A 72,089-nucleotide genomic window follows, 5' to 3' on the forward strand; every position below is an offset into this window, starting at 1 on the left:
TCAACCATTTATGTGGTGAACAGATTTGCTGAGAAAAAGGATTATGTCTTCTGGCTCCAGGTTTTAATAAGTGTCTAATTTCTCATCCAACAATGGCCTCCTGTTCTTAAATTCTGCTGTATTCCTCAAACAAATTCAAGAACCATCTTGATTTGATGCTCATTTTTAAAAATATATATATACAGCTATTTTTCCTCATTTGTATATGGCCTGGCCTATAAGAAAGCCAGTTTAGTATAGTGATTTGAGTATTGGACTATGACACATTGTTATTTACTGTGTTATTGTTGTATTTTAATTGCCAGGAATGGGAAGAAGAGTTTGCTGCCTGTACATTCAGTGGGTTTTCATTGGAACCTTTGTTCAAGGAACCAAGGCTCTATGGATTGTACAATTGGGGTGCATCTACACTGTAGAAATGATGCATGTCCAATTTTGGGCACCACAATTCAAAAAGGATGTTGAGAAACTGGAGCGTGTCCAAAGGAGGGCGACTAAAATGGTGAAGGGTCTGGAAACCATGCCTTACGAGGAACAACTTAGGGAGCTGGGGATGTTTAGCCTGGAGAAGAGAAGGTTAAGAGGTGATATGATAGCCCTGTATAAATATTTGAAGGTGTCATAATGAAGATGGAGCAAGCTTGTTTTCTGCTGCTCCAGAGAATAGGACCCAGAGCAATGGATGAAAGCTACAGGAAAAGAGATTCCACCTCAACATTAGGAGAAACTTCCTGACAGAAAGAGCTTGCCTCAGATGTTGCTGTCAAATAACCACAGTACAACAGGTTGGAAGTAAGGCCACAACTTTATTTGCAAACAATTGGTAGGGTTGGCACAAAGCATAAGGTCAGGATCTGTGCAATCAAACCACCCGATGTAGTCTGATTATCCAAACCGGGCACCCACCTGGTGCTTGGGATGACCTAGGGGCTAAGGAACACAACTTGACCGCAAACCTTGTCTTGCGTTCACCAGTTCACAAAGCCCCTAGTCACCGGGAGGCGCTCCTGCGTTCTGGCCCCCGCAATGGCGAAACACCTGCCCTATTCGCCCCTGGGTACCTATTGACTCCCAAACCAGAGCTCCATAGCCCTGGTACCACAATGTGCAGATGCTGGCCTATGCTGCCGCCAAGTTGTGACTAAAAACCACCTAACAACAGCGGTGGGCAGACGGGAGAAGCACCAAGACTTGCTCCCTTCCACAGCTTGGCTCCGTTCTGCTCGAAGCCAAGCAACCGACTGAGGGAGGGGGCCAGCAACATGGCCTTATATAGGCCTAGGTCCCTCCCTCCCTGCGTGCTGTGTGGGGCCCCGCCTCCATGGCCCGGCCCACCAATGGTTATGGTTATGCATTGTACCTTGGTACACATGCACATTACACATGGATGTGCATGAACACATGCCAGGTAACTCCATGAGTGTAAACTTATACTCCATCTCTTTGATGTAGGATCTCAGCTTTTAGCTTCTAGTATGTGTTATTCCTTCTGTATTGGTGTTATTATGTGTCATAAGGGCTTTCGTATTTAATGTATTACTGGTTATGTTATACTTTGAATATGAACTATATGGTTCATTGATTGTGATTTATACTTGATTTGATTTATACTTTGCTAGGGTTATCATGTGCTAATTGTGGTCCTTTCTATTTTGGGTTTTTTATGTCTAAGGTCCCTCTCGCTTATTTTGGGTACTCTGCACCTTGACTTGAATGAAGTGACTTGAGTGAATGGGGAGGTACCATTTACTGCTGCACTTCATGTGGAAAAAATTCTTCATCTGGCCGTAAAGGGACATCTATTGATCTATTCATGCAACAGAATGAGGCTGTGGTGTCATCAGCGTACGACTGGAAGTCACAATCCCAGGGTCCTATGCAGCAGAATAAGTGTGAGGACCATTAGTGTACAAGGACTAATTTGTGGAAAGAATGTTGTGGAAGTGGGATAGAGTGCTGGGTGGTGGCTTTTATATACAGTATCATCCAATCTCTCGCAATGCATGGGAGGCCCATTCTTTGGGTACAAGTGGTCTCCCAATTTCTTTCCCTAGACTTTAACTCCCCCCCCCCCCACTTTACTGCTTTATGTGATCATGATTAACAAGAGCAGATGTTTCAAACCTGTTGTGGAGATGTAATAATTTCACCACTTAGCATCCTGCTAAATAACCCACATCACCACTGCATTAAAGTTCCCCAGCTTCCCAGTCTCAAAGGCTTCACCTATTGCAAACATACCCTCCTCTTTTTTATTCCCTGGAAGACTTCTTTTCCTGTGGACCTGGCCCCATTAGATTTATTTATGGCCGTCTAGTCTGTATAGCTAACGATTGCACAAAGGTATCACTGTATTTTTGTGCCCGTGATGTACATTGCACTGTTATGTCAAAAACAGCTATAATTTATTTTGGCTTATGCATTTATTTTTCTCTGCTTTATCCTTTTTCTTTTCTTTTTTTGGCAAACTCCCGTGGTGTTTTTCAATTAGAGCCAGTTCTTGTTGCACTGATTATCAAAGACCTGTTATCACAGAACATCTGTACCAAATATTAAAACATCTGTATGTGGTTGGGTTTTTTTTTTTTTTCAATTAAAAAAAACTTGAGTCTCCCCTGGATTCATTTATTTAAAAGTTTTCCATCATAAAAAGAGCCTTTCAGAAGAATGAAAGGGAGAGAGAACATGGTAGGAAATCTGGGTTAGTGCAGACAAATACTTTATGAGGATGGCTGAAATCCAAACTGGCATTCTCATGGTTCACCTGCTTTAGTCAGACCTTGAGAAAATAACATTTTTGGACTACAATTCCCAGGATTCTCTAGACTGAATGGACACTGACTGGAGGATTCTGTTGACCAAAACATTACTCTTCACAGTCCTGATTTTAGCACTTGTGAATTGTGTCTGGACCCAACCAAAAGGACAGATTGAGTCTCCCTTATCCAAAATGCTTGGGGCCAGAAATATTTTGAATTTTTTCAAAATTTGGAACATTTGCATATACATGTTATGTAGGAATTAAGAGGTGGAGATGGAGATGGGACCCAAGTTTAAGCATGGCATTCATTTCTGTTTCATATACACCTTATAAACATAGCCTGAAGGTAATTTTATACATCATCTTTTTAATAATTTTGTGCATAAAATAAAGCTTGCATATGCTGAACCATCAGAAAGCAAAAGTATCACTATTTCAGCCACCCACGTGGACAATTTTGGATTTTGAGGTATTCTGGATTTTGGAATTCCAGACAAGGGAGACTCAAACTGTATTGTAATACCAACTAGTCTCAACACATTATATAATCTACCGTCACACAATCTTGCTTTGACCTTATTATGGTTTCATTCAAGCCTTACATCTAATTCTCAACACATCATTCATACAGCAATTCCCACTTTTCACTCCCTCATCAATCACCATCCATCTGCAGATTCACCTGACATTCTGCCCAGGTCATCTGCTCTTCACCCACTTTTGTAATCATATTTACCCTTTAAAATAATCTAATACAATTAATAACACAAACCACAGTATAACATAGCAATGTCACACTGACCACCACAAAGCTCCTTTCACTGGTAAGGTTAGAGGAATCTGAACACTGGAAATTCATATACAGAGTGACTTATTAACTATGCATGAAATAGGGATCTTGAGGGGGGAAATATACAGTTGGATATTCAGGGGATGTGAAAGGCAGCATAGCGTAGTGGTTTGAATGCTGGACTACGACTCTGAATATTCAATTTCCAATTGAGCATAAAAACCTACTGGGTGACCTTCAGCAAGTCACACTCTCTCAGCCTCAGAGGCTGGCAAACCCCCTCTGAAGAAACTTATCAAGAAAACCCTATAATAAAAAAAGCTTTAGGGTCACCATAAGTCAAAAATAACTTGGAGGCACAACAGCAACAACAAATTCAGGGCATATCTACACTGATGGGAAAACTCGTACCCACTTAATAGCCACAGTGCATTTTTCCGGTCCACACCAATGCCATTAAGTCCACATTCATTGTGGAGAGATAGGAATAATGGTGACTGATGAATAACCTGCCACACATTTCCCTCAGGCAAATTCACATTGGTGTAAAAGTGTGGTCTTACAATGATCATGTGACCTATACCTCTCAGTATTTTCAGTAACACAGCTATGTCCACTTCACTACACATACGGTTATCTGGATTTTCCAGGAAAATGTAGAGGGAAAGGTACGTATTTCTTTTTTTCATCAAATTTTCAGCCAAAAAAAAACCCCACATTGCCTGCAAATCATCACATTGTGCACCTAGGTCACAGTAACTACAAGGTGAAAGCAGGAGTTTTGGCCAGTGTAGACATGCATTCAAAAAAAGGTTAACAGACACTAGTTCTTCTGATGTAATGGATAAGTCATGCCAGACTGGTGATTAGCCAAGGATTGTGGATTTTGAAGTCTAAAATATTTGAGGCTCTACCTTCCATCCACTCCTGTATTTGAATGTGTGTCTGTGTGTTCAAGTTGCCAGATTTTCTGCAGAGCAGTGCAGGACAGACTCCCCAAATTGCCAAGCTGGCTCAAGAGTGGCTGAAACACATAAGGTAGACCAATATAACATACCCACCAACAGTTCATGGATGAAATCTTGGACACATGTAGCCAAGCAACTACCTTGGGTATCACACCTGTAGAAAGGTAGCATGTAAATGCAACAAACAAAGTATGGCCAAGATGGCAACAGGTATTAATGAGGATGAACACACAAGCTAGGAGAGAATGCAGCAGTTTGTTTTTGCCTGAACCTACTGGGAAGGGCAAGATTCTGCTCTGCCCCTTCTTCTGCATTGATATCAAACTACTTTTGCACTTTGAAATCACTTGCAGCAGTTGAAGTAAACTGAGCACAAAGCAGGGAAGTGGGAGGAAGAGAGTGAAATGAGGATATTTTAAAAGCAGCTGAAAAATTGGGATGACAGAGGATTAATCCGGACTGCCCTTGTCAAATTAGAACAGTTGGAGAGTATACTTTAAGTAGACCTTTCAGAATGGTGACTTCATGTAACCGATTTATGCTTAACCCTTAACCATTTATTCAGACAAACCCCCAATTAAAAGACCAAGCTTTCATTGTTCTTGCTGTTTCTTAAATTAAACATATCAAATGAAGTTTAAAATAATATGCATATTGAAAATATACACTAACATCTGTGTTTGGGGCATAGGCTTCAGCGACAACGGCTGGTTTGCATTACCCTGAAGAAATCAAAGCATCCCATGAAGTCGACAAAGTAGAGCTGGAAAAGGATTAACTGTATTGAAGCACAATTTTCACTCTTGCTTTTGCTCTGGATTTCTGGTGTAATTGGGAATTTTTGAGCTGTGCAGCAACAACAAAAAGCCTCCATTTTCAGATCACACAGGCCCTCATTACCCATCTCAAGTGAGAGGTACAACTTGAAGAAATGATGTTCTGAAATGTCTGCTTCCAGTGGAGTTTCTTGAAACAATCAGTTTTCAGCTGACTAATAGGTCAAAATGACATTATTCATGGAGGAAATTCATTTCTCTCTTTTTAAAAAAAGAAAAGAAAAGAAAAAGTTCCAATACATTCCATCTGACTTTCAAAATGCTCTAATCAACATTGGGAACTTCAAAATCACACCATGTACTCAACTGTCTCCCAAAATGTGTTGGTTTTTTTAAAGTTACACATATGTCACTCAGAACTGGCCCCAAAATATTTGGTTAACAGAGCAACGGAAAAGCAAAATGATGGTGCCCACCCAGTCAGGCTTTGCAAAGCCCTGGCCCATGACACCTTGACCCCAACTCTGTTTTCCATGGATCGAAACATATTTCCCAGAGCCCTGAGTACCTCCGAGCACCAAGGGAAGTTATTTTCCTCATCTCAGGATTCAACTACTCCAGGGTTCTACTTTAGAATATTCTGGCCCTGGAGTTGCCCTGGATTTCCCCTGTTACCTCCACACTTTGTAGTTACACCAGGTCAGGGGGAACCTGATGTCATAACTGCAAATGAGGACAAGGCACTGCCAAATGTAGGATATTCAAGCAAAATGTAGGACGTAACAAAATAAGAACTAAAATCACTAATATAATTATAAATGCATAATAAATGTGACTTGAGCTTTGGCAGGCAAGTTTAGTCTGCTGTTGCTCCTAGGAAAAAGGAATTTGAGAAGAATTCATCCTATCCTCTTATTTGCAGTGATGACAAGCTGAAAATACAATGGGCTCTCCACATTCACAGGGGTTAGGGGTACAGGACCCCCATGAAAGTGGAAACACTAATTTTTTTTTAACCTGAGAGATCACCTCTTTAGGAATCTCTAAGTCCTCCAGCACACTCTGTGTCAACATGTGGCAGAAGCTGACCATAGAATAGCACTGGAAGACCAACAAATGTCTAGAGAAGTGTTCTCTTTAAGAACCACTAGGTCCTCCAGTGCTACTTCTGGTGAATGTTGACCATAGAGTTGCACTGGAGGATCTAGAGATTCCTAGAGAGAACTTTTTAATCAAATCCACAAAAGTCAATGCCACAAATGTGGAGGATCGACTGTATGTTCCCATTTGAGACATATTTCTTGAAGGGGAACAGCAATGGACTTCTTAGTGATGTTTTGATAGCTGAGGTATGATTGCATTTGTTTCCTTGGACTATAGGTGCACTCACCTCGGCATCTACCCTAAAACAAAATACTGTCTAAGGAGATTATTGCACATCTATTTTCATCCAATCCAGACAGGGCTGGACAGGCACAGGCTTGAATGGGTGAAAGCAGACCTTATGGCACGCCTTTTTGTCCAACTCAGACACATCACATACCCAATCCAGACTCCTGGCATACTTTTTGAATGTCGGGAAAGTATCGTAGGTTCAAAAAGTATGCCAAGGGTCCAGATCGGGTACATGATGCAACTGAGTTGGGCAAAAGGGTGTGTGATAAGATCCATTTTCACCCGTTCAGACTCATGCCCAGCTCGTGCCTGGATTAAGTGCAAATAGATGTATGATAATCTCCCATATCTGTGGCTGACACCAGAGCCAACAACCTTTATGGAAAATCTGTGGCTGGCATTCTGTTAGTGGCATGCACATGTGTAAGTTGCACTACACAAGTGTGGAGGGATTATTTGCCATAACACATCAGACATGTTCTCCTGACAGTGGCAGAAGTGGAATTGGACATACAGAAACATTGTGCATAGTGAAGTCGAAGGTTTTCATGGCTGGCATCCATGGTTTTTTATGGGTTTTTCGAGCTATGTGGCCATGTTCTAGAAAATTTTCTTCCTGACGTTTCGCCAGCATATGTGGCTGGCATCTTCAGAGAATGCTTTGCCTGGAAAAAGTTGGGTGTATATATATTGTGTTAGCCTGGGAATGAGGGAGTGATTTGCATGTGTATTGTTCTGTGCTGATGGCTGGCCTCAGCCTGGGAGGCTAATGCAAAAAAGGATTGATGTCTGTTAATTGGTGATCATTATCTGCTGGGAAAGCCCCTGACTCCGAATGGTTTCCCATTTGCATTTGCTGAGTCCTTATTTTGCTGTTCCTCAGGACTGGTAGCCAAATTTTGTTCACTTTAAGGGTTTCTTCTTTCCGGTTGAAATTATCTAGATGTTTGTGGATTTCAATGGCTTCCCTGTGCATCCTGACATGGTGGTTGTTGGCATGGTGCAGGATTTCAGTGTTTTCAAACAGTATTTTATGCCCAGGATGGTTTGTGGCATGTTCTGCTACTGCTGATTTTTCTGGCTGGCCCAGTCTGCAGTGTCTCTCGTGTTCCTTGATTCTTGTTTGCACGCTGCGTTTGGTGGTCCCTATGTAGACTTGTCTGCAGCTGCATGGTATGCGGTAAACTCCTGCGGCTGTGAGAGGGTCTTTCTGGTCCTTGGCTGAGCGAAGCATTTGCTGGATTTTCTTCGTCAGTTTGTAAACCATTTGCAGGTTATGCTTCCTCACCACTTTGCCTATTCTGTCTGTGACTCCTTTGATGTATGGTAAAAATACCTTCCCTTTGGGTGGCTGCTTATCTTCACTTCTCTGGGTTCTTGCAGTTGTGCATTGCTGTGGTGCATTGCACATTCTGCATTCTGCATTATGGTTTTACATTGTGCAACAGCACCCAGTCATTGATCATGTGTTGCACAATGTTGCTATTCCATGTGAAAGTTACGTAGTGCTGGCACAGGCTCTCTGCATGCAGATATTTCTGCTATGCTGAGAAGGATGTTGGATTGCAGCCTATCTCTTAAAAGCTTTCCTTAAAATCAGGAGTGGGCACAGTGTGACTCTACAGCTTCACACAACTGCCTGAGGCTGTTTTGTGGTCTTCAACGTCCCTAGGGATCCAGAAATCCCTAGACTGATCTTTTTCTGGCAAATAAAGAGGGTGAATTGCTGTTCCTGGAAAGCTCCAAATACAACAATTTACTTTTTATATAGCTTCAATTCCCTCTGTACAATTTAACATTTTTAAAAATACCCATTCTGGCAATTTCTAGCCACTTTGGGGTTTTAATTGATGCTTCCCTGCTCTCAGAAGGTCTTCAAAATTAAAATGGTCCACAGTTTTTCCACTTTCATGGGGATCCAGTTGCTCAGCTCGCCTCAGAAGCACACACTGAATATTGCAGCTCACACTCATCAACCCAGAAAGGTACAAAGGAGTACAATATCAACCACCCTTTATGCCTGCAGGCCTTCCATGGCATGTTAGATGTCTGCTTGTCTCGCCTAGATTAGATCTGCTCCTTTGGCGATCAGTCTACATTGTGTAGAATGCCAATAATATGTCGAAAACTTTATTCATTTGAATTATATGTGATACATTTAAACCCACAGCTGGATACAGGATGTAGATGCCAGATACCAGAATGGATGCCATCCAACAATCACACCACCTGCATCGAGCCCTGCATAAACCTGGCAGCTTTAATAAAAATGAAACAATAATCAACCCTGAGGGTATGTGGTCAAAAACTGTGAGAAAATCCAAGAAATTATATTCATAAGAATATGAAAAGAATTCTGTAAGATCAGACCAGAGGCCTATATAGTCCAGTATTATCTTCCCACAGTGGTCAACTAGATTCTCCAATAGGAAACCCACCAGTAGAAAATCAAGACAAGAATACTCGGCTATTCCTGTTCTTCACCCACTGGCATTCGAAGGCATATTTTTTCTGATACTAGAAATAATGTCTAATGGCGATTGGACCTTATCACACTAGAGGAATCCTGCTAAGAAATGGGATTTAAAGTAGATTTAAAGTAGAAAAAAGGTAAATGCAGAAGGGTTAACACACAATGTTTCTGCAAATCTGAAATAACGCGAAAATAAAGCAAATGTAAAAGGGACAAAAATGACAACTTTTTACTTTTGGAACTTCCCGAAATAAAATAGCTTGACATCCACTCCAAAGGGAACTTAAGGGTTGTTTTCTCCCATATAAGTGGATATTTGTTGTTGTTGTTGTGTGTGACTTCAAATCATTCTTTACTAATGATGACTCTATCATGGGATTTTTTGGTCAAGATTTGTTCAGAGGAAGTTGCCTTTACCTTTTTGCCTTTGCCTTCCCCTGGGGCTGAGACCATGAGACTTGCCAAAGGCCACCCAGTGGGTTTCATGCCCAAGCAGTGAATTGAACCCTGGTCTCCATATATGTTTTCAATCTCTCCTTCAGGGGAAAAGACAATAGCTGAGTGGTACCATGCATGCATTCCAAACTCCCATCCTGTGGCTTCATAAGGGAAGCAAGGTTGGCTCCCTCTTTCATTTCTTCTTGCCAACAGGCAAAGTCCTTTTTATGTAAACAAGCCTCCGGAGCTTTAGCTGAGTGCAATAGAATGGTCTTTTAATGGAAAGTGCTATATTTTTATCTTAGGGCTGTGTCTAAACTACAGAATTTATGCAGCTTGGTATCACTTTAACTGCCATGGTTCCATCCAACAAAATCTCGGGATTTGTAGTTTTGCAAGGCCTTTAGCCTTCTCTGTGAAAGAGCTCTGGTGCCACACACAACAAACTACAATTTTGTAGGGTTTCATAGGATCACACCATGGCAATTAAGACAGTGTAAAAGTGCATTAATTCTACAGTGTAGCAGCAGCCTACATTTTAAAATGCATTTTAAACAAATCCAAAATATGTTATTCAAGGGTGTGTAGTCAGTACACCAAACCTTTAACTCTGACTCTTCTATTCTGACTCTGATCCTTGATAGAGGGTAAATGCATATTAATGAGTAATAACCAATTTACTGTAATGGTAGCGCAAGGCGTTTCATCACCACCACATGAATCATCAGGCTACTTAGATTGATAAAAGATAAAATATATTTATTTGATAAAAATTTCTGAACAAGAAAATAATCCTAAATTCCCATGAAAATAAATATGCAACAAATCCAGCATTTAAAATTGTACGTTTTTATTTTGAAGCTGGAGTTGGTACATTTCTACTGACCAACTCCACCAAAAATCTCTTCAAACTCAGACTCTACAACTCCAACTCCATAGCCATGATTCTAAAACAATTAGGGTTTTAGTGAGTTATTACAAATGTTTCTACTGCATGTTGTTTTAACTGTACAGTGCACCCTTTTTTTACACGGGGATCCGTTTCGGACCCACCCACCCGCCCCCCGCGTAAATAAAAAATGCATATGTTGGAGCATCATTAGACGTAATGGTGCTCGTGCCCACGGCATGCCGCAGGGAACGCGCCGTGGGTACACACCCCATTACTTCTTCCAGGCATGCCGAGGCTTCTTCCGGTGTGGCGTGCCTACATATAATGTAGGCACACTGTATTCTATTTTAACTTTTACTGTAAGCTGTTATGGGTCCCACAATAGGAGAAAGGTGGAATATAAATAATATTTTAAAATAAATTAAAATAAAATAGTCCCAGGTTCATTTAATTGACTTCTGTGCCTACATGAATCAGATAGTCATTAAGGAAGGAGAGAAAATACCTTCTACTTTTGCTTCTTCTTATAGGACCTTATCACACTAGAGAAATCCCATTCAGAAACAGAATTTAAACTAGATTTAATTTTTAAAAAAAACCGCAAATGCAGGAAGTTTATCACACGAAATTGCTGCTAAAGTGAAATAAGGTGAAAATAACCCAAAGGTAAAACGGAGAAAAACAGCAGCTTTTTACTTTCGGGAAATTCCAAAAGTAAAAAGCTGCCCTTTTTCTCTGTTTTACCTTCACTTTGGCAGTAACGACATGTGATAAACTTCCCGCATTTTGTTGGGTTTTAATTTAAATCTAGTTTAAATCTGAATGGGATTTCACTAGTGTGATAAGGTCCATAGTCTAAGTGTTTCATCTTCAAGATTTTTCTAACTGAAATGCAGCCAGCCCTCCATATCCAAGGATTTTTTTATCCATGGATTCAAGCATCCACAGCTTGAAAATATTTAAAAACTATATAAATTTCAAAGAGCAAGCCTTGATTTTGTCATTTTATATAAGGGACACCATTTGACTATGCCACTGTATTTAATGGGACTTGAGCATCCACAGATTTTGGTATCCATAGAGGGTCCTGGAACCAAACCCCAGTGGATGCCAAGGATATATATTTTGGCTAGAAGTCAGTCTGAAGAAAACAGAAGTTCTCTACCAGCCTGCGCCACAGGAAGAACACTACCATCCCCACATCACCTTAGGCAATTCTGTGCTTAAGTCCATCCAGCAATTCACCTACCTGGGAAGTATCATCTCCTCAGATGCCAAGATTGATAAAGAGATCGATCACAGATTAGCAAAGGCATATAGTGTATTCGGAAGGCTTCATAAAAGAGTCTGGAGAAATAAACACTTGAGGCAAAGCACCAAAATCAGTATGTATAGAGCCACTGTACTGTCTATTCTCCTTTATGGGTCTGAAACATGGGTCACCTATCGCCAACACCTACGACTCCTTGAACGCTTTCATCAGAGCTGTTTACGCACAATTCTAAATATACACTGGACTGACTGTGTGACAAATGTTGCTGTCCTTGAGCAAGCAGGGATCACCAGCATTGAGGCCATGCTATTAAGGACACAGCTGAGCTGGGCAGGACACGTTTCTAGGATGAAGGCCCATTGCCTCCCAAATATAGTATTCTACGGTGAACTCACCATGGGTCAGGGTAAGAGGGGCGCCCCAAAGAAGAGATATGAGGACTCCCTGAAACAACATCTCAGGCTCAGCCAAATTGATCACCAACAGTGGTCCACCCTGGCCTCACATCAGGAGGCATGGAGACGCACTATCCACGATGCTTCAGCCTTCTTTGAAAGCTCACGCCGAATGAGTCTCGAAGAGAAACGACAGCACAGAAAGAACCACAACCTGGAAATATCACCCAAGGAGACTTTCTGCTGTGCTTTCTGCAACCGGACTTGTTTATCTCGGATTGGCCTTTTTAGTCATCAATGTACTTGCAGAAAGCGCGGAATGAGTCCTTCCTGAATATTTGTTCGCGAAGTAAAGCCAGAGACAGAGAGAGATTTTGTAAATTCTGGTAAATTCTTTTTACCCTATTGTTTTTATTAAAGGTTTATATGGAACAACAGTAGATTACCTCCTACCCTACCATGCTCCCAAGCCACCAATGGTCAGTGAAGGATTCTGAAAGTCAGTAGTGGCTGTTGGCTTACATATATATCAAACTGTGAATCTGCTTTGGGTTTTAGTCCAAGTTTTGTTTCCAGCTACTTAAGCACCCATTGACGTGTTTTTTTTCTCCAAAATCAGTAAGACTTCAAAATGTTATACTTTGGCTGGTTTGTGCCCAGAGTGGGGGGGAAAAATTCCAGCCACAACATGGTTTTCAGCCAAGCACATTTGGAGCAATCCTCCATTGGCACTCCACTGGCATATGCATCCAGCCACTCCATGTCCAAGAGGTACATGTGCCTGTCGGGAAGCATTACTACGGTCTCTGTCAACGCCTGGACCAAATCACATGACTAATAACCTGGCTCGCTACATTTGGATGCGATCTCTTGTGCACAGCAGGGAACCGCTCCCCTTCGCTCTTTCTCTTCCAAGGACTTTTGATGGAAATCAAGTGTTCAGATTTGACTTTTACAAGGCTGGATTTCTGGATAGCAGCAGATTATGTGTAATGAAAGTGCAGATGGATCTGGGTCAAATAAGACCAGATGCTATGCTTACTACAACCCCACACACAGGCATGTCTCGGTGCAGCTCCACCCCATACTGTGAGGAAACTTCACATTGCACAACTGTTGACTATTTTTTGAGACAATGATAAAGCTGGATACAGTTTAAACTATAAGCAAAGCCCATACGTAAGTGTATTGTATGAATTGTTTTGGATTTTCACATATTCACATGGACAATTAATTGTATTCACTTTCCTGCACAAATCCACATTTAGAATACATATCCAGTGGTTGGCCATATAGTAAAGTCCAATATAGTTTTGTGGATTTTGGATGACACTGAAATTCACATTTGTTTGCATGTATTCGACTTCCCACTATGGAAAATGCACAATCATCTGAATCCATGCAAAGCAAACAGACAGCCACACATGCAATAATGCACATTTCTGCGGATTTCTGTGGATATTCTGGTAAAACCACAAGAACTTTTTCTGCAGTTTAAAGAATCGGTCCTTGCCACAAAGCCTGACCTCCTTCAAATCACATATAGCTGGATCACATTCTATTTGACCAGAATATTGTAATATTTATACATTCTGTCTCTTGTTTTACAGTGGACCCTTGTTATATGCTGGGGTTTGGTTCCAAGTTCCCCCATGTATGCTCAAGTCCCATTAAATATAATGACATAGCAAAATGGTGTCCTTTATAAAATGCAAGGTTTGATATTTGAAATTTATACTTCTTTTGAACATTTTCCAACTGTGTATGCTTGAATCCGTGTATAAAAAATCTGTGTATAAGAAGGGCCGACTGTATTTTTGCAATGCAGATGTAGCCACAGAGGTCAAGTCCACTGCAATAACCCCACATCCTTGTAGAAAACAAAGGACCTTTAAGCAATGGTTCCTATCTTTTTGTCCTCCAGATGCTTTAGACTTCTGTCTCAAGAACCCCTGACCATTGACCAAGCTGGGTGAGACTTTTAGGCGTTGTAGCACCTGGAGGACCAGAGTTTGAGAACCGTTGCTTTAGGGAATCACAGAGTGAATTGACATTATAGAAATAATGCAGTTTGGTACCTTTTAACTGCCATGGCTCCATCCTATAATGTCCTGGGATTTCTAGTTTTGCGAGGCACCAGCACTCTTTGGCAGAGAAGGCTAAACACCTATTAAAACTACAAATCTCAGGCTTCTATAGGATGGTTCAACAACACTTAAAGTGGTATCAAACTGCATTATTTCTATAGTGTAGATGCACCCACAATAGCCTCCTTAATGGAGGTTGGGCCTAAGGCAGAACCATCATTACTTGCATTCGACCGAGTTTGAATCTGCAGAGTCTGCCTAATATTTTCTATGAGGAAACTGTCCCGGTCAGTCAAGTGGTGGACAGAGTGAGGTCAAATGGAGAGCAGGGTAATGAATCATAGTTGGAGTAGCAAATGAAATCATGAGTGCAAAGCAGAGAAATGGAGCAATACACAGAATCATAGAATCTTAAGATTTGGAAGAGAGTACAAGTACACCCCCCTCTTAGAACATAGCAGACTCAAATAATTGTTTGCCCTGCACCAATATGATTCATGTTTCCAATTAAACATGCATAGATTGAGCTGCACTTGTCAATGACTGAATCATAATGTTTTAATGCTGGGAGGAATTATAGGCCTAAAGTTGCCAAATCCCTTTCTCAATCCAGAATTTAGCAACTATTTAGCATCCCTTTCATATGCAGTGGTGTCACTAGGGTTGGTGTCACCTGGTGTAGTAACTCATGGTGTCACACACACCCCTGATCATAGAATCATAGAATTGGAAGAGACCACAAGGGCCATCGGGTCCAACCCGCTGACATGCAGGAACTCAAAATCAAAGCATCCCCAACAAATGACCGTCCAGCCTCTGTTTAAAGACCTCCAAGGAAGGAGACTCCACTATCCTCCGAGGAAGGAGTGTGGTCCACTGTCGAACAGCCCTTACTGTCAGGAAGTTCCTCCTAATGTTTAGGTGGAATCTCTTTTCCTGTAGCTTACATCCATTGTTCCAGGTCCTAGTCTCTGCAGCAGCAGAAAACAAACTTGCTTTCGGTAACTCATGGTGACCTCCTCCAATTACCACACCACAAAGAATCGTTAGTACTGTTTTTGCACTAATGTTACTCATAAATCATAATTCCCATATATCACTGAATTTATGGTAATAGTTGTGGCATAAACAACTAGCAAAATTAAAATTATACCTTTAAATTGCAGTATCATACAAAGAGTCTAAATATATTTACATCTGCACAGTTTCATGTGGTTAAAGTGAAAATTTGGTAAAAGGTGATGTTTTTAAAGAAAATTTGAAAAGAATAAAAATGTTAATTGTAAGAAAATTAACAAATTGTAAGACAAGCAAAAAAAAAAACATTTGAAATTATACTTTAAAGAGAACATGAATAAAGGAACTAAAACAAGAGTGGTTTGGGGTGCCAGTAAGGTGGTAATGAGGGGATTCTTTATAAAAAAGAATCACAAATGGAAAAAAGGACCACAAAACTAAAGACATATTAAATAAAATGTAAACTAAGGAACAAGAGCTTATAAAGAACCCAGAGAACCAGAGAACCAAACAGTAAAAAAAGAAATAAAATTACTGCAGAAACAGCAATATACTTATTTATGCCTCCGACTGTTGCAGTGACTAAGGATGGCATCTCTCCTCTGAATGCCTGCCTTGAGTCAGTAATGGGCTGGATGAGGGAAAACTCACTCATGTTGAATCCAGAGAAAATGGAGGTACTCGCGATAGGTACACCTGGTCTAGGGAAGGAACTTTGTCATCCAGTCCTGGATGGGGTTATACTTCCCCTAAAGGATGAAGTTCGCAGCCTGGAAGTACTCCTGGATCCTTCTCTACAGTTGTCATCTCAAGTAGATGCGACGACCAGGAGTGCTTGGTATCAGCTTTGGCTGATATGCCAACTAGGTCCCTACCTGGACCGGAAGGACCTTGAAGTAATGGTACATGCTTTGGTAATCTCTCGTCTTGATTTCTGTAACACACTGTACATGGGGCTACCATTTTACCAAGTTTGGAAGCTTCAATTAGTTCAAAATATGGCAACCAGGCTGGACACCGGTGCATCAAGGTTTGACCATATAACACCAATTTTAAAAGGTCTTCACTGGCTGCTGATTAGCCTCCAGGCCCAATACAAAGTGTTAGTTATTACCTTTAAAGCCCTACATGGCTTGGGCCCGAGTTACTTGCGGAAACACCTCTCCCCACATAATCTGCCCCACACTCTTAGAATATTGGGGAAGAATTTCTTGGAATCATGTACAATGAGATTAACTTCCATTACCCAAAAAGCTTTCACTGCAGCTGCTCCTAAACTGTGGAACAGTCTACCGGAGGAGATTCATCTTATTACCTACTTGGAAGCTTTTAAGAAGGCAGTTAAGACAGATCTCTTCTGGAGAGCTTACCTACCTGATCTCCTGTAAGAAATACTGCTCTATCCCTTGACCTAAATTGAAATATCTTCCTCCTTTCTCGCTTTTGATAGTGTCATTTTAATTGTTGATTAACTAGTATTTTATTGTATTTTACTATGGTTTTTAATATTGTGATTGAGCTTGTATATTGTGTATTGACACTGGGTTGTAATCCCGCCTTGATCCACCTGGGAGAGATGGGAAAATATAAATAAAAATTTATTATTATTATTATTATCATCAACTATTAGAGGTAACAATGGAAAAAATGGAAAGAAAGTTAAAATATGTGAAACAAAGGCAATTTGAATTGAACAGGGAAATAATTAGCATGAAGATTAAGAAAGCGGAGAGAAAACAATTAAAAGACAGAAAAAGAATAGTCAAGGATCAAAAAGAAATTCAAAAGGTTTTTGAAACATATTATAGCCAACTGTTTAAAGAACAGTAAAATGAAAATAGACACATCACAAAATTGGAAGAATATATCCGAGAACAAGATTTGCCTATTATAACAAAAGAACACAAAACAATTCTTAACCAATAGATCTGCACAATGGAGATCATTGAAACAAAAAAAAGAGATTAAAAACGAGAAATCACCAGGCCCAGACAGCTTTTCTGCAATGTATTATAAAACATTTGAAGAAGAATTGACAAATCCACTCCTATTAGCATTTAATGAAGTACTGTGAGAGGGGCCAGTCGAATATCGCATTGATAAAGATCAGATGCAACCACAAAACTTTAGACCTATATCACTTCTCAGTTTAGATTATAAAGTATTTGCTTCAATATTGGCTAAAAGATTGGGGAAAGTACTACAAGAAACAATACATGGAGACCGATGTGGCTTTTTACAGCACAGACATTTGAAACAGAATATTGTGAGCGTACTCAATATAACTAAATTTTGTGAGAAGAACCCAGGTGTAAAAATTGTGTTATTATTTTGAATTAGGGGAAAGCCTTTGATACATTAAATTGGAATTTTATGGTAGAGTTGATGAAAAAACTGGAAATGGGAGAAAGGTTTGTTGGATGGATTTGACAAATTTATTGAAAACACGGTGTGCACATAACAGCAAATGGAGATAAAATTAAAAGTTGTGATATATGAAAGGAATGAGACAGAGATGTCCACTATCTCCATTGCTATTTATTTTGTGTTTGGAGGTCCTCACTAGGAAATTAAAGGGAGAAAAACAGAAGGAGTTGAGAGAAAAGGTTTTGAATGCAAAATACAAGCATACACAAATGATCTATTAATCTATTTAAAAGATCCAGTGGAAAATATTCACACTTTAATGGAAATGGTACAGGAATTTGGCCAACATGCCGACCTTAAAATAAATGTTACAAAATCAGTAATATTGGCCCTAAATATGACAATAAAGGAAGAAGAAAAACTTTAAGAAAAATCAAGCTTTCAGATATACAAGAAGATAAAATATCTTGGAATGTATTTATCAAAAATAATTCAGAGTTATATGACAATAATTATATGAATTTATGGAAAGATGTAAAAAAGGATTTGGAGAGATGGTCTAACCTAAATTAATCTCTCATGGGGAGAATAGCTTTGATAAAGATGAGTATTGTACTAAAATGTATGTTTCTATTCCAAAATCTACCCATTATCGACAATGATCTATTGTTTCAACTATGGAACAAAGACATTTCAAAATACATATGGGCTAGAAAGAAACTGAGAATTCAGTGGAAAGTCATGAAAGATGCTAAGGAAAGAGGTGGTTTAGGCATTCCTGATCTCTAGATTTACTACCACTCATGTTGTATGGAAATGGATAAGAGACTGGGCTTTAATCCCATAATAAACTGGAAGTAAATAAAGACTTTAATAATTGTCTAATTAGACTGTCACTTTTGAGAATATGAAACAAATATAGAAATAAATTTTATAGGAACCTTCCAGATTGGATATCACCACACGAGGCAATGATGAAAAATAGTAAAATGGATCAGAAAGAATGGCTGAAATATCAAGATCCTATTATATGGGAGGGAAATAACCTGAGAATGAAAACAGAGGAAGAACTAGAAAGAGATGGGATTAAATACCAGTAGTTTAAGTATAGACAATTACAAGGAAGAACAAAAATGGATCTTAAATTGGAAGGTATAACTAATAAAATAACAGAATTAGATAAAATTTTATTGGCAAGTAAAAAAAGCCACCATATCTAAATTATATAAACTATTTTTAAAAATGGAAATGGAAATGGAATCAGTTAAAGAATGTACCATAAAGTGGGCACAAAACATTGGCCATACAATAGAACTTGATAAATGGGAAAGAGTCTGGGGACAAGACTTGAAATTTACTTTGAGCATGGATGTGAAAGAGAATTATTATAAGATGCTACATTGATGGTACTTAATGCCCAGTAAATTGGCAAAGATATGCAAAAATGAGAAAGGCAAATGCTGGAAATGTGGTCAAAGTGAAGGAACTTTTTATCACACATGGTGGTCCTGTCATGTAACAAGAAAATACTGGATAGGAATACAGGAGACACTACAACTGATGTTTTAAGTTACAATAAAAATGGATCCTCAATTATTCCTCTTAAATATAATATATGATGGGAAAATGAGGAGGGATTTGAAGTACTTAATTACAGCAGCAAAAATGATATTTGCATAGAAATGGAAAAGCAAGGAAATACCAACTATAGATTAGTGGCTTTTTAAATTGCTTGATATGATAGAAATGGATAGATTGACTATATTAATCAATTGGAACTCAATTTAAAAATGGAGAGAGGACTGGATGTTAGTACTGCAATATTGTAAGAGGAAACGGTTAATTTAGAATACACACACACACACACATATATATATATAATGAGAAGAGAATACTTAAGAAAAGGATTAAGGATTATAAACATGATTAGAGATAGATAAAAACAGCCACGAATAAGAGAGAAAAGGATATTTATAAGAAAAGATAAAGTGATAATGGAATATAAGTCAAAATCTATTTTATTTTTTGTTCTCTTTTTTCTTACTGGGATATAGAAATTAGTAGGAAAAAAATGCAAGCTTTATAGAATAACAGAGGATATTGTTAACTTTGAGGAGGTAGATGGTAGAAAGTAGAATGTCTACAAATTGAACTAAGAATATATAATAAGATAAGAATGAGGATGTATCCAATTATGTTCTTGTAAATATGTTTTAGGGAGGGAGGGGAGAAGGGTTTATATGGGTTTATAATATATGATCAAGTGATACATGTGGATGTGGTTATGAAGAAAATAAAAAATTACAATGGAAAAAAGAAAAGAAAGATTGCACGTGAAATTTAAAAAAAATAACCAGGGCCTATACTTTCTCTTCTCACTAAGTCTCACCCCACTCACACCATCTCTTGCAGTATTTTAAACAGAAACGGTGAATGCCATAGCCTTTTTCTACCAAAATGCAGATATCTGAGGAGCAGTGGTGTCACCTGGTACGATCTGCACCCACCCACCCCAAGTGATGCCACTGGTCTGGACAGATGCTACTTAGCCTCTGGATAAGCACCACTAATAAAGGAGAGCTCAGTTGACCAGTCATGGTTGATTCTTTCCACATCAGCCATGCAGTGAATCCAGTGGAAGGAGATGGCTTTCTATGGGGGGAGCTGTTAATTTACTCCAGGTTTTAATCCTCCAAGGTGCTGGACCTATTTGGCTCACCTCTTTACAATTCAGATGTAAACACACAAGAAGATCACTACCTTCACTGACATGGAAGCCATTGGCTACTGCTGTATAGGATGAGACTATACTTGCTCTTTCCATGGGGTTCTTCCTGGGAGGCAAGAAGATACAGTCAGCCCTCCATATACATGGATTCTACATCCAGAGTCAACCATCCATGGCAAGAAATTATTCAAAAAATATATAAATTCCAAAGCACAAAGCTTCATTTTTGCCATTTTATATAAGGGACACAATTTTACTATACATTCACCCTGGTGGCACAGTGGTTAAATGCTGGTACAGCAGCCACAATGTTGTGAGTTCGATCCCTGGGCTCCAAGGTTGACTCAGCCTTCCATCCTTTTGTAGGTTGGTAAAATGAGTACCCAGCTTGTTGGGGGCAATTAGCTTACAGATTGTAAACCACTTAGAGAGTTCACTGATAAGCTGTATAGAAATGTACATGCTATTGTTATTGTATTTAAGGGGATGTGAGTATCTACAGATTTTGTTATCCATGGGGGGTCCTGGAATCGAGGACATCAAGGGCTCACTCTACAGCTTCCCAGTGCCCTTCGTTCCCTCCCTGCCCAGTGCAGAAATCACCAAGAAAGGAATCAGAGTGGGACAAAATGATTTAAAATCACCAGTTTGAACCTTAAGATGAGCCAAAGAATTAAAATTTAGAAACACTAAATGCAAACTCAGTGTGTGTAAGACAGTGAGTTTTCTGAGCTGAGTTTAGCATGTTGCTATCATTGCAGCTGATAGCCCACTGCTGTTCAAATTCACAAATTATGAAGATGCAGACATCTGCTTTTGCACATGTTAGTTCAATGAGGTGGTAAAAAGTTGGCACTGAAATGGAAGCAAATGGACTGTAATTAACCACTATCCAGAAAGAAGCATTGCACCTGCTAGAATTATTTCCAAACTGGCTGAGTCACAAACAACTCATGGAGCAACTCTCTGTAAGAATCAATTACATTTTTAATGAAGAAAAACGTTTGATCTTCTGGGCCATCTATTCACTACATTTGTCTAATGAATCCCAAATATCTCAAATGAGGGAGTGGAGGGCTATGGAGAGGTGGGAAAGGTGTCCAGGTTATATGGGTGCAAGAAATAATGGCTTTTATTCACACTTAATTGGTTCAATTTAGATTCCCCTTGAAATTCATGTGATTTAAACCATGACAGATTTGACCCACCAATTACAAGGAGATCAATTCAACCAATTCACTCAGGATCTTACACAGTGACTATAAAATATCCTTTTAAAAAAAAGGCTGGTTGAAGATCAGAAGCATTGGAAATAAAATTAGGGAATATTCTTTCTGGAATTCATGCAAGTGAAGGTAATATATGTTCCTTCCCTTTTTTTTCCAACCTTATTTAAAACATCTTTCCCCAGCCTCTTCCTTCTTCCCTATTTTCCCTTCCATTAGCACCAAGGAGAGGAAAAGTAACAAAAACCATTACAAGCCCATTGCAATAGTATGCTGGACATGAGGTGGGAGGTAGGGAGAGATGAACAGTTTTTAAAAGTTCCCTTATTATTACAGCTCCCATGCCCATACTGGTTGGAGCTGTCATCCCCAAAAGTAACTTTTTGAAGCTGTGGTTTAAAAAACAAAAACACAATACTAGGGAATATATACAGGACATTGGAAGGCAAAGGCCATGTCTGCATGGAAGAAAATAAATTATTCTGTCCAGTTCCCACATTGACCCATTTAGATGATGCACAAGGCAAAAAATGGGCAAAATATTAGCCCAATCTGCATTCCAGAGTGATTCGCTACAGCAAAAAAGAATCCCTTTTGCACCAATCAGGGCAGAAACTCCAAGGAATCCACTGAGTGTGCAAACTGTGCACCAGTGTGGAGACAGAGGAAGAGTGTTGGTGGGCAGGCGAGACACTGACCTATTCCTGCCCAGAACTTTCACCTCCCCACCATAGCACTTTTACTTTTTGACTTTGCACAGTTCCTCCAATGCCATTCCTTTTGCAGACATGCAAGCACACATTACAACAACAATACCATCAGTACAGTGCACCTATGCAAATGAATGCACAAGCTGACATTCACACAACTTATGTGTAGACAGTGCTGCCATTATCAACCCATTGTGAATGCTGGTTGTGTGAACAGCTCATCCTCTCCATTGATCCAGAAGCCTCAATGAAAAGACAGGTTTTCCCAGCAGGGAAACTGAATTCATGGCTTAGAAGTTTGTCATATGAGCCCCATTCTCACCTATTCTCACCATAATTACACTCGTCTAGGGAACTGAGCACATACCAATTTGGGAACTTTCCATCTCACAGATGGCCACAATAGCATTATTGTGCACTTGCTCTCTCTTCTGCATACTTCCCTAGCCCCACCTTCCTGCCCTGTTCTTTACCCACCGTGCCTTTTGGGGGAAGGGTGTTTATTTATTTATTTATTAAACACAATTCTGAAAGTATGCTAATACAATTTCTTTAAGAATTAAGAAGAAAAGAAAAATAATGTTTTTTAAAAAGAGAAAGAAAAAAAGCCTGCTCTGGAATAGTAAGCTGGAGGGGGGACAGGGGGAGAGGAAGAGACACTGACTCTGTGTGTGTGTGTGTGTGTGTGTGTGTGTGTGTGTGTGTGTGTGTGTAATTTTTATTTATAGCCCGCTTTTCCAGGGTAGATCTGCCCAATACCAGAACTGCTGCATAAGGAGGTTATTGCACCCAAAGACTAATGGACAGCAGCACATTCGGGAGCTTACTGATGAGTTTTCCCTCATCAGTGACAAGGTGTGCTCTAACAACACTTGGAGGGGAAGGCAGGAATGAGACCAAGATCACATCATTCAATAAGTATCACCAAAGGGGCCATTTTCCAATAGGAACCCTGGTGGCGCAGTGGTTAAATGCCAGTACTGCAGCCACAATGTTGTGAGTTCAATCCCAGAGGGCTCCAGGTTGACTTAGCCTACCATCCTTTCATAGGTCGGTAAAATATGTATACAGCTTGTTGGGGTAATTGACTTACAGACTGCAAACCACTTAGAGAGTGCCGAGTTCACTATTAAGCAGTATAGAAATGTAAATGCTATTGCTATTTTCCAACTTTAATGGCCATTGACCTGGGATTGGAACCAAATGGCAACTAACTTAGGGCCTGGACAGACCGGCACTTTGTGCCAACTTGGCCCCATGCTCAGAAACCCTACCATGTGGCCTGGGTGCCATCTTGGCATGCGCCTGTACAGGCAGTGCGCAACATGATGATGTTGCTTCTTTTTCCAGTGGGTTGGGGGCATGGCGTGCGGCTGCCACATCCCCAACCCAGCCCATTCATCCCTGAAGCCCCTTAATCTGGATCCAAATTCTCCAAGTTCAGATTTGCTACAGGGGCAGCCACTGATCTCCTATCACATTGATTTATCTGCTGTTGGGTCGCTTTTATAGAGGAGAGTGAAGGAGTTCCCTGTGTATCAATCCGCATTATAAATAATTATATCCTATTGTGTTTCTACCAACAGTTTTGAACTGTCCCCAAACCGGAAAAAAGGTATTTCATCTCACTGAGGAAATGCTGGGGCTTTCCTCATTATAATCCTTGTAGCAGACATTGCCATAACAAACACCTGAACATTTCCAATATGCATTGTAACCTCACCAAGTATAGGTTAGTACCATTACAAGAGAAACGGGAAGCAAATAATCTAAACAAAACTCTATTTAATTTTATAACTCCCAAGCAATCTATGTATTTTGGAGGGCTCCAAGTCAACTTTCCATCCAGGTGCATTTTGTCTCTGAAACCCAGTTACAGCCCTTACCTTCTTTGTCTTTCTTTCCCGCCGCCCCTTTAAGTTCTGTCTGTTAAATATTAGCCCATGACCTTTTGCTGATTGGCTTCAATTAAGTCTATGGATTTCCTCTTCCTGAGCCTAAGTCAGGTTACAGTGGAAGAATAATAAAGGCAAGGGGAACGTGTTGCAGTCGTCCAAATAACGGCCTCTGAATGTCAGCAATGGAAAGTGAGCATGACTTTCAGCTCCCACCCACTGGGAGCCTGGATGGCATAATTTACGGGCAGCCTTTTAGAGACCGCCAGTAGCTCAAACTCTCGGGTAGCCTGTTTCTTCTCATGGTTCAAAAAGGCCCCAAATCTCCAAAGGAAAATGAGACAGTGAGATTTAGCAACATAATAATTCAGAGAAATTGAAAAACGTTGGACAAAGTGGTAAACTAGTCCTGGGCAGGTGGAATGGGAGTGAATGCAAATCCCATGATATTTTATTAGATTAGATTAGATTAGATTAGATTAGATTAAGATTAAGATTAAGATTTATATCCTGCCTTTCTCCTGCAGCTGGAGTGCAAGGCAGTTTTCCACACAAGCTGGCATCCTGTGGGGAACTGATGACATCATAAATTGACTTAAATTTGCACAATTTAGAATTGTGGCATTGCACAAGAGTTGTATTCCGATGAGAGGAGTGTTGTCATAGCTGCAGTATTGGGACCACTGCACTAGCACAGTAAACTGCATGGCTGTTGTGGAACAGTTATAATGCTCAACAATATAGCATGTGGTGGGGACAGAGTGCCCTTGTGAAATGATAGTGCAAGGAGAGGGGCAATAGTCCTCAACAGAACCAATACAGAGCAAAGGGCCGTGCAAAATCCTGAATTCCCTGTGCCCAGCCAGAAAAATGTTCCCATAGTGCCCCATTGTGCAATGGGAGCTATCATTATTCAACAGGACACCCTGTGCAGTGCCCCATTATACAATAGGAATCTTTGTTACACAAAGGGGTATCTTGCATCATACCCAATTTTTCATTGTTGCATTTCTCTAACAGTATTGCTTAGCATGTCCATTATCATCAAGTTATACATCACAGCCCAATAGGGAGGATCTCAGCCATAGGGTTTTTGTTTTCTTTTGTTTAAATTAGACACAATTTCAAAGTTCAGATGGGCTTAATTATTATTCATTATAATTAATAAAAGTATTTCTCCTCTTTTTCTCATACCAACCCCTTCTTTCTTGTTACACCCAGATGCTCACACAGAACAAGCTTGGATCACACTAGTCTCCTTACCAGTCTTATCTCAGCACCTATGTCTGAATTCACAAAAACTTAACGATACTATTTCTACTGTACAGTCCGCCCTTCTCTTACGCTTGTGCCCACGGCGGCACCGTGGCGGCACGCAGGACACACTCCATGGGAGCATGCCCCATTCATGTGAATGGGATGTGCCACCCCTTGCGCCCCATATGCTCAAAGCTGCATATAACGTGGGCCCACTGTATAACTCATCACACCTAATTGCCAACCTTTAATTATTGGCAGGTTGACTATGCAACTCCTGACAATGTATGCCCTATATGACGGCACTGTAGTTCCAAATCCTTGGGCTCATTCACTTGTTCCCCTCAAGATTCTTCCCTGGATTGGGTATTTGAGCCTCAGGATGATCCATATATGGACCAGTGAATGTCTTGTTCAATGGGTTCACTGTGATAAGCAAAACTTAACAAAAGCAGCCAGACACAGTTATAAAAAAGAATAAACAAGAAGAAGTTTATTAATACAGAATTAGATCACACATTCACCCCTGAACTATGTAATCATTCATAGCTCCCCAAAATCCTTCCCCTGTCTGACTGTTCTATTACATACAACTTTTCCCTAACTCTGTGCCAGCATTTTCCTATCTGCCTTCAGTGTTGGCTGCATTTACTGGCACTGCATTAACTGCACACCAAAATATGAGGCAAGCACCATGTTGGGAACCAAACAAAAGGAAAATCTATAGAGAACTTATTGAGGCTATATCCTTAATAACCCCTCACACTGGAATACAGTGTCATGGGTGGGAGGACCACTATATAACCCAATTTACTATGTGTTTATATGCTTTAATGTCATGCCAGAACTGTGAATAACACTTTTAATAGTTTTCTGAGAAATGTTTGTGTTTTTTTCACAGCTTCTTCCCAAGCTGTGTATCCACACAGGGAAATAAGCCTCAGGAGATCTCTCCAGCTCATCCAAGTTATATTTCATGGGGAAACTGGAAAGTAGGTAGAAAGGGTTTAATATATTTTTTTAATATTTATTTATTTATTTATTTATTTATTTATTTATTTATTTATTTATGGTATTTATACCCTGCCCTTCAGCCCTAAAGGCTATCAGAGTGGCTTACAATTATCATTTTTAATTAGATGGTTCCCTGCCCTCAAGCTTCCAATCTAAAAGACATGACACAAAAGGAGAAGGGAATGGTGGAGGGAAAGGGGATAAGGTCCAGTGATTATTCTCTCCCTCTGAGGCCTGGGCCAAAGCAGATGGACTGGAAGGAGGGCTCTTCTTCTTCAAGCTGTTTTATTAACTGTTAGTGAATTCATGAATCTGCTCTGCTTACATTGACATTTTGTAGGTGGGTAATATTTTAACACATTGAGGCTGGTATCCTATTTGTGACATGCACATGTGTAAGTTGCAATACACATGCAGAGTGATTTTATTTTTATTTTATTTTTATTTTTTTGACAATATGAAGTGGTTTTATTCAACTGACTGCAGATTATCAGATAAGGGAAAATCAGGGAAGAAAAAGGCATACTCACAGCAAAGTCAAGCAATCACTCTGAAGATTTTCAAATGATGTCGCTCTTATCCAGAACTTAACCCATGAAGATCCAGGATCCCTGTGAATGGTTTGTTGATGGAGCATTCCTGGATCTTCATGGATTAAGTCCTGGATAAGCGTGATGTGTCTGAAAATCTTCAGCACGATTGTGTGACTTTGCTAGGGGTATCCCTTTTACTCCTAGCTTTTTTCCCATCAGATAATCTCTTGTGTCATAACTCATAAGTGGAGCTGCATATGTGGGACTGTTGCATATGTAGTAGTTCATTAAAGTACACAGAGTAGCACGTAAATGCACATTGTTTCTATGCATTGTCTTTGTGAACTGTGTGTTGCAATTGCATAATCAGCTGTTAGGCATCCTCATTTACCATTGATCCATAGAGACTGTACTTCATTGGTATAGTTGGCCCTATGTATCCACAGATTTTGTTGTCCATGGATCCAACCATCCATGCCTTGAAAATATATATTTTTAAAATATAAATTCCAATAAACAAACCTTGGTTTTGCCATTTCATATAAGAAACACAACTTTACTATGCTATTGTATTTAATGGGACTTGTGCATACGTGGATGTTGGTATCCACAGGGGATCCTGGAACCAAACCCCAGCAGATACCAAGGTCCCACTGTATTGAGTTATGGGCTGTATAATTTAACTCCATGAGCAGATATTTACACTATACTGAGGCAATGTAGGGTCTCAGCTTGAACTGCCACTTCGTTAATTCAGAGAAATAACCATGTAAGTCTGGAATATCAGTGTGCAAAGGGATCTTGCAACACCTTTGAGACTAAGTGTGCAAAAGAAAATGTAGTGTGGGCTTTCGCAGACTCAGTCTACAAAAGCTCATGCTACAACTTCTTTTGCACAGTTAGGGGCTGTGCAGATTGCTCCTAAGGGGCGGCCTGCAGCCGCCTCCATTTTTGCCAGATTGGGTCCACAGCAACCACATGCTGAGGCCCTGATCTGGCCTTTGCAGGGTGCAAAAAGTGGCTCCTTTTTGCACCCTATAAAGGGGCAGGATAGCTGTGGACGCAGCACTAGAGGAGCGCTGTGACACCACGCATTGTGTGGAGCAGCGCACAGTGTCACACCGCCCTAGGGGCAGCCCCAACTCCACTCCCAAGCTGGCCCTTAAGGCTGGTCTGCACAGGGCCTTAGTCTCAAAGGTGGTGTAAGATCCCTTTGCATTGTGTTAATTGTAACTGTTAATATTAGAAATGGTAGAATTGTCAGAGAAAATTATGTGTAATCCATAGCAGCATAGCAGCAGATGATATCATAGATCCTCATCTGACTACAGTGACATAGGCAGACACTTCCCCAATCCCCTTCCCACTATCCACCAGGCACTAAATGGCTAGTGGAAGCTGCAGTGGATCAATGGTGAGACTGAGGAGGGTTGAGAGATGTAGTGTCGTTCCACATGCAGAACTTATACATTATTTTGTGCCATGCAGGACCTCGGCCAGGGTGTGTAGATATTGATATTTGCATCTGCCCTGAGATACTGCAACATTCAAGTAATCTGTGAAGGTATTGGATTCAGTGGGGACTTTTAGATGGCAAGAACTAGGGCATGAAGTGGGACCTTTTGATTTGTTTTCTGCTGTTCCTGGTAGTGGATCATCTGAAGCTGCACAATAAAAGATCTCACTTCCCTGGGAAGCCCATTGGCTTCCCTTAACCTGGTAGACCTATAAGAGATTGCAGGCCAGGGTTAGACTTCACCTCAGCAGCAATCAGTATTGCTCTCTCAACTTCCATGCCCATGTTTGCTGGAGGATTCTGGAAGCTATAATCCAAAAAAGTCACTTTTTCAAGCTCTTCCCCAAGAGTTGTTCCTTGGCCTCCATTGTTCCCTTTGGTATCTCCTGCTATTTTTGTTTCACTGGCCTCTTCACTGCTTGAGGCCAATCTCATCTCAACAGAGGTTTTGTAAGTATAGAGTGCTTGGAATCCTTCCACTGCTATAAGTTATGCCTTTTGCATCCCCATTTATTTTACTTAAAGAAACAGAGCTGTTGATGCTTGATCGACCACCATTGTTCAGATAATATACTGTTTAAAGCCCCCCTGTTCATCATCCAACAATGAGCATTGTGGTTTGGCATCATCTCAAGACTGGAAACCATGAATGTCAACGTGAGGAATAGCTTCATGTTTTCTATATGAGTAGTATGGGAACTGTATTTCCTTTCATGAAATTAATGTGCAAACAATCAGCAGACTGCATGCTCTTTTGTAATATAGCAAGCATCTCTCCACATTCATTTATATACCACCACTCAAGAGATCAGCTGCGGAAAACTAATGGGAGGCTAATAAGGGCAATAAATTAGAACCTGCACAGTAGAAATCCCATTGGTAATATATAAGGTCTGCAAGCTGTTCTCTTTTACTCAGGCTGAATCCTTACTGTTACTAATTATTACTATAACATTTATTTGCATGCTCCATTATAGTCTTGTCTAACATAATGCTCCAATTTAAGGCCAAGATCCCGATCAAAGACATACTAACAGAAATGATAGAGGCAGGAGTCATAGGCGCGCTACAGATCGTCCTTAAAGGATGGTCTGGCGGCGGTGCCGTTTGTGCCACCGACAAGCCGCAGTGGATATACCGTGCGGCTTGGCGGCGGCAAGAAAAAGAAGCTGCAAAAAGTGGCTTCTTTTTGCGGCGCACCAGTGACGCTGCAGTGCGCCATTGGCACACTCGCGACATCACCTGGACACTGCAACGTGCAGACGCTAGGCATCCGTTATGCCAAAATGGCAGTGCCCGTGTGAACAGGGCACCGTCATTTTGTATGTACTCCGTACATACTAGGGTTGCGGGCATCTAAAAGAAATGCCCCCAGGCAACCCTAGTACGTACGGAGTACATACTTGGGTGCCTGTCTGTAGTGCACCTTAGAATCATAGAGTTGGAAGAGACCCCCCCAAGGGCCATCCAGTCCAACCTCTAGCCATGCAGGAACTCACAATCAAAGCACTTCTGACAGATGGCCATCCAGCCTCTGTTTAAAAACCTCTCAAAAATTAGATTTCACCACACTCCAAGGCAGCATCTTCTACTGTTAAACAGCTCTTACCATCAGAAAGTTCTTCCCAATGTTTAGGTGTTAGGGAAACATTCCCAACATGTTCATTTGAAAGGAGTGTCCTTAAGCGACAACGCGGAAAACCCGAAATGTCCATTAGCAAAACGCACTTTATTTGGCCAAGACGACAGCACACCAGCAGATGGTGATAAAATTGCTGTCGCGCCCAATAGCCATTTCCAAAAGTTTTTATAGCAAAACACAGTTCATTGTTTACATAGCATTAGCTTAATTGGTTATTTAGTACACACATGATTATACAACAGGCAGTTAATTGGCTATTGTCTAAACATCAAGTGATTGGTTGCATTCACTGTTCATGCAGTGTTCACGCATTTTTCTTATTGGCTCTACATTTGCTTGGAGTCTAGAATGCAAAGGGATACTAGCTAATGCAAAGAGATACTTAGCTAGGCTGATCCTGTTCTCTTCAAGGCCACTGCAGAGCCAGAGCATTGTATTTCTTCAGAGCTCTGGCGAAGGGGGGGTGAGTGCGTGCGGTGTGAGTGTGTACGGTGGACACACACAGGAACAAAAGGTAGGGGCCATCATAGCCCATGCACTTTTACTCTCTAGCTCATTCTATGAGTCTACTGTAAATCACTGCTCTTTGCATCTCAGAGCACACTCACTCTGGGTTTCCTGTTCCCTTATTTGGTCCGTTAACCTCTAAGCCTTGAAGCAAGCAGATTACAGAAGCAGAAAGCATAAGTTCAGCCATATTTATGTCCCTCTCATAGGTAGAATCTCTTTTCCTGTAGTTTGAAGCCACTGCTCCTTGTCCTAGTCTCTGGAACAGCAGAAAACAAACTTGATATATCTTCAGTGATATTGTAGTGGTCATAGGGAGCAAAGCTGCACCCCCACAAAGCTGGACAAATGGGACTTTGGGTCACATTTTTAGGTCCCTTGACTGTTTTATGCCCAGAAGAGAACTTTGTTTAACAATAGGATGGGCATCAGAGTCATTTCTTTATCACTTCTTGCTTGTTAAAAAATGGCCTGGGGAGCAAAAATGTGGTGAAGATGCCTCTGCTGAGGTCATTTGGGGACACTTTTTGCAGTAGGGGGTGCAGTTCAGGGCCTTTTAGAGCAAAATAATCTTTGAACCTGGGGGGGGGGGGCTGAACAGGCATCCCTCTGAGCCACCTAGCATATCTAACACCACCCTGGGTTGCTTGCTTGCTTGCTTCTGAGATCAAAATGAAGTGCCCAGTGACAAGCACAAGGCTGGGTGCCTCATTCTGACCACAGAACAAGCAATCTGTGGTGGTGGATGCCCATGCAGACAGCCACCATGGTGAGGGGACAGAGAGATCTGGACATTTCTGGAAGATCCGGAGCAACATGTGTATTATTTTAATGCATTTTAAAGATGTAATTCCCTTTTTTGGTACAGAATGTGCCAGACATTGTCTGAACTGCTCGCACCAGAACTGGGGTTTGGAATGTCGATCAACTGAACAGGACAGTGCTAGAATTGTGGGGGAGGGACATGGTCCTTTTGGCCTATGCAAACATGAAATAAGGCTCACTTTCAACCTTCTTCCTCTCCATATTTTCTTTATAGAACACCATCCCTCTCTTCCAAGTTATAAGAAAAATCTCATCTGGCCCCTAGGCTCCTTTACCAATGTTGTAAAAGTAACATTATATTGTGCTTTCTCTTATTTTAACTGTTCCTCCTTGAGTATTTTACAAGGCTAAGCTAACCAGACCAAATTATTTGAAGACCTTTCTGGTTTTATGTAGCCATTTGCTGCTTCCTAAAAACAAAACACAGACAAAAATCTATTATTCTTAGTCTTGCCACTAAGCCGCACATCAACAATCTGATTATTATTTACTGGTTGCCACAACAAACCTCCTGGTTAAGTCTTCCTGGTGGGAATTTAGTAAGTTGTGAAGCTTTCAGCTTGGTTGTTTTGTTAAGCATATGAGCAAACCTCACAATGTCCGGGAAGATATCTGTTTTCAGATTCTCTGAGGAAACTTCACTCCTAGTACAGAAAGAAACATTTATTTCAATTTTTTTCCAAAGATTTTTTTTAAAAAAACACTCAAGATGAGCAAGGTCCCAGGTAGCCAATTTAATCTGAACTACAGGAAAACACTTGGAGGTGAGAAAAGAAATTTGAATCCTCTAGATGGTCAAATTAAATAGTTTGTAAAAGAAAAGCCCAATGAAATCGTCAGGCATTTAGGGGCACTCAGAATAAATATGTACATCTTGACACAAGAAGACAAGCATTAATTTGGACAGAATACGCAGAAGTCAAGTGTTGATATTCACAGCAGGGAATTTAAATTTATGAGACTATTGTATGTCAACACTAATGAAAACACTTGACCCATATTTTTTTTTTGACTCCTCATTTTTTAGGGGCAAACTGTATGATGTGTTACATGTGGGGATTGCATTTTAACATGTCTAGTTGTTTTGCTGTTGTTAAATGTCAGCCAGGGGAGTCTTCAGCAGGGTTACTGCTCAGCGCAGATGGTAAGAGTTTATCTTTTATCTTCAAGGGCGGGCAACTTTGGCAGGTCTGGTGGGCCTAGTGTCTGCTCCAGAGACTTCCTGACAGTTTCATAATTGCAAGAAATTGACAAAAATGGGCGGGAGGGGTTTTGAATGTGGCCAAAAATCCACTTCTGGTTATGAAAAACTGGTTTTAAACAGTGCAAAATGCCCTGCAATTTTTTAATGATGAATCACCATTCATTGGGAGGCTCCCAAAAGAAGGATTCAGTTTTTAGCATGAGATTGGCCAAAGGGTCGAGATTAACTACGGGGGGGGGGGGGGTGAGAGCTTTGCCCCTCCAAAAAAAGGAATTCTGCCCCCGCCTCAAAAGATTCCTTCAATCTTCAAGTTTCTAACATTTCAGGAACTTCAAATAAGCCTTTAGACATAGAGTTTCGACATTTAAAGAAAAGGGGCATGCAAAGTTACTAAAGAAATGTGATCACACCAAATACAATTCAGAGACATAGCTGTGTTAGTCTGGAATATCAAGGGACCTTGTAGCACCTTTAAGACTAACTAAGTGAAAGAAATGGTACCATAGGCTTTTGTTGACTTGATCTACTTTTTCAGATGCATGGAGTGAACTGATGCCCAGGAAGATCCTTGAAGATATTACTTTTGGGGGCTACAAATTCAGGAATCTTCCCTGAGACAGCATGTCCAGAAAGAGTCCCTATTTCTTTTATTGGTTTCTGGTGAATAATTGTACATACATTGCCTTTGAGGATAAATCTGTAGATATCTCCATAGTGTGCAAACACATACAGTTGACTTCATTTCCTACCTTGAGTATGTATTCCCAGATTAAATTTACAAAAGCTGATAAGGATATTTCATGTTTTCCTAATACTAGCCACTGAAGGACCTCCTCTAAGTGTTGAATCTCCATTTGCTTGGCCTTTTCTGATGTTGAAATCAAAGGACAAAATTAATTTAAGATACAGGAAGTAAGAAAAAATACACCACTAATACACTCATATGTTCAGAATATCATTCAGCAGTCATTAACAAATTAGACATCTTACCTCTTCTGGCTTGAATTCAGGATCCGGGATGCCCCCAAATGTTATCATACCTAAATTGCTGCCTATCTAGCTGGGATACCACCACCTGGATGCATCCCGGGTCAAAGCCTCACTCAGCCAGCACTTTTTCAGACTCTGGGAGCTTCCGATTTTAAAAAATGGCAAGCTGAGCAAGGCTTCAAACCCAGGATGCATCCAGGTAGCAGCATCCCAGCTAGATAGGCGGTGTTTTAGGTATGATAACATCCAAGGGAATCCCGGATCTTGAATTCAAGCCAGAAAAGGTAAGACAGCTAATTTGTTAATGGGATAAGCTTCATAGTCACCGATCAATCCCTTACAAATCCACCAACTTTCAGACACCCTTGTAAACTGTCAGCAGCATGGGTAGCAGGATCACTATTTTGGGATGGATAAGGCTGGTAAAGTACAATTCATAGCAAAGTTCAAGGGCCTGCTTGAGGTTATATGCAAGATGAAATTGCAAAAGAGACAGAGAGAGCGAGAGCATTTGTTGTGGTTTCTTTCTAGACCTCATAATAACCAGAAATATAGGCACTCTTCAAGAATAATCAGATGTGGTCTGATATATATAGGGAGGAGGGTGGCCCCCACCCACAAACCCATGTTTGTGCCCTGCCCTCCTAAGCAACATCCTTGATTAGTGGGCAAGTCTTATACTGAGACTCCAGGATGAGAGGAAGATCACAAGAGTTCTTTGAACACTACCAGAAAAAGGAAGGGCAACATTGTCTTCTACTCTGATGTCTTCCCAATGACTCACAGGATGCAGGAAAGAAAGGGAATCCCATAAAGTCTAATTTAGTGTGGGGTTTTCCTAAACACTTCCTTTGGGGCATTAAAACAATTGGGCTTAATGGGAAAGCTGCTGCACTGTTACTTTCTTCTGTATCACCAAGTAATACGAGATGCCCCAGAGAACCATCCAAGAGGCGCCCATGCTGCAGTTCCTCTCTTCCAAGGTGGCCTATTTTTCTGTCTGTGCAGCAAGTAGCATTCACCCACCCACAGTAAAGCCCAAGCCCCATTGTACCCAAAACCAGTAAATTATTTTGTCAGCTAAAGCAAATAAATCCCCTCCCTACAATCCCTCTCCCCCTAGCAGTAAAAACACAATAGTTCTAGACTGAAGAATTAACTATTTGCTGTCCTTGCACAGCAAAAGCCAATGCAATTCTAGGATGCATCAACAGGAGCAAGTCCAGATTGTTAGCATACCCTATACCCCTGTTGCCTGATGTGAGGTTTCATAAATAATATCTAGCATCATAAATAATATCTGTACAGTTACACACGTACAGAGTCACCCTGACCTGAGGACATGCAAAGATCTAGATAGTACTAATGTAAACACTAAATGTCTTTCCTGATCACCTCACAACTCTTTGCGTTTCCTCTTGCAGTGGAAGCAAAGGGAGTCCCATCGCACAGCAATCAGAGATCATACGCAGGACCTCACCTCATGAAATGTCCCCATTGCCTCTTCCTGCCCAATCATCAAGGGATTGCCTCATATCTAATCAATGTTTTGTCACTCTGGAGTTAAGGCCATCAGCTATCCTGGATTCTTCTAATCAGTTCCATGGGAAAACCATCAATGCCTCTGTTATACCATGTCATAACATGAAACAACCCTCAAAGGTATGAAATGGGATATAAATATCTGCCCAAACTCTATCCATGTGTATGAACAAAGGGTCCCTCTCACTTTTTCAGTGTAGCCCTCAGACACTGTCTGACCCACTCTCCACTTTCCATGGACCTATCTTCAGAAATGATAATTATCGCACTCTCTAACTCCCATTCCTTCTCTTCACTGCAACTGGAGTGCTTTCTGCAATTGGTACTGGCATACATAGGTAAAAAGATTCCTAAAAGTTACCCTCCTCTCGCAGGCCTCCTTTTGAGTGATGACTTCCCAAAATTTCAAAGAGACACTGACACTGCTGGTGATGACCCCAAAGCTCCCTGACATTTTCATATAATCATAGAATGATAAGAGTTGTGCCATCAAGTCCAACCCCCTGACATGCAGGAATACACAATCAAAGCACCCCCAACAGATAGCCTTCCAGCCCCTGTTTAAAAACCTCCAAAGAATGGAGACTTACTGTTACTTACTGGCTTATTGTTGAACATAAAGAAAACAAAAATAATGACCACCGAGAATTTACACAAATTCAACCTAGACAGTGAGAAAATAGAAATAGTAAAAGAATTCTCACTCCTGGGATCAAATATTGATAGGAATGGGGACTGCATCCAGAAGATTAAGAAAGGGGAGAGTGGCTGTGAAGAAGAAGATATCCTAAAATGCAAAGGTATACAACTGAGCACAAAAATTAGAATAGTACAAGCCATTGTATTCCCCATTACCATGTATAGATGTGACAGCTGGACAGTTAAGAAAAAAGATAGGAAGAAAATCAATTCATTCACGAGGTGGTACTGGAGAAGAGTGCTGAAGATCCCATAGACAGCCAGAAAGACAAACAAATGGGTCCTTGAGCAGATCAAGCCAGAAATCTCCATGAAAGCCAAGATGATAAAACAATTAACATATCATTAGAAGGGAGAACTCATTAGAAAAAACAATAATGCTAGGAAAGGTGGAGAGAAGTAGAAAGAGAGGAACACTGTGTGCTAGATGGGTGGACTCTATTAAGGAGGTCACAGGTATGAATTTACAGAAACTAAGCAGAACAGCGGAGGATAGGGAGTCTTGGAGATGTCTCGTCCACAGGGTGGCCATGAGTCAAAATTGACTTGAGGGCAGTTAACAACAAAAAGCAACAAAAGATGCAACTTAACTCTCTCTTGTCCCTGTGCTCTTTCTCTTCCTATACCCTGTGCTTGCTTACTCCTAGCTCACTCTCCCCTCCCCCCCCCCCACTGCCACCTCATTACAAGAAGACAGTAATTTTCTTTCTCTCCTCTTTTTGATGAGATCCAGTGCACAGCAAAGTAAAACTGAGGGTGCACCCACCCTCTTGGTTTCCACAGCATGTCACTGGTCACCTAGAAGGTCTCTGAGTTATATCAGGTATGACTGCAGCTTTCCCCCCAGCAAACGTTACCTCTTCTGAGATATCTTTTTTACATGTACAAAGGGAGAAAAGACATGCATGGCCACCACATATGGCGGCTCTCCAAGCTGCAGGGTGTTAGACCTGCTCCTGGTGCTTCAGCCTGTATCATTGCCTGTGACTGATCTATGTGCATGATGTGTCCTCCTTTGGAACCAAAGCTCAAGTCCATTTTTATTGCTGCTGAACCAGGCACTCTCCAATTTATATATTTCTCCAGGTGTTGGAGAAAAGAAGAATCCCCTGTAAGATCACTGATAAAAAAATTCCAAACTGGAATGAACTGAAGACTTTCACAGCACTTCTCCATGGATCAGAGGATGCAAGAGAGCTCAGTAAAAAAGCAGAAGAACATTTTACCCCACATGTCCCTTCCCACAAGACAAACTCTGAAATCAACAGGAAGGAATAAAACCATGTTTCATGCAAAGGGAGCCAAATGACAGCTGATTTATAGCCTTGGAGGAGGGACCTCTTGCAGACTTTACTAGAAGGAGATGGAAAGATTCACAAATGTTTGGATATGATCCCTCAAGAAGATCCAAGAGAGAATACAGTTGGCAAAGTACTCTTGTAACAAAATGACAGACTAGTCCTCCAAGAGCACTGATCTAAGACCACATGCAGGAATGGGCAACAATGAACCTACAGATGCAGTTTCTCTGTTCCAAGCCCTTTCTGTTTGTTACAGTCAGTGATAAATCTACAAATGACACCCACATGCCTACTGAAAAGAAGTAATAAGCATTGGGTGAACTTGTGGGTATCTAGAAAGACCAAAGGCCAGGACAGTCTTTGTGATTGTGATGGTTGCTTTAAGGTATAGACGTTCAAAGCTTTCCAGAGTTTAGAAAGATTGCTTTTTTGCATAACTGTTTCCAGAATCCTATATCAGCCAATGGCCAGAAATCACTGTAGGGTTCTTTTTTAACTTAACATACATAGCAATCAGAAAAAATATAAAAACAAAATTTAGGAATTTTTTTTAAAATGACAATAACAAAAACAAAATCTAATTCTCACTCAGAATAGTCCTATCCTCTATCAATAAAAAGGAAAAAATAGAATAAAATATAATTACTATTTAGTAATAGCATTTAGCATTTAAATTTCTATACCACTTATCAGTGATCTCAGCACTCTCTAAGCAGTTTACAATTTGTAAGCCAGTTCCCCCCAACAAGCTGGGTACTCATTTTACCGGCCTACAAAAGGATGGAAGGCTGAGTCAACCTTGGAGCCCAGGGATCAAACTCACAACCTTGTGGCTGCAGTACCAGCATTTAACCACTGTGCCACAAGGGCTCCTTACTATTTGTATTATATGGTACAAAGAACAAGTCTTAGGGATTATATATATTGTCCAGGATTCTCTATCAACTATGTAACCACCTTAATTATGTAGCTACATAGTGTCTCCTGGTCCAACCTCCCCGATTCTCATTTATCAGTCAGCAGCCATTGTGATCAGTGGGGATCTGTTCTCTTGTCCATCAGGAAGCAGCTGATTGATGTTCCCAGTGACTTCATTTCAACAGCCAGAAGTAGTGTCCCTGTCACAATTCCCTCTCACACTTGAGATCACTTTCAGAAAGATGGGAATGTCATTCAGCTTCTTCTCGGCAGACAGGGGAACAGATCCCTAAAGCAATGACTATGTAGGTATAGTGAATATAAACCAGTCATGAATGTCTAAGTCTAGAGCAGTGGTTCCCAACCTTCCTAATGCCGTGTCCCTTTAATACAGTTGCTCATGTTGCGGTGACCCAAAACCATGAAATTATTTTCGTTCCTACTTCATAATTGTAATTAAATAGGCGTTTTCCAATGGTCTTAGGTGACCCCCATGAAAGAGTCATTCGACCCCCAAAGGGGTCCCGACCCACAGGTTGGGAACCACTGGTCTAGAGCTATGCATTTGTAACGGCCTTAGTGAATTCTAGCCATTATATTTACTTCCTCCTTATTTTTTTTTTTACCATAGATCAACTAAAACAAGTTTCCAGAATTTTAGATGATGTGCTGGCAGATGACATAGAGAATGTTCTTTATTTACAAAAAAAGGAGGAGGAGGAGGAGGAGGAGGAGGAGGAGGAGGAGGAGGAGGAGGAGGAGGAGAAACAACTGTTATCAAAATTATTTATATGTTTCTCTTCTTTCATGTAATAATAATAATAATAATAATAATGGTATTTATTTATATTCCACTTTTTCTCAAAGGAATCAAAGCGGATTGCAGCAATAAAATAACATACAATTTAAGAAATACAATTAAAAGCCCCAGAGCCCCCAGCCAAATTCTGTAGTTCAAATTCTATTTAGCCAATTAGAGAGAATACGAAACACAACGGAATAAATGAATATAGATAACATTCTGGCTTCTGGCTTCTTAAACTGCTGAAAATAAAATTGAATTATATACAAGGTGGTGTGGTATTTGTCTTTTTGTTTTGTTACATTTTACATTACTGTATGTTGCAAATCAATATCTGAAGAAAAAAATGTAAACCTTGATATGGTGGGGGCCCATTCTTTGTTATCATGGCTAACAGCATGATAGACATCTAATGCCATGATTTTTTTAAAAACAAAACTGTGATAACTTACATCCAGATGGATTCTAAACTATGAAGTGATGGTGCCACCTAATGATTTAACATGTTAATTTCCCCCAACAGCTGACATCTGTTGGCTGCATATACTGTTGCTGCACATGTCTCCCTGTGCATGTGTACCTTCATAGGTGGGTATGCTTTACAAAAATCACGTATAATATTAATAAAAGTTTAGTGATTACTGAAACTCAGATATTACTGCCATAATGATTGTGGAAATGTAACACTCGTAGACTGAAATCTACAGCCCGGGTCCATCCCTGCTTCCAGAGCCACTCAGCCATTTCTTAAGTGAGAAAACAGCTGGATCTGAAAAGAGCTGGGAGGAGTGGCTCTGGGAGCAGGGATGGATCCAGCCTGTATTCGAGCAGCAGATTTGGTGGGGAAAAAACTCTGATAATATCAGGATGCCACTCAAATCCAGCCTTAAACCAGATAGAGATAAACCGACTTAATAACCAATGTGATAAGCCTCTTGACCATACACATCCCCGTTTTCAGATATAAAATGTTGCCAGGTATGCAACTTATGACTTCAACCCGAAACCCTTGGTGTTTGTTCTTGTGCCATGACCTTGAAGTGAATGAGATTATATTTTTGTTAGGTCTCTTAATATGAATTCTTGGGCAAATGATGATATTACTGCCATTCAAGTTACCAGATGGTATGTGTGTTCTTATTCAAACTTTTGAGATGCATTAATGTTAGGATGTCTTATAATTGTAATTGTAATTGTTTTTGCTGAACAGCTTAAATCTTGGGAAAGTTACATGTTTGCTCTATAACTCCCAAAATCTCCCCAAGAAATATACACAGTATCCATGCTGGCTGCAAGATTTTCTAAGATGTAGTCCAAAAAAGTATCTTCTCCAAGCTTTGAATCATTTTGAACACAATGTATTGTGGGAAATGGTGTATAGAAATAAGCTGACTGGTTATGGCTATTTGCTCACAATGGAATGGCCTGCAGCTCTGGCACAATTCTTTGCCCATCTTTCCTTTGTTAATAAGAGTCTAGAAGTAAATGTATTTCTGTTAGGAGACAGGACAACTGAGATTCCTTCAGCTCTTTAATAGCCTCTCTCCATGTATCTGTCAATAGCATCCTGTATGCATTCTCATTATCTATAGAGAGAGATCAAGCAAAGAGAAGGGGAAAGAACTTGAGATACTAGGTATATAGGGACTACATGGTTCTATTTAACTCAGCATTATCTCCTATACCCAAGTGGATGGACATGTTACAGGATAAGGCTTTAAGCTCCATCTACTTGCAGAATGAATGGAAAAAATATGGCTTAAACCTCACAAAGGTTGTGACACAAGCACTCCTACAAAAATCCAGGGATTACGAGATAAGGCTCAACTTTGACTCTTATGGGGGGGAGGAGAAGGAAAGGAAGAAAAGGCAGCACAGTGTAAGTCAGTGATGGGATGTCAGCTTTATCTAGGAAATATTTATCACTCTTTAAACCTTACGTTTCAATAATTGAAGCCATGTGGCTTTTGACGCTATGGTGAGGCATGACCTTAGCATCAACATTTTTTAAAAAAAAAATACATTTCAAAATAGCCTTTTAATTTTAAAGTCACTCTCATGGCAATTTGGTTAAATTAATTGTTTACTACATTGCTATCTCACCAGTCCACCAAGGAACTCCAGGGCATTTTTCTCACCATTTTTCTTCTCACAACCTCCCTGTAAGGTAGGTATGGCTGAAGTGACCAGCCCAAAATAATCAGATGAGCTCTATGTGCCAGATTTGAACCCAGAATCCATCTTCAACACTTAACTTGGTTCTGTAGCAATTCAACAAAGCACTGGTGTTTGTTTGTTTGTTTGCTTGTTTATTTGTTTATTTACCAACCTGCCTTTTTCACAACGTGAGACCCAAAGGATTTAACTAAGACCCTGTCCAGATGGGCTAAAAAGCACGTACTAAGTACATGTTAGGGTTGCCTGGGAGCATCCTTTTCAGAAACTCCCTAACCCTAGGATGTACTCAGTACGTCAAAATGGTGGCACCCTGTCTACATGGACACCGCCATTTTGACATAACGGCCGCATTGCATCCAAAACGGAGCTCCTTTCGTGGCGCATATTGCTGGCGCGGCCTTTACATACTGAAGAGAAAGGGGCCCCTTTCTCTCTCCCCGCCACTGTCGGGGTGTCCTTGGGGCATGAAGCCCCAAGGACACCCCCTTCCCAAGCCGTGGGAAAAGCGGTGGCGTTTTGCTGCTTCCCCGAGGCCTGGAAAAGCGGTGGATCAGGGCTTCCAGGACTGCTGCCATGGCAGCTCAGGCCCCGATCTGTCTGGGAAAGGGGCGGGTGCAGGCCGCCCCAAAAGGGCAGTCTGTATTCCGCCTAAGTAGCTATTCTGGAATCTCAGCTTGGTTTTGTACAATAATTTTGGGGTTTTGCACCAAAAACAGTTTTTAAAAATGCAAAGTGTCTTGTAATCTCACCTCAGTGGGAAGAACTTCTTTAATTATTCATCCTCACATTTAAGAGTGCAACCAGGAACAATTAGATTCCTTGTTAACAATTTCTGCTTCAGGAAGCATGAATTAGAAATGTCTGTACAAACAAAACTTCCATCCCTGATAGCAAGTATGCAGCTTCCCGCATTCCCATATTTTGCTTCAGAACTGCCTGTGGACAAACATGGCTATTGAGGGCATCTATTGCATTCAGTGGCTATATATGATCCCAAAAGTAAATGCAATACAGACATCCTCTTTCATCTGTTTGTGCTTCTGAGCCATTCAGTCATCTCTGGAGAGGGAAGCCTGTTTGACTTCAAAATGAGGAACTCAGCAATTTGAGAGGCTCCTTTCATTTGTATAGGATAGCAAGTTATAGTATTTCATGGCAGATCTGCTTTCAAAGCAAAATTTGTGTACCCTGCAGCATTTTGTACTGAGACGCCCCATGTTTGAGGACAATAGGCAAAGAAATCTGCAAATACTTTCTGCTTCTATGAACAACCAAGCCCTAACAATACACAAAGCAGCTCATCTGTGGCCACATCTTTTTTCTCTCCCTGAGTTCATAATTGACTGCAGCATTCAGAGCAATGACACTTGGGTCTTCATGTTTCAATTTCCTTATTTGCTTTCATCAGGATGCACTTATTATGCCCACATATCCCAGATATGAGATTATATGGTCTCCTCTTTTACAACTTGCTTCGATGGGCTGACTTTCAAAACCTCAGCCAACATCGACAACAATATTTAGTTCTCACATCTCTCCTTATGGATTAAGGTAGGGAATAACAACAAACTAGACACATAACACCAGTTAAAAGAGCATATAACACTAATTTATATTAAAAACAATCCATACATACTTAAAAATTCCTAAGAATTTGTGATAGCTTCTGATTGTTGCACCAGAGATTGTTGGTGGCAAGGGGCTAGAAATGTCATCCTGTAGCACCCTGATCACCAGCAGAGCAGACCTCTGTTGCTCAGTGTGGCTGATCGCTGTAAAGGTGGGCTTGGGGAGGCATTTGCAATTATAATAATAGTGCCATAAACAAGAATATTGAACAAATGCTTATGCATTCATAACTGGCTGGCTAATGCTATGAAACATACAAGGTGGCAATAATAATAATAATAATAATAATAATAATAATAATAATAATAATAATAATAATATAGCTCACCCAATCACAAGGAATCCGGGTGGGTTACAACAATAAAAATATAGATAATACAATAAAATAAAAGAGAGCGACATTAGTTACTGTAATTCACAGTTAGGCCTGATGGAAATTGGCCCTGTCTTTTTCACTCCCTCCCAGGTCTGATTATGACAGTTGGGACGGAGGGAGGGCTCTTCTTCTTGAGGCAAGAATATAATTTTTATTAATTTTAATTTAATTCTTCTCATTAATTTAAGAGAAGAATTGGTGGACAGAATGATGTAAGTCACAGTAAACAGGGAGAGGAACTAGGTAGGGAAGGCCTGCCAGAAGAGATCCGTCTTAAGAGCCTTCTTAAAGGCTGTAAGAGTAGAAATGTCACAGATCTCCTTCGGCAGGTCATTCCATAGCTTCGGAGCTGAGATGGAAAAGGCCCTCTGGGTGACTAAAGTTAGCCTAGATTTTATTGGCTGAAGTAGATTCTTCCCCAAGGACCTTAGAGTGCAGGACGGACAGTATGGAAGTAGGCATTCCCTTAAGTATTCTGGACCCAAGCCATGTAGGGCTTTAAAGGTAATCACCTGTTGGTGATTACCTTTAAAGCCCTATATGGCTTGGGTCCAGAATTGTACCTTGCCTGGAAACTAATTGTCAGCCAGTGAAGGAATTTCAAAACCAGTGTTATGTGATCGTTACAACAAGAACCTGTAATTAACCTGGCTGCCATATTTTGTACAAGTTGAAGTTTCTGAACTTGGCACAAGGGTAGCCCCATGTAGAGTGCATTACAGAAGTCCAATCAAGAGGTGACCAGTGCATGTACAACTGTTTCAAGGTCTCCCTGCTCCAGGAAGGGGCACAGCTGGCATATCAGCCGAAGCTGATAACAAGTGCTTCTGACTGTCGCATCCACCTGAGCTGTCAGGTGAAGCGACGAGTCAAGGAGCACCCCCAAGCTGCGGACAGAGTCTTTCAGGGGAAGTGTGACCCCATCCAGAACTGGCTGACATAATTCCATACCTGAGCTTGGGTTTCCTATAACAAGTACCTCCATCTTACCTGGATTCAGCTTGAGTCGGTTTTCCCTCATCCAGTCCATTACCGCCCCAAGACAGGCATTCAGAGGAGAGATGCCATCCATAGACACTGCATCAGTTTGAGACATAGAGAAATATATTTGGGTGTCATCAGCGTACTGATAACATTCTGCCCCATGTCTCCGGATGATTTTTCCCAGCGGCTTCATGTAATTGTTAAACAGCATAGGAGACAATATTGCGCCCTGGGGTACACCAAATTTTATCTCTCTTTTAGAAGAGCAACTGTCTCCTAGCGCCACCATCTGGAATCTGCCTGAGAGGTAGGACCGGAACCACTGTAGAACAGTGCCTCCAATACCTAACTCTCTCAGGTGTTCCAGAAGGATACCATTGTCGATGGTATTGAAGGCTGCTGAGAGATCTAAGAGCACCAGCAGGGTCACACTTCCCCTGTCAATGCCCAGACGGAGATCATCGACTAAGGTGACCAAGGCCATCTCAACTCCGTATCCCTCCCTGAATCCGGTTTGAAATGGGTCCAGATGATCAGCTTCATCCAAGACTGCCTATAGTTGATTGGCGACCGCCCTCTCAATCACCTTGCTCAAGAATGGCAACAATGAGACTGGCCTATAGTTATTTCTATCCAGAGGGTCCAGGGAGGGTTTTTTTAAGAGTGGTCTGACCACGGCCTCCTTAAGACAAGAAGGCAGGATACCCTCCCTGAAGGATGCATTGATTATATTTTTCAGCATCAGCTTGACTGTATCACCCCCCTGGAAAGCCAGCCAGGATGGCCAAAGGTTGAGAGAGCAAGTCATTTTTTTCAGACTACTAAGGAACTTGTCCACGTCCTGAGTACTTACCAACCCAAACTGATCCAGTCTAACAGTAATGGTGGAGGTGCTGGATGCCTCTCTCATTGCTTCTGACTTAAAGTTGGCATCCAAATCAGCTCTTATCCGAGAGATTTTATCTGTGAAATTATCATTAAAAGCTTCAGAGCAAGCTATGGTTGAATCTAATAGACTGTTCTGGGTGGGAGGCAGTTGTGTTAAACTCCTTACCACCCTGAACAGCTCAGCTGGACAAGATTTCACAGACGTGATAGATGCAGAGTAGAAAGATTTCTTGGCTGCATCTATCACCACTTGATAGGACCTAAGAAAAGTCCAATGAAGTGTCTTATCAGATATGAGTTGAGATTTCAGCCAATGCTTCTCTAGTTGTTGTCCAACCCGCTTCATTTGTTTAAGCTCTTCAGTGTACCAAGGGTTACGGTTTTTAGCGGGTTGGAAAGAACGCTTGGGAGCGATCATGTCTATAGCTCTGGTGATGTTGTTATTCCACAAATTAACCAGAACTTCGACAGAGTCGTCGGCACTGCCTACCCATAGAACCCTCTAGGGCTTCTTGGAATCTAATGGGTTCCATCGGCCTTCGAGGGCGGACCATTCTAATTGGTCCTCCACCCCCAGAGGGAGGAATAGTAGCCTTCAGTCCAACCTTAACCAGGAAATGATCCATCCATGATAATGCGGAGATACTAGTTATTTCTGCCCACGGATATGTCTGTTCCATGCAGAAGACCACATCAAGAGCATGGCCTGCACAATGCGTGGGCTCAGAGACTATCTGGGAGAGGCTCGTGTTTGTCATGAAAGCCATGAACTCCCGAGCTGCACCAGTAAGATTAGTCAAATCAGCCTTGAGGGGAATGTTGAGGTCGCCCAGGACTAACAGCCTAGGTGATTCCAACACCAGCTCTGAGACTAGTTCTGTCCACTCAGCTAGGGAGTCTGTTAAGCTACGTTAATATAATCAGTAGGATCACTAGGGCTGGTATCACCCAAGTGCAGTAACTCATACTGTCATCCCCAGTATCCCCTAATGACTCACATGGTTATAATTGCACCATTGCTGAAAAACTCACATTGGCTGAATATCAGTGACTGAGCCATGTAAAACTCTTGTAATTGACATATCAAACCGTGAGCAACACACAGTTCACTTGAAAGACTATCTTTCCCTGTACAAAGTTGGGATATTTTGAAGATTTGCACAGTGGTCCTTGATTATTGTGCCACATATTGTGGAGTGTCAGCTGGGAGCAACCTACTCACAGAAATGCCTTCTCAGTGTTGCCACCAATGGTAGTGTGATGCTAACATTGGTCAAATGTACAATCACATTCACTTATTAGTTTGAGCATTGTACTACAACTCTGGAGACAAGGGTTCAATTCCCTGCTTGGCCATAAACCCCACTGGCTGACCTTGGGAAAGTCACATGCTATCAGCCTCAGAGGAAGGCAATGCCAAACCTCCTCTGAGCAAATCTTGCCAAGAAAACCCCATGATAGCTTTGCCTTAAGAGTCGCCATAAGTCGGAAACAACTTGAAGGCACACAACAACAGCAACAATCATGGCCAATAGAAAGAAGCTGTGAATGCAGCAGTTGTGAAGAAAGTATGGCATTGGAGAAGTGGGTGGCTCAGAGGTGGGAAAATATGTCTGTCCTCCCACATCATTGTTGTGTGACCCTAGAAAAAGTGCAACCACTAATGTAGGGTGCCAACAGGATTCCTGCCTTAGGCAACAGATTTTTGTGTGTCATTAAATAGCAATATGCAATGTGAACTTGTAAGACCTTTGAAACTAATTAAAAGAATGAAGCTGGCATGAGCTTCTGAGTCTACTTCCTCAGATGCAATGGCAGTTATTTATTTATTTTGACCTAAATCCTATGGATTAGTCTTGAGTACAGCAGAGCCACTGAATCAACTGGATTTATATGATTCTACTCTAGTGGAGACTAATCAAGAGCATTCCAGTCTTACTTATCCTTAGCCTTTTACTCCCAGAGGCAGGAAGGAGCATTTCTGTAGTATTTTCTGCTTCATGTGTCAAAATAACTTGGCTGTCTTTACAGCTTGACTCGTGTGAGTGAGTTTGTTGTTCTGTTTCAGACAACAAATCATTTGGAGCCAATCTTGTCATTGTGAGGTCATGCTATTTTGTTGTGACCTTAGTCATGTAATCAAATGAAAGATTATATCTTCTAAACCAGCCATTCAAATAAGCTCCTTAATGTTTAAGATAAATACAGGTGACAATAGATCTTCATGTGTTGGACCACATCACCTATATTAGAGAAGGGATTATCGAAGTGAATTCAAGACCTTTCCCACAAATATCATACTGACAGACATGTGTTTACTAATGACTCATTACTGAAGACCTTTTTCAGACCTTGAGATCTGTAAAGAGATTAAAACTATCACAGATTAAAGCTATGAGTAGGGTTACAGAAGCAATATGATGTGTGTGTTTTTCTCTTGTGCTGTGTCTGAAAAATGTCAAACTGAAAGGATGTCACTTTGGGAAGGGGAAAGCACTGAAAAGTGAAAAGGGATCTCTTTTAGAAGTTCTCAACTGGAAGAATTGCCCTTTTCTAAATCCCTGTATTGTATGAGATGGGGATCAAAGGACACTCCAACTTCGAGTAAGTGAACCAAATATTGAGTTTTCAGTGGAAAAACTGAATGGCATCCTGTTAGTGACCCAGGCAGGCATATGTTGTGCTACATGTGTGGATTGATTTTTTTGGCACAATACTTAATAGTTGTATCTAGCAATATAAGCAGACTTGTCCATGTGGTAGTATATCAAATACATATTAAATATTCATTCATAATATGTGAATGCACATTGCTTTTATGCATTACCTTTTAACATTATGCATTGCAGTTACACAATGGGTTGTCACTGCATTGACCATTGATTCACATATATTATGCCACATTGATACTCAGTATAAAAGTTGTGTAGCATGACTCCACGGATGGATCTTTAAGTTATGTTGAAGCAATGTGGGATTTCATTCCTAAATGGAACTTTCCTTCATAGCAACATAACCTAATATAATTACAAAGAGTAACTAAACCATTCTGAAGGAAAAAGAAACAAACCAAATGTAAATCAAATAGAGATGCTTTTCTGCATGAGATCAGGTTGAGCCTTAAGTCAATTCTACCACACAGTTGGACTTTGCTGTTGTTAACTGAGGTCAAGTGGGGTTTGAGTTATATATGAATGCGAGACCACCAAGATCTTGCACACTCGGCCCTGTTACAAATTCAGACCTGTGATTTCCTTGATTAAATCAATTCACCTACAATGCAGTCTCCCTCTTTTCCTACTGTCTTCCAGTTTACTGAACATTATTGTTGTTTCTAATGAGTCATAACATTTCATGATATGGTCATAGTACAATAGCCACAGTTTAGTCATTTATGGCTTCAGAGGACAGTTCAAGCTTGGTTTGTTCTCAGATCTATTTATGGCTCTTTTTGGCAGAACTATCCTCCAGCACCACATTTAAAACAAGCTGTTTTTTCTCCTGTCAGCTTTCATCACTGTCCAACTGTCACAACCATTCTACAATTGTGTATGCCACAATCAGAAGTTGATTTTATTACTGGTGGAGATTCCATCCCGGTACATCAAATAATTTCTGTTTAGTATAGCTTTGAGGATTTGACATTTTTTCTGGCTGTATAGAAGCCAAGATGAGAACCAGTATGGTTTGAGCTAGGATTAGGAAACTGGGAGATCAGGGTTTGAATCCGCACTTGGCCATAAAAATCCACTGGGTGACCTTGGGCAAGTCACACTCTCTCAGCCTCAGAAGAAGGTAAAAGCAAAACCCCTTTGAACAAATCTTGTCAAGAAAACCCCTTGATAGGATCATTATAAGTTGGAAATGACTTAAAGAAACATATCAATAACAAGCCAAGATCTCCCATATACTGATCAAAATTTACTAAAGTGTCATTGTGATTACTTGAAAGATCATGGATGTAATGATTTCAAATCCACTAAGGCTGTAGACCTATATCTGCTTAATGTGTGTCTTATTTATTGCACTATAAAATATGGTTCAAAATGCTAAGTATCATAAGAGGCTTCCTTATTCAGGGGCTTGGCAGACCCATTAATCCATCTACCTCAGTATTTTCTATTGAGCCCAAGGCTATTTTGGGGGTCCTAAATCCCTCAGCTCACTAGAATCCCCCACCAAAAAAATAAATAACTCCAAAAAGAAAATTGCTTCTTTTCCTCTTAAGCAAAGTTTTAATTCCTCCTTATAAAGAGTTCCTTAAAAGTGTTTTCCAAAAAATTGTAAAAGCTGGATAGCGAAGACAGCTGATAAGAAGAGAACTCATTTGAAATTGCAGCACTGGAGAAGAGTTCTATAGATATCTTGGACTACCAGAATGATAAATAAATAGGTCTTAGAGCAAATTAATTCTGTATTCACCCTAGAAGCCAAAATGACTAAACTGAGACTGTCATACTTGGGACATATCCTGAAGACATGACACATTAGAAAAGTCTATAATATTGGATAAGGTACAAGTTAGTAGGAAAAGACTGCATTACAACTGGATGAATTCAGTCAAAGAAGCCACAGCCCTCAGTTTCTAAGACCTGAGCAGGTCTGTTGATAACAGGACCTGGTGGCCTCTCATTCATAGGGTCACCATAAGTCGAACTCAACTTCATGGCAGTTAATAACAAACAACAATAACAACAAAGAACGAATATCTAAGCATTTCCAATATTGTTTTGTTGCTATTGTGTTTTTTTTTTTTGGGGGGGGTGGCGTTAGGAGTGCCAAAGCCACTGGCAGATACTGAGAGGTGAGAAATTGCCCTGCATGCCCTCAGAGTTTGTTCACCTTGGTTATGCTGCCCAGTGGCAACTATTGGCTTCAGTTTCAGCAGCAGCAGTGAATCCATTCTAGGTTTTAATCCAAATGTAAAGGAACTATCCAAAGTGCTGAATCTATATTGCTCCTAGAGTTCAGCACCCTGGATAGTGACTAAAATAAGGAGCAGGTCACCATCCCAGTGGCACTGAAGACACCAGTCATCACTGGTAACAGCTCTCTAGGGTTTCAGATAAGTGTCTTTCCCAGGTTTACCTGGAAACTCCAGAATAAACCTGTGGCCTTTTTTCATGCAAAGCATGTTCTCTACCACTGAGCTTTAGCCCTTCCCTTTATGCATGGATGAATAAAAAACTGTGCAAGCAAGCAGTGATTCCAGGAACACTTATAAAAATTCTTTACAGTCAACACAATGTAATAGTAATACCATACATAATTTGCTTTACAGACCACAATAATCTTTTCTGACTCAAATTGTACTCTCCAGTTTGATAGTAGACACACACACACTACCCACAACAGCTTCCTTGAGACCATTCTTGGAAATTGGGGGATATAAGCATTAAGTTCCAAATGTGGTAAAACTGTTCATGGAAATCAGTCACTTAAGATATAGCAATGATCCTTTTCTCCTGGAAGAACACCAGTTTCAAAAGCCAGATAGTTAGCCACATTAATCAACTGCAATGAAACCAACAAAATAGCAGAAACTCTTGTAACAACTTAGAAACAGGTATAGTCGGACTACAGACTGCTCAGATTACAATACCTATCCAACAAAGTAAAGAAATATATAAGGAAAGCTAGACTTGTACCCAGGAATAGCACAGAATGGCATATTCCAAAGGGGAAATGTTAGAACACCATGTCTTATCACTAATGATACTTTTTAGAGCGGCTAGAGTGTCAGGTTGGTCTAGTCTACTCTGTTTCTATGATACAGCCAACAAACAGGGCCCCACACCATTCTGAGAAGTCTGAACCCTTATTTTCAAGTAAATGAGGGGAGAAAAGAAATGGCTCATATATGTAAGATAAGTGTTGTTAACACTCCTCCCATCCTCAAAATGAGTAGAAATATGCCATTTTCAGCCAGAAAAAATACCACTGTGTTGCACAGCAACAGGAATTATGTATGTATGTATGTATGTATGTTGAATGTCAAAGAATTTTAAAACATTTTTTCATAAAATTACTGCTTATTTGCTTTGCATTATACCATGCACTTTGGTCTGGGCATTTATATTCAGGCGCAAAGATGCACATTTTCTCAGATAAGCCAGAGTATCCCAGCTTCTTTTTACTCTGCTTCAGTTCTGTTTCCAGCCACTTTTGAAGTGTCTAAATGTCCTGCCTTCAAAGTGGTTAGAAATCGCTTTATTTTGCCTGTCTGTTTTACCCCTTGGTTTCTGTTGGGCCTGATACAAAAAGGCTGCTGATGCCCTTTCTTACCAGAGAGAAGGGGAAAGAGTAGGGAGGTGACTCAGAACATGAAGTTCTAACTGCTCTGGGCACCTGGAGAAAGGAAGGAAAACATGGTTGAACACCATTTGCAAGCACTCCTTCATTTCTTCCCAGCAACTGAGCAGAGACCAACTGCTTCTCTATGGTCTGAATCACCTTCCCTGTTCCCTTCTCCACCAATAAGTCACAGAAGCAGGGTCCTTCCCAAGGCTCGACAGCTTTGGGTAGTGGGAGGACATGAGACTGTATGTGGAATTGCACACACATGCAAGAACTCAGCTTAGGTCTCTTTCACACTATACAATCATAGCAGTTTGAAATCAGTTTAACTGCAATAACTGCATCATATGGAATCCTGGGTTTTGAAGCTTCATGAGTACTTGGATTTTTTTGCTGGAGAGTTCTAAATACCTCAACAACACCAAAACTTTCATACGATGGCATCCTGGCAATTCAAGTGAGGTCCAAGTGCTAAAATTGTGTAATGTGAAAGAAACTCTGAAGTTTTCTTCTGGGCTGCATCTTTTGACACGTGCCTAATTGCCTCTGGAACAGTGATCCACACATTGAAGTAAATGTCTTCATGTGAATTTCACTTATTGTATTGGAGCAAGAAGCAGTACATTAAAGACTGCAACAGCACAACATCTTTGAACATCTCTTTTTTAAAAAATGGAGCTCTCTGGAACAGAATGTTCTTTTTTCTAATTATTTTATTAGACACATTTTATGAATTAAACAGTTATTGCCCCTTCTGGACAGATATAAAGCAATAAACTCAACAGTGTGCTTCCTGCCAAACTATTCTCCTCTTTGGCCCTAAAAGGGTATTTGAAATTTTTCCCAAAAATTATGTACCTACTTTGTTTATTTACATCTCTTCTCCCCCCACATAAACAAAGAAGTCCTAGAAGTGATAAAATATATTTCAAACTGATATTAAATATCTAGTGAACATTTTAAAGTGTATAAAATGAAACAATGCTAAAATATCAATACATTAAGTGCTTAATTGACCCCATGATTGTTGATTTTATGTTTTTAACTGTGGTTTTAACTTGTGTGATAATAATATTGTAATGTTTTAATTGTATTTTTTAAACTCTTTTGTGATCCCGTGTCGATCCAATTGGGAGAGGCAGGAAGATATAAATAAACTCTATTATTATTATTATTATTATTATTATTATTATTATTAATTGTGAGCCTCACAGAACCGTTCCGGACTGAAAGGTCTTGCAACACTTTCTCAAAACACATTAAGGATAAACCTGTGCCTTACATGATGGTTCCGTTATTTCTTTGAGAAACTTTCCCTCCAGGCTACTAAAGCTTCAGTTCAAGGTAGAAGATTCTTAGCCCTCTCTTCTTATGCTGTACTCCCACTAAAATTGTTCACCCACCTTCCAGTTGCTTAAACTCCTACTGGAGATAAGAACACTAGAGATGGACACATTAAGATTAATGGTGACCCTGACAGCGGCAACAAATCTGGAAACTATTGATACCCTCAACTTTCCTGATTTGGCAGGGACAGTCTCAGTTAATTCTCTTGTTGTTATATGCCCTCAAGTAGACCTTGATTCATGGCAACCCTGTGGATGAGACATCTCCAAGACCCCTTTTCTTCCACTGCTCTGCTTAAGTCTTATAGATTCATGCCCATCAGCTCCCTAATTGAATCTAGCCATCTGCCGTACAGTCTTCCTCTCTTTCTATTATCCACAACTTTTCCTAGCATTATTTTTTTTTACTAATTAGTTATGCCTTTTCATGATGTGGACAAAGTATTATAGCCTCAGTTTGGTCATCTTGGCTTCACACTTTTAGCTGCTTTTAAAACACTCCAGTTTCTCTATTGTCCTCCTCTGACTTTTTGAGGTTCGATTCCCAGCTCAGCCTTGGAAACTCACTGGGTGACCTTGGGCAAGTCATAGTCTCTCAGCTTCAGGGAAAGTCAAAAAACTTCCTCTGAACAAATGCATATTATTGCACATGTGACTCTCTGTCTGCTTTGTATAGATGGGAATAGCTGTGCATTTGCAGCACTAGAAAGATGAATAGATGCAAATAAGATGTAGATTTGCACAGGAAAATGAAGACAATTAGCCACTGATGCAAATGTATGAAAATCCACAGCAATGCACATAATACACTTATATGTAGTCTAGACCCCAGACTCTTCTGCCTATGCTGCTCAGCACTTTGGCCACATTTCATAGAATCACAGAACCTTAGAGTTGGAAGAGACCACTAGGACCTTCAAGTCCAACCCCCTGACATGCAGGAATACACAATCAAAGCATTCCCAACAGATGGCCATCCAGCCTCTGTTTAAAAAACTCCAAAGGAGACTCCATCACAGTCCAAGGGACTATGTTCCACTGTCAAACAGGTCTTACTTTCAGGAAGTTCCTCCTAATGTTGAGATGGAATCTCTTTTCCTATAGTTTGCATCCTTTGTTCCAGGTCCTGTTCTCTGGAGCAGCAAAAGACAAGCTTGCTCCATCCTCATTATGACACCCCTTCAAATATTTTTACAGGGCTATCATATCACCCCTTAACCTTCTCTTCTCCAGGCTAAACATACCCAGCTTCTTAAGTCTCTCCTCATAGAGCATGGTTTCCAGACCATTCACCATTTTGGTTGCCTTCCTCTGGACACACACATGTCACCATCATTTTCAAGCACCCAGAATTGTGGTGCCCAGAACTGGACAAAGTGTTCCATGTGAGGCCTGACCAAAGCCTCTAGACCAGTGATGGCCAAACTCTGGCCCTCCAGGTGTTTTGGACTTCAGCTCCCAGAAGCTCCCAGATTCCAAAACCATTAGCAAAGATGGCTGAGGCTTCTGGGAGCTGAAGCCCAAAACACCTGGAGGGACAGACTTTGGACATCACTGATCTAGACACTATACGTACTTCTGTTGATGCAGCCTAGAATTGCATTGGCCTTTTTAGCTGCCACATCATACTGTTGACTCATGTTCAACTTGTCATCTCCTAAAGACTCCTAGATCCCTTTCACATGTAGTCTTGATAAGCGAAGTGTCCCCCATCCTATATCTATGCATTTCATTTTTTCTGCCTAAGTGCAGTACCTTACATTTCTCCCTGTTGAAATTTATTTTGATAGTTTTGGCCCAGCCTTCTAATCTATTACGGTCACTTTGAATTTTCATCCTCTCCTCTGGGCTATCAGCCACACCTCCCAATTTGGTGCATTTGGATGCAGTCTTACAGACCTAAATAAAAATACAAAATAGATGCAAATACAGTATAGAAATTACACTACAAAAAATACCCTTTTGTCCCCTCCTAAAAACTTAATGGAAAATTGTTGTTTTTGTTGTTGCTGTTGTTGTTGTTGTGTGCCTTCAAGTTATTTCCAACTTATGGGGAGCCTAAGGTGAATCTATCTCAGGGTTTTCTTGGCAAGATTTGGAGGCTTGCCATTGCCTTCCTCTGAGACTGAACTGGGAATTGAACCCTGGTCTCCAGCATCATAGTCCAATGCTCAAACCATTACATCATGCTGGCTCTCTATCACTGCCTTATATAAGGTGAAAAGGGCCTACATCTTACCCCTGCCAAGAGCACTTCCTCACCCGCTCCAACTCTCCCTCTCTTTCTAAACTCAACTAATACATAGAGCCTCTTTCTTAGGGTTCCCTTGCCTATTGAGTCAAACCATAGAATCATCGAATCATAGAATCGTAGAGTTGGAAGAGACCACAAGGGCCATCCAGCCCAACCCCCTGCCATGCAGGAACCCTCCAACCAATAACATAGGCCTGCCAAACTGAGAGCCATAAAAACTTTTTTTATTATCCTGGTTGTTTAGCGATGTGGCATTCTAAATCTAAAAATGAGATCAAATTTGTTCCATCACACACAATTTTTTCACAGCTTGCTGTGACATTTCTATGTTGTAATATGTGACTGAATGAAATGATCCTTCATAGAGTAGGAAACAAGTTAAAGTCTTCTGACATACTTCCAAAAACTTTAATTTGCTAATATGAAATACAAGATCTATTCATAAGGACTAAAAGAACTTTCACTGGAACATCAGTGTCTGCACTTAAAGTTAAATAATAATTGAATTGATAAAAATATTAAATTTGTGAAAGAACAATATGTGGTGTGACATTTTTATTGTGTTTTTTTTAAAATTCAGCACACAAAAATAAATTTAAAATGCTACAATGCTGAAAAAAGTTTTGCTTTGACTTGTTTTAAGAATAATAATAATAATAATAATAATAATAATAACAATAGGATTTATTTATATGCTGCCCAATCACTAATCACAGTTCTGTGTAATTTATAGCCATTACATGATCTCAAGTTCTTCCCAACAACCTAAACGTACTGAAGAAATGTGTGAATTTTGGTTAAGTTCATCTTAAACAACCCAGTAAAATTCTCAGCTTTCCATGACTGCCAAATTCAGATAACAGTTATTTCCAAATGAGAAGACTATGTTCTACCAGCCTGCCATATAGCTGTTAAAGATGCAGAACTTTGCCAAAAAACAAAGTGGCAAACCTAACTCAGCATCAAAAGCCTGAGTAAACAAATAGGGTTTCCAAGCAAGAATTTTAAGAACTAAACACCCACAGCCCTTACAGCCTTCTGCTTGGATGGACAAATCACATCATTTCACTTTTCCCACAAGTTCTTTCCATCAGATTTATGAATAGTTTTGTGAATTTTAAGATGTTCTTATCCAAATATAAATCCAAAAATTCTTATCCAAAAATGAACTATTTTTTTCACCCATTCTCTATGAGCCCAGCATAGAGGAGGGAGCAAGCTTGTTTTCTGCTGTTCCAGAGAACAGGACCCAGAACAATGGATGCAAGCTACAGGAAAAGAGATTCCACCTCAACATTAGGAGGAACTCCCTGACAGTAAGGGCTGTTCGACAGTGGAACACTCTTCCTCGGAGTGTAGTGGAATCTCCTTCCTTGGAGGTCTTTAAACAGAGGCTGGATGGCCATCTGTCAATGGGCAACTTAAAATGTTGTATCTGCTGAACAAGATGCCAGACAACCATTCTAAGCATTGCCAAGAGGCTCCCTTCAGTAAAAAGATCATCCCTCTTCATCAGTGAAACCCCACGTCTCATCAGTTCAACTCACAGAGAAAATTCATTAGGATCACACACACAGCTGGTTCTACAAAGTTAGAAATTCATGGACAAATCGTGAAAATCTGGCACTCTTCAACTGCTTGCCAAACACATCACAAAGTTGGCTAGAACTTGCAAAAAGTACCTTTTGGGGCCATATCTACCAGACCCCTAGAATTTTGGGACCTGTAGCCCCAAAAATGAATATTTCCAAGCTCTGGCTTAAGTGTCAAGAGTAGTAGCATCATTCAGCTCCCTGAAAAGATACTAAGAAAAGGGGGCAGTCATCATAAGAGATCTATGTTCCTGCTGTAATCCTTAAAGATCCCTTGCTAGATGTTTACAAAAATCTGGGAGTCTACATCTTGATTATATCTTGCCTAGATTTTGGCTTCTTTTCTGCATTTTTGCATCTTATTTCTTGACATTCTTTCTAGATTTTCATCTATGTGTTGTTCTTGAGTGAAGACCAAACAGCAATGTTTTCACAGGACAGCATATCATATGAACTATTTTTAGGGGAGGGAAATACAGAAACTAGCAAATTCAAGGTCTAATTCATTTCTTGATTCATCCCATATTTCCTGGACATATATCAAAATTTTAGAGGGGCACATTCAGGAGATTTTTTTAAAAAAACTTCAAACCTTGGGAAAGCTTTGCTCCAGATTTCAACTTTTTTGCTGGAGACAACTGCTCTCATTATAGGAGGGTTAGCACTGGGGGAAATGTCGGGCTTGATCTAATTCTTACTAAAACCAACATATTGGATGCATGCTGTGTTCTCTTTAGAACTGCCAGCTGGTCATTATTTGATGGGAATGACCATCATTCCCCCTCCAAAAAGAAATGAAAAATTAGTATATAGTGATAAAGTGCCAAGGGATCTACCTCAAGGACAATATGTCCTTAAGAATATAAAATATCATTGTAGGCCCAGTTTCTTGGATTGGATCATGACATTTGCCACTGTTATAACTTTCAACTCATAATAATAATAATAATAATAATAATAATAATTTTTTATTTATATACCGCCCTGTGGCGAACCAATCTGGGCGGTTTACAACATTAAAATAACATACAGCATAAAAACAATATATTTCCCTCCCCCCTTAAAAAGTTATTAAACTACATATCTAATTTAAAACCACAATAACTAGTTAAAATAACAATAAATTAAACAAAATAATACCAACCAACAAACCACTGCAACTTCAGTTCTAAAGAAAAGAAAAGGGGGCTTTGGAGACATTACTGAGGAGGGGGGAGATCCTGAGATCCTGAGGCCGGGATATTTCAGTCTGGGAAGGCCTGCCTGAAGAGATCCGTCTTGACAGCCTTTTTGAAGCTGTCCAAAGATGTTAATTGACGGATCTCATCCGGCAGGTCGTTCCAGAGCCTGGGGGCGACAGCAGAAAAAGCCCTCCGGGAGGTCGCCACAAACCTCAATTTTTGAGGCTGCAACAAGTTCCTCCCAGAGGACCGGAGAGCGTGGGGAGGATTGTATGGGAAGAGGCGGTCTCTGAGGCGGGATACAAACCGCCATATAGTACGTATTCTATACGTACTAGGGTTAGGAAGGGGCGGTGCTTCTGCACCCCCCTAACCCTAGTACGTATAGAATACGTACAAGATGGCGGCGCCCCTTCCACATGGGTGCCGCCATCTTTACGTACTGGATGCATAGCATCCAGACGTGTCGCGGCGCCTATGACGTCGCGAATGCGCCAGCGGCGCCTCGCAACATCAAAAAGAAGTTCCAAAATGGAGCTTCTTTTTTGCTCCGCGCGGGAGCCGCACGGTTTGGCTGCTGCAGCTCCCGCGCGGAGCAAATGGCGCCGGTGGGAGACCGCCGCAAAGCGGTGGTTTGTATCCCGCCTGAGATAGCTTGGACCCAAGCCATTTAGGGATTTAAAGGTAATAACCAACATAGACAACTCATAGACAAATCACCAGATAAGGTTTTCTCATTCTTTAATACCATTTGCCAAACCCATCACCAATCCACTCAGGGCTCATCCAGAAGGGGGGAAAAGACTCTGGGAGTATTGATAGTCACCAGTTATTTTTGCATTGATTTTAGCTGCAAATTTCCAGGTTTGCAATTCAAACACCTTCCTGACATATCTTCCTCCTGTTTGTGTTCTTCCCCCTATCCCCTGATCATGTGTTTTTCATAAATTGATTTTCAGTTCCCCACAAGCCTTTTTTTATTCAGGTGTATACAGTCAAATTGCCAAAGTGCTTTAGCAAAATTACACTAGTTAAATAGTGGCCATCTTAGGCTGCATCTACACTGCACAATTAATGCAGCTTGACACCTCTTTAACTGCCATGGCATAATGCTATGAAAGCCTAGGATTTGTAATCTTGGGAGAACTTTCGCCTTCTCTGTCAGAGAGCTCCTGTACCCCAGCAAGCTACAAATCCCAGGATTCCATGGAATTGGGCCATGACAGTTAAAGCGGTGTCCAATTTCAGCTTGATATTTCAAACCAATCAGATTAAGAGTATATTGCTGCTCCATAGTTTATTAATTTTAGAGCTACTTAATGCTAATTTGTTTAATTGTTCATTTTTAAAATTTCATGCTTTGTGATTTTAGTACGCCATAGGCAGGTTTTATCTTGTTTTGATGATTATGTAAAGCACCGTGTAAAACGTGCGGCGCTATATAAAGAAATGTTAATAATAATAATAATAATAATAATAATAAATTGTATTAACTCTGCAATGTTGCAACAGCCTTAACTAGTTCCAGGATTGTACAAACAGACAGACATGAGATACATTTCATTTTAGAAAATATGGGGTTAATTTAAACTGACCTGGGAAGCAGGAATGAAAAGTCCTTGGTAATGCTGTGAGTTCCCAGGAAATATTTCAAGATAAAGAAAATGTCATATGGATCTCAAATATATAGTCAGTTTGTACAGGAACAGAACCTGGGCCTTTCTGATATTTTTTTTCTTGTCTAGAGGGGCTCTCAGAGACAGAGCTAAGAAGAAGAAAGTCCAATCAAGGCAACCAAGGAAAGGTTAATAAGGCAACAAAAAGTTGTTAGCCAACAGCCAAAGCAGACTTTCTTCTCTATACTTCTCAGACCAATATCCAAAGTTGACCTAGAAGATTTTATAGAAGTCAAAAAGAACTATCTGACCTGATCAAGCCTATTTTTCAGATGCTTCCTCACTGTACTGGCTGTCCTTTCAGCATTTCCTTCCTATGGCCACAATTTGGGTTGTGAATAACACAGTGGTTGCATTGACACTACAGAATTAATGCAGTCTGACATCGCTTTAACTGCCATGGCTCAATGCTATGCAATTCTGGGATTTGTAGTTTTGTGAAATATTTAACCTTCTGTGTCAGAGATTTTTGGTGCCACAATGAACTACAAATCCCAGGATTCCATAGAATGGAGCCATGACAGTTAAAGTAAACTGCATTAATTCTGCCACGTAGAAGCAGCCTGCTCCTGGATGTCTTCTGGTGTATGGCTTTTCTGGCATTCTATATCAACTGCACTTACAACTTACACTCATGTTTCTTATACTCATTCTTTCCAAAGCAGTCTGGGTGGAATCTATACTACACCCCTAGAATGCAAGGGACGATCATCTGTTAAGCAAATAAAGAAATATACAACTTGATGGATTAAATCTGCTTTGTCAATTATGACAAAGGGGAGGGAAAGATCTGGAAAACAAATGTATAACCACAGTGCAATTTGACAAGTCTTTCAGTTAATATCACATTCCCTTCTCTTGGTTCATGCTCTGTGATCTTTTTGAGAGGAGGGATAGATGTGCCTAAGCAATTCTTTAGAAAAATAAATATTGTTCATAAACCACATAACAAACATGGGGCTGCTCATGCTCTGAAACCCATCTTGTGTGAAATATGACTCCACACCCTTTTCTAGTTCCCAAAGGGAGAGCCTAGGCTGCGCACTTAGAAAGTTTGCATTTTCTCCCACAACAAGAATGGTGACATGTGTCCTGTCGGGGTAAGAGCAGGCTTCTTATAACTAAGAAAAGCAGGAAACAGCTTTGAAAAAAAAAAAACATAGTGAGGAAAGGAGGAGGCACATCATCCTTCAGAATTAGGATGAAAGAACCCTGTTGCTTCAGACAAAATGACCAAGACCCCACAACGAGGAGACAGTGTAATGTAATGCTCATGGAGTGATATGGCAGTTGTGCAATGCCACCTTATTAGTGGCTCCATCTGAACTGCAAAAATAATGCAGTTTGACACTGCTTTAACTGCCATGGCACAATACTATGGAATCCTGGGGTTTGTAGTTTGCTGTGGTACCAGAGCTCTCTGACAGCACAGGTTAAATATCTCACAAAACTACAAATCCGAGAAATCAATAGCATTGCGCCATGGCAGTTAAAAGCAATGTTAAACTGCATTATTTCTGCAGTGCAGATGCAGCCAGTGATTGTGTTGATGCCTGACTGAATGCACAACCAAATATACATGCAATCTGCATATTAAATATGCCATGCATGTCCATGCAATATGTGTCAGAATATAGCAGAGTATTTGACAAATCTTTAAGAGTGTTCACAGCCCTCAACGAAGGTAACAGCAGAAGGATGTCTTCCAGAAATGATGGAATGCAGGTCACCGGGAACTGTCCAGCTTTCACTGCCAGGCTTCTGCTGATTAACGACCAGACAAGCCAAGCTCCCGAAAGTGCTTATCTTTATTTACAAAGTGCAAACCAAATAACCAACGCGACTTTTACTATACCGAACTCACAATCCACTCTTCTCTCTAAAACCCACAACAATTACCGCAAGTCCCTGAGTTAATATAGACACAATGACATGTGGTCCTACAAACTCAGCCTCTTCCTGTCCCACACAGAAAACTGTCCCCTTGTCTAAACAGGCACATGTTCATCTTAAGGCTTCCTGCACACAGGCAATAAAATGACCTTGTTGCTATGATCAGCAGCTCCAGGTGCTGATTGCTTATGGTCACCACACATCTAAACATTTTGTGTTAGTTGGCTTTTAACCCTTAACAATATGTATAAGGAAATCCATTTGCAACATACATGTGCCTCCAGTTCCTCCATGAGTATCCACATGCAATGCAAACATACTGTCCCAAACACAGTCCAGGCATCCAGCCAAAGGTTGATTGCTACACAGCTGATAGCCAGCAGCAAATGAGCAAGCCAAGTCACAGAGCAATTTACAGTTCATCACTTACTTTAGTAACTACAAGCCTTAAATCCCACCCAAACACCAATGTCCAAGTCAGGTAAATGGCATCCAGAGTCACCAAACACAGTCCAGGTCAAGCACAGAGTTCAGGAACATGACAGGGAGCCAAGTGGATCAAATAATTTTTGACAACTCCTGGAGAGCAGGACTGGGAATTTATATTATTATTATTATTAATGTTAATTGTTAGTGGTTAGTGGTTAATTGTATAGCACTGTAATTATATAGGATTTTACAGAGTTATCAAAAAAAAAAAATAAAACCTGCCAAAAGCATACAGTCTAAAATCAGCATAAAGTCTAAAATCATGTATTTATAGATCAGCAGCTCAATCACTTTCTTTAGTGAAACGTACACATATCAGATAATAATAGAATTCTAGTATTTGGCCCGGTACAGACGGGCCCTTTGTGGCATGCCCATGACCTGCTAGGTTTGCTCAACACGTCATGGGCATGTGCTGCTGCACGGCACCATCCAGATGGTGCGCACAGTGATGAGATGCCAGCAGTGCAGCATCCAAATGGGGCTGCGCCACTGGCATGTCATTACACCGTTGCTAGTGCTTTGGCACGACGCAAGTGTTCTGTACGCTCCTTTCTTGCTGCACAGCAGTGCCGCACAATTGGGTTGCTACGGCACTGCTGCAGAGCAAGAAGAGGCGCATCCCTGGTGCCTCTTTTTGGCACTCTGTACTGCGCCTTTGTTTCATTTCGCATAAAATGCTTCCTAACAAACATTTAAAAGGAAAAGGCTTAATGCTAGTCAAAAGGTCTTAGCTTCACTTTCTGGCATCTGAAACCCTGGAAATCCACTACCAGTCAAATAAGACAACTCAAAGCTAGATGGAGTAATGGTCTGACCTGATGCAAGGTGTTTTTGAGTTTCTAATGAACCGCAAACCCAAAATCAGAAGTGTCTGTGTGCTTTGCCTTTTTCTGAGGTCAAAATTCTGAATCAAAGAACCTTCACTACTACAACAGCAAAACAAGTATTCTAGAATTCCAGAGATTATGAAATCTCAGTTTTTCATAGTTTATTCTATAATCACTACTATGTACATACTACAGAAAAGAAGAGAAAGAAATATTTTCACTAATCTTATCGAAGAACAGGGAGTAATATGGAATACAGGTTGAGTCTCCCTTATCAAGAATTCCAAAATCTGAAATGTTTCAAAATCCAAAAGTGTCCACATGGGTGGCTGAGATAATGACACCTTTTCTTTCTGATGGTTCAGCATATACAAACTTTGTTTCATGCACAAAGTTATTAAAAAATATTGTGTATAAAATTATCTTCAAGCTATGTGTATAAGGTTTATATGAAACATAAATGAACTTCATGTTTAGACTTGGGTTCCATCTTCTTTCTCACACTTAGTCTCAAAGGTGCTACAAGATCCCTTTACATGCTTAGTATTTCATTACTATAGGGCCAAAGCCACAGTGTTCTCAATCAAAAGCTGTCTGTGTAGTGTCTTCCTGGATTCTGCAAGTGTGGGAGACATTTCGCAAAAGGAAAATATTCTGCCTAAAAGAATAGGGAATTGCTCCAAAGAGTTTTTCTGAGGGCAACAGATTGGTCATCAGCCCTCAAACACTCAATGGTCAGCATGTTCCCATCATAGCAAAAGTGGCCTTGAGTACCATTGTTACCAATCAGGAAAAAAGATGAAAAGGTTGCTTGGAAACTAAAGCCAGCTTCCCTCCACATCTCTATCCCTGAGTCAGTTGCTCTGAATAATTAAGTGAAAACAAGCCATTTGCCATCTGGTAATTACCTTTGGGGCCGAGGTGTAAATCCCTGTTCCTTAATCTTGCCGCCTTAAAGAAAACACTTCCTCATAGGTGGTCCAGATGGTGAGAAAGCCTTTACACAATGAATAGAAGGGACCACAGAGCATTGCTTCCCCAGTAGTAAATGTACCAGAGAATGACTTTGCAAGCTCCTTGTTCAACAGCTGCAATGGACTGCTTGCAAAGCTATGTAACTGAGAGCAAAATCTAGCAAGCATACAAACGGGGAGCACAGTAGACTTGCCAAATCGAAGAGCCTGGTCCTTACTTGGCCCCTCCGATCTGGGAGAGAGTTACTTAGGTAAAATGCACTGCCTTGAAAAGGATGCATACATACACTTCCCTCATTTGTTAGACTTTAATTTACTGTGTCTATTCATGTATAAGTCTAGAAATTTTAGTCAAAAAAATCAGCCCCAAAAACATGGGTCAACTTATCCATGGGTCAGTATAAGTACTGTACCTTAACTCTTATCAAAATAGGAACCATCCCCTTCTCTGAGTAGAGTAGTGAAAGGCAAGAACCTTGTCCATCCCAAGAGAACATAACAGAAGCACTGACTCCCTTAATGCTCTCAGCTGTGGTGCTGCTTCTAGTCTTTTTGAATGTCTGGGCAAGAAAATTGCAGCATGCTTTGGCAACATTTTCCTTTGCTCCATCCTTTACATCCTTTGTTACATGCCCCTAAGTTTTACCCTCAATTTATACATGGGTTGTATCAAAATCTATCATTTTGCCCTCAAAACCTGCCTTCAACTTATACATGAGGTCAACTTATAGTTGCATTTATACAGTAAATAGCATCCTTTCTGTAACTGTAGTTGATGCTTAATATACCACACTTAATGGCCTCACAAGGATTTGGCCCTTTTGACATCGCTAGGACCTGCTTCTTGTGCCATCACAAAAAGTCATCCCTAGGCCTTGAGTTTTGGACTAAAAATCTCAAGGGCCTGCAACAGGTCTGACCTGGAAATGCGTGATCACGTTGGGTGTTAAAGGATAGCTATTGTCAAGATCGTCAAGAGGCAACATGGTGTAGTGGTCTGAGCATTGGACTAGGACTCTGGAGATCAGGGTTCAAATCTCCACTCAGCCATGGGCTTCGGCAAGTCATACTCTCAGTCTCAGAGAATGGCAAAGACAAACCCCCTCTGAACAAATCTTGGCAAAAAAACCCTCAGGATAAGGTTACAATAAGTCAGAAAGGACTTGAAGGTACACAAAAACAACACAATTGTCAAGATTAAGCTGCAAAAAGGAATATGGTCCAATGATTAGTCCCAACTAGAGTTGACCCACTGACTCAGCAGGAACCTGGGCCAAGGTCCTATCATTCTAGTGTAGTTTAAATATATGCTAGTGGAGTTATAGTGGATCAGGTTCATGCAACTGTATGTATAACAAGTGTACCACCATGCATTCACCTGTTGCACAATGCTCAATTATTTCCACACCCATCCTGTCAAATATGAACTTCCCTTGTATGGCATCCCAGAATGCACATCTACTTTCACCATGGTTCTTCTGTTAGCATAATGTCCAAATATTGTGCTACCCTTGTAAAGTCAACACTTATGTATATGCAATTGCATCAATGGATGTACTGTAGTTGGGAGTCACAGTCGGATTCAGAAGTTTGATTCTGAGAGAAAAGGTTGTGATTATAACATTGCACTATAATTCTTATATTTGTAAACTGGGGAAAGGAATAGCTCAGTAGTGGAGGATCTAATGCGCACAAAGACATATGACATTTAGCCCATCCAGTATTGGAAACAGCCAGAAGGAGGCAGATGGGGGGACCCACATCCTGCAGTAGGTTTAAAATTTTGCTGCTAATACCAGAAAATTGCAAGAAAAATACCAAGACAGGAAGAACATTGTATGGATAACTGAAGAAACAACCATGATAACTACAGCTATAATTCCCACAAATCCTGAGGCTTTTGGCCAATCTGGAGGCACCCATAGTTGGCAAGGCCTCAGTTCCTCATGCAGCTTATTTTTCTGTTTACAGATAACAAGTAAATTTCAGGCAGTTGACAGTTTTGAGCTAAAGGCCTTGGAAGCAGATCTTGGAGCAAGACCTTAGATCTAAGCTATTTAGTTCACTAGGATATAGGAATTTTTGCTCCAATATATTTAAAAGCAGCCACAGTACCTGCCAATGAGTGAGTACAGGTTACTATATATGACCAATCCCTTATGGGCCAATTGTGAGAGAGATGAAAGATAAGGGAATTCACTCCAACACTAGCACCAGCACAAGCACCTATTATTATTATTATTATTATTATTATTATTATTATTATTATTAGGCAGAGTCTCATCAAACAATAGATGAACCATAAGCTCAACTGTGTCTGGCAAATTACTTAACTAAGCAAGCTCCAGACATATTGGTGCCTAATCTTCTTCTAGATTCAGCCTGTGAGTTTAGTAGGGACATTAAAATATCAGCTGAAATTCCATATTGGTGTCCAGGGTCCAGCAAACAATGAATGGGACACTTCTCATTCATAGTGCAGACTCATCAGCTGGCATCCTGTTAGTGAGTAATGCAAAAATAAGGTGAACTTACATCTCCATAACTCACTTTTTGGCTTATTGAAGATTGGAATCTTCTATCTCCAGATGTAACAGCCAACCTGCCCAGTAAAATCTCTTTTTCCCTCCATGCTGCCTAGCTCTAACATGGCTGAGTTGTGGCCGGTTTGGAGCAGCGGGGGCATCTGAGAAGTACAGTCAGCCCGTCCCAATTGTGGGCTTGCCATCCACAGATGTGAGCATCCACAGATGTCCTGCTCCATTCATCCCAATGGCAGTGCAAGCACGGGGCCACGCCTCTGCAGTCGTGCACACAGTGTGCCACCATTAAAAGCAATGGGACTTGAGGGTCTTTGGTTTTGGCATCTATGGAGGAGAGGCGATGACAGATACATCCCTATTTTCAGGCATATCATGATGACATCATCCTCTAGGACTTCTGGAGAAACCCTAGGAGAGGCCCTTCACCATCATGCATCAGTCTATAGGGACATAGCTAGTGGGAGCTGATGTTCCAAACACTTGGAGGATTAGAGTTTTAGAATCACTGGTTTCAGTCTAATGGTAGAATATACATTCTGAGGAAGCAATGTTAATAGTGCCTTCCTAGAGCATGTACTTCATGAGCAAAAAGTAACCTGTAGGTCACATGCAGCCGGTAAGGCCATTTTTGTAACCACCAGGCCCACAGTGTTCCCTGCCTTTTCTCCAGCACCCTTGCATTCAAAAGCTAGTTTCCACTTCTGGAAGTTTCCAATAGTGATGCTTTGCATTAAACTAATATTCACCTCCCACAACTTGTTTTTTTCCCCAAAGCCCCAAAATCAAACAAAAATGGACTTCCATTTCCTTCTAGTTCTAATGTTTGGTTGGTTGGCTGGTTTAATTTCGGGAGTTTGTCAGTCCTTAAAGCCTGGGGCAGAAAATTGGTTCCCATATGCCAGGAACTTGCGTGTAGATGCCTTCAAGTACTCTGTCAATTTAATGATGACTCCATGACTTTCATAGGGTTTTCTTAGGCAAGGAGTACTCAGAGGTGGTTTTTCTAGTTCCTTCTTCTGAAATGTGGCCTACAATACTTGACATAGTGGTCCCAATCCAAGTACTAACCAGGCATGACCCTGCTGAGCATTCAAGATCAAATGGGATCTGGTGCCTTCAGGGTATTTAGACCTCTGTTTGTTTGTTGCTGTTGCTGTGTGCCTTCAAGTCATTTTCAATTTAGGGCAACCCTAAGGTGACCCTTTCATGGCATTTAGTTGGCAAGATTTGTTCATAGGGAGTTTGCTCTTGCCTTCCTCTGAGGCTGAGAGGGTGTGACTTGCCCAAGGTAATCCAGTGAGTTTCCATGTCTGAGGGGGGATTTAAACTCCGGTCTCAACGCCCCATTCCAATACACAAACTACTATACCATGCTCTTGGAGCAAAACAATTGTGACCTAAATTCTGCTGTTAATTGTGACTAGAGGAGACCAATTGAATCAATAGGATTTACCTATGTGTTGACTCAGCATTCATCAATTGATTGAATGAGTTTACTCTAATTGATATTAAATAATAGAATGCTAACCCATATCAGTGGAAATTTACTCCTTTCCATGTCAGTGAGGTGATAGATTTGATTTTAGTCTGAACTCTAATCCCAAAATACTTTCAGCACCTTGGATAACTCCTTTACAATGGGGTGCTGAAAAGTTCTCAACCCGACTCACTTCCCAAAATCGGAGCATAATTTCTTCACTATAGCTTGAAAAAAGTATTCTTCACTATTATAAACTGCTAATTTGCAGGATCATAACTCTAATCTCTGAATTTTTCAGATCATTGATAGACCCATGTCAACAAAAAGTGTGGAATTTTCAAATGAACTCCAGGCTACCATGAACTTCTTGATCCTACAAGAAGAAAACGCCAAATGAAATCCGTGAGTGCATAATGCAAACATTGACAAGTGGCCATTTTGAACTGTGAAGAAGTGGTTTGCCAGCTTTCAGCATGGAGACCAAAAATGCAGCAAGCTCTGGGAGGCCTTCAAGAATGTCAACTTCTGAAATTGTTGAGCATGTTCATGACCTAATTTTGGCAGATAGGTGAACTGCAGCACAAATAATTGCTGAGACTCGGAAGATATCCTAGAAATGCATTGGGTTTATATTTTATGAACAGTTGGCTACACAGAAGCTGCCAACCAAATGGGTGCTGAAATTTTTGCATGTTGATTAGAAACAAAATTGAATGGGTGTCAAATAAATTTGAAACTCAAAGGTCAGCAGGAAAGGTGATGGGCACAAAAGTGTTATCATTTTGCAGGAAAATGCACCTGCTCACAAGGCTGGCAAGGTAATGGATGTTTTGAAGAATTGGTCATTTTGAGTGCAGAGACCATTCCCCTATTCACAAGATCTTGCTCCATCTGACATTTTCCTGTTTCCAAACCTTAAAAACAGTTTGAAAGGAAGGAAATTTTGAACTGATTCAGTGGTGATTGCAGCCACAGAACAATATTTCAGTGACCAGATATCAGAATTTTTTTTGGAAGAGTTAAAAAGAACCGTGAGAAACAATGTGCCAAGTAGATCAAACTTTGGGGCATGTAAGTTTCATGGCTCTAGGTCAGTGATGGCGAACCTTTTTGAGGTCGTGTGCTGGGGGCAGGGCTTCTACCCCCAGGATGGGAGCTGGGTGCCGGGGTGGGGCTTCCGCCCTCCAGGGGGCGGGGCTTCCGCCCTCCAGGGGTGGGGTTTCCACCCCCTTTTCAGAGGGAGGGAGCCTCTGGCTCCTCCCCCGGCATTTGCCAGCCCCTGAGGGTCCCTCCTGGGGCCGTCACAGGCTGGCAAAAGGGCCCTTGCCCTTCCTTCGCTCGCCGGGAAAGGGCTCCGCAGAGCCCTTTCCCGGCGAGCGAAGGCAAGCCGGGAGGAGGAGGAGGCGACTGGGACGCGTCCCAGCCGCCTCCTCCTCGGCCTTCGCTCGCCGGGAAAGGGCCCCGCGGAGCCCTTTCCCGGCGAGCCAAGGCAAGCCGGGAGGAGGAGGAGGCCGCTTGGCACCGCGGCGATCACCGCGATGCCAGGCGGCCACCGCAGCCCTTCCCGGCCTGGGAGCAGGCCGAGGCTTCCTCCCAAGCCAGGAGGAGGAGGAGGCCGCTTGGCACCGTGGCGATCGCCGCGATGACGGGCTGCCCCCGCGTCTCTTCCCGGCCTGGGAGCAGGCCAAGGCTTCCTCCCAAGCCGGGAGGAGGAGGAGGCCCCTTGGCACGGTGGCAATCGCCGCGATACCAGGCGGCCCCCGCGTCTCTTCCCGGCCTGGGAGCAGGCCGAGGCTTCCTCCCAAGCTGGGAGGAGGAGGAGGCCCCTTGGCACCACGGCAATCGCCGCGATGCCAGGCGGCCCCGTGTCTCTTCCCGGCCTGGGAGCAGGCCGAGGCTTCCTCCCAAGCCGGGAGGAGGAGGAGGCCCCTTGGCACCGCGGCAATCACCGCGATGACGGGCGGCCCCCCGCGCCCCTTCCCGGCCTGGGAGCAGGCCGAGGCTTCCTCCCAAGCCGGGAGGAGGAGGAGGAGGCTGAGCATGCGTCCCAGCTGCCTCCTCCTCAGCCTTCGCTAGCCGGGAAAGGACTCTGTGGAGCCCTTTCCCAGCAAGCCAAGGCAAGCCGGGAGGGAAGAGGGCTGGGAGGAGGAGACAGACGCGCACGCGCCTCTGTCTCCTCCTCCCAGGCGCCATTTTCTGGCTTCCCGCTGTCTCAGAGAGACAGCAGGAGGCCCGAAAATGGCAAGGAGGAGGCGGAACGGGCACACACCCGTTCCGCCTTCTCCCTCGCCCCCCGTGCCTGGCGAAACCATGCCGCGTGCCACGGATTCGCCATCACGGCTCTAGGTCATTCCCTTCTTGGTCAGGCCAAGAACTTTTTAGCACTCCTCGTAATGTTCAGACTGAAATACAGAGCAGATTCAACACCCCTCTGCTATGCATACCACTCACTGCCACTGAGGGGCATGTGATCTTTGGGAATCCATAATCATCTTCTATTTATGCTCCTATATAGAAACACATGGCTCTAATGTTTGAAACATGCTTAGGCCAAAGCTTGCGGAAATTATCTTTGCAACTACAACACCCAGAATCCCCCAGGTTGTGGATGCCTGAGAATTCTGTGTATTGTAGTCCCAAAGATAACCTTCCCAAGCCCTGCCATAGGTTAAACCAGTCAATGCCACTGAGAGAAAGATTGTTTTAAAACCATCCCAGGCCCATTAATGTGAAACATACACAGATGTGTAGCCCGTTATTTGATGAAAAACAGTACCCCTGTTGTTTGTGCAGCCCTGCTCCTACCCCCTTCTTTTTAAATGCAATCTTTTTTATCAAAGTCGCATGTGTTTTCAATAAAAAGTCAGATGTGGCTACAGTTTAGACCAGGAAACTGATTCACAAGTACTTCTGAGGCTCTCCTATCTTTCAAGCCCACCTCATGTTTCCTTCAAGTAAGAGGATGGAGGGAAATAATCAGTCGGGTTTGCTCGCCCCTAACGCTGCTTCCACGATCTGAATCATAAGTGTGGCATTGTTCAAAGGAACAGCTGGTACCAAATTGAAAACTTTAAAGTATCCCCTCTGAATCAGAGGTAGGGAGGGGAGCGCTGTACAATCTGTTAGTCATCATGTCCCCCAGGTACTGGCTTAAGGCTACAGTTCTGTCTATTGCTAGCCCAGCTTTAAAAATATATCCCTCCTATAAAGATTAGCTGTTAAGGTTTTCAGAAGGGAACATTTCCACATACAAGTTAACTCACAAACACTTCTTTCTTGTCTTCTAATCTCCATGGTTATTGTAAATTTCGTGCCCCCCCCTCTTTTTTCCAAAAACACACACGGACACAGAGGCGATCACACTTCAGACAGCATCAATGGAGCATTTAAGAACCACTTTTAGCAAGCATCGCTTTCCAAAGCTGCCTTTTGACCTCAAGGGACTGGATATACCAAGTGATCTGAAGGCTTCCTTACTGTAAGATGGCCTCTTGTTCCACTCGCCTTGCATCCCCCCTTCATCCCATTTGTTGCAATGAGAGACATATGTGGCAAATGGACTCTATTTATAGGGCATTCTGGGACAGCAGGAAGTGGTGACCAGATTTATAAAGCCAGCTCAATATGAATTTGACTTTTTAATTTCCATGCATCCAATTTTACTGCCCTTAAGACAACCTCTTAACAAGCGCCAGGAAATTGGTGGGAGTTGAGAACAGTGAGCCCCTGTTACCAAGCTAAGCAACTTCTTAGAAGTCAATGAATACACTTTTAGGGCCTAGTAACTAGATGTCACAGAGAAAAACATGTCTCCCCTGTTCATTTCTACAGTAACATCTATTAAAAGAAATCTCTTCTTGTTATTTGCTGTTAAGCTGACTTCAACTTATGCCAACCTTATGAATGAGAGATCTCCACGATCTCCAAGCATCAACTACTCTGTTCAGGGCTTGCAGACTCAGGGCTATGGTTTTCTTTACTAAATCAAGTCTCCTATAAAGGGTGCAACCAGAATTAAAGCAGTTTGACACCACTTTAATTGCCATGAGTCTACAGAATCCTGGGACTATTGCACTTTGTGCTGAGTTTGCAGCAGTTGAAGAAAGCTGGTAACAAAGGGGTAAAGAGGGAAGAGAAACTGGGAATTTTTTAAAGCAGCTGGAAAAATGAGACAACAGAGGATTACTCAGGACTATCCCTGCCAAATCAGAATGTTAGAGGGCAAGCTCTTCCTAATACCACTACTGTTGCTGCTGCTGTTGCTATTGCTACTCCAAACTTCAGAGTACATCCAGAAGGACAGGCTTATGCTCCCTGTAGTACTAGGATGGATGAAGGGTGGCCCCGGGCAGGGGACATTTGTTTTTGAAGCTCTTGATCTCTTCAGACCAACCAGGAAGGCCTTTTTCCAGCCAAAAAAAAAGATAAATTATGGCTCATGCAAACCTCCCTGTGTTAGTATACTTGACATCCCCTGCACTGTATATGGGGTTTCATATTTTCATATCTGGAGCCAAACATGTTCTTCGGAGGTCATA

Source organism: Sceloporus occidentalis, unplaced genomic scaffold, assembly GCF_023333645.1.
Source record: "Sceloporus occidentalis isolate IW3139 unplaced genomic scaffold, rSceOcc1.0.p SCAF_3, whole genome shotgun sequence".
NCBI lineage: Eukaryota > Metazoa > Chordata > Lepidosauria > Squamata > Phrynosomatidae > Sceloporus > Sceloporus occidentalis.